The sequence below is a fragment of the Nelumbo lutea genome, chromosome 7 (assembly GCF_056320005.1).
Source record: "Nelumbo lutea isolate HS-2025 chromosome 7, American lotus-T2T, whole genome shotgun sequence".
NCBI lineage: Eukaryota > Viridiplantae > Streptophyta > Magnoliopsida > Proteales > Nelumbonaceae > Nelumbo > Nelumbo lutea.
The window spans coordinates 38,792,981-38,865,069 of NC_142690.1; the positions used below are offsets into that span (position 1 = coordinate 38,792,981).

The window sequence follows — 72,089 nt, forward strand, 5'->3', positions numbered from 1 at the left end:
AATAAATATGAGAACAAAACAACTTATTTTTTCAATTGATTGGACTGCATCACATGTGTGTCTCTATTAGTAAAGCATGTCTATAGTAGTAGTGTGTCTTTTTTTTTTTTTCTGGTATTTGGTGCAATGTATCATTAATAACTTCCCCTTGACACCTTTTTCCCCAAAGTGTTGGTTGTGGATTTGATTCTGCATTGACGTTGGAACAAACCAGCTAATACACCATGAGCCAGCCCTTGGTTGGTGTAGTAGTGTCCGTCTTTGGACGAATTTAGTGCCCTATTTGTAGGAGGTCAATTAGTTAAGAGAATCATTAGGAGTCAATATTATAAGGATCATTTTGAAAATTATAAATTCAAGAATTTTATACTTGAATCGTTAAATTTTATGTTGTAGGTTTATTGTCTCCCTCAAGCTCCAAGTAGATCAAAATTGTTGTTTTTTTTAATGAGTAAAGACCAATTTTCTACTACTAGGAACATAATAGACATAGAACTAATGAAATTTAGGCAATTCATTGAATAATCAAGAGAGAAAGAGAGAATTAGTGGCATGATTAATTAGAACTAATTGGAGGAGTTAATGAAAAAGAGAAGGAGAGATAATTAATGGTGAGTCAAGGTTTTTAAAATCGAACTAGGCAATGAACCGGTCAGGGGTCCGGTTCCCAGGTCAAATGGTCCGAACAAACGGATGGTTCGTTATGACAAAAAATAAAAAAAAAACATTTAAAAAATAAAAACCGGCCAAACTGTTTGAACGATTCGAATTGTTCGAACGGTTCGATCACCCGAATCAGCGGTTTGTTGACCAAATCAACGGTTTTTGGGGAAATAACGGTTCTGGGGTAAAACGGATGACTGGTTCATGGTTTTCTGGTTCGATCGTCCGATTTGGTTTTGAAAACCATGTGGTGAATTAACGACCGTGCGAATTAAAAAAAAAAAAATCATTGATAGTGTCATTATGACATGGAGTAAAAAAAACTCAAAAAAGTAACATTTCCGAGATCAAATAAGCCCCCAACAATGTCTCACAACATATCTCCACTTTGTATTGTGTATTTGGATCTTTCGATGATGACATCATCATTTCTGATATTATCGTGGGAGATATTCTCAATACACGACGGAGATGTGCTTTGGGGCTGATTTGAATTCGACATTTCCTTGCTATATACAGATATTTTATTTTTTTTATTTTTCAATTTCAATATTATTCAGATGAGGCAAGAAAAATTTGGCTGTCTATGTTCGACAGCCTGTGCTGTCCAAAGGTTTCTCCCAACGTGACACGTTAGTTTATTTTTAAGGCAGGGATTGTTTTCCGTAAGGTACGAAATGGATTTCTTTTCCCTCGCTTTTTTTCGGGGAAAAATATCCCCTCCACACCAACACCGTGAACTTTGAAGCAACAATGGCGAAAGTCACTTGCCAGCACCTTATTCCCATTTTGGGTTCCCCTCTAAAGTATTCTTTCTGCAAAACCCACTTTCTACAATTGCGGAATTCCACAGGAAATGCTAATCTCATCGACAGACCTGTCTTTAGGAGGCGATTCTCTTCTTCATCAACGATAAGCATGAGCTTGAAAGCTGGCATCGTAGGACTTCCCAACGTCGGGAAATCTACTCTCTTTAATGCTGTCGTAAGCACCTTTTTCCCATCTCTCCTATCTCCTCGTTTCGAATTTCATCTAATTACAGGGATTATTGCATTCCCTTCTGGTTTGTTTCAGTGAAGCTTGCTGGATAGAAATGCTGTTTGAGTTATTTCTCAAGAAATTATAGAAGTTTTGTTCATATCCAATCCCAAATAAAAAAAGAAGAAATACAAAGTACCCATTTAGATTTTCTGATTGAAATTGATAGGACAGAAATTGATAGTTTACGGTTCTGAAGTTGTATGTCTGCTGCCATTAGTTTGTATTAAGTTTGTGCCTAGATTCAATACCATTTCCTCTTTCTAACACACACACACACGCACAGTCATTTCGTAAAGTGGTTGTTTTACCTATTTCTTTCATGTATTAATTACCCATGAAAATAATTAAATGTTGTGCTTGTTCGTCATTGAATTAGTTCACTGTTAGACGCGTCTATTAGGCCAGCACAAATAACATTCCTTGTTCAGTAATTCTAAAATGACTGATTTATAATACGATGCAGGTTGAGAACGGAAAAGCTCAAGCTGCTAATTTTCCTTTTTGCACCATAGAGCCCAATGTTGGGATTGTTGCAGTTCCAGATCCACGTCTGCAAGTGCTTTCTGATCTCAGCAAATCTCAACGTATTGTCCCTGCTTCTATTGAATTTGTAGATATTGCTGGGCTTGTAAAAGGAGCCAGTCACGGGGAGGTGACAACTTTTTATTGGGTTCTTAATTTTCTGTGGAATTTCCTGGTTTAGAAGTTTAGTTTTGCATTTTTCTGGTTAACCACTTTATTCTTTCCACTTTTTTGAGGTATTTCCTTTTTTCCATTACAGGGGTTGGGGAATAAATTCCTCTCGCATATTCGTGAGGTTGACTCAATACTTCAGGTTTGCATATCTTTTTATACATAGGCACTCCCAAGCAGCTACCTTGTTGGTGAATCCTGTAGTTGAAATTTTAGATTAGGAACTCCAACGAACAGGGTTCGTCTCATGCCCAACCACAATGGGCAACGATGACTTGCCTCGTCACAGTAGGCCATTGTTTTCTTCTAGGAAGAAGAGAAGAAAGGAAGAAGAAGAGAGAAGAAGGAAGAGAAGAAGAGAAGAGAAAAGGAGAAGATAATAGAAGAGAAGAGAAGAGAAGAGAAGAGAAGAGAAGAGAAGAGAAGAGAGAATGGCTGTTTGGGAGCCAAAAACTTAGGCTGGCGGCACCTAACCTTCTATTTATATTAATGAGGTGAAAAATAAAAGATGAGGAATTACAAGCTTGCCCCTGGCGGCACACCCTAATAAAACAATAATAAGAAAAGCAGTGAACAATCTGACCACACTCTTAAGATTGACAACATAAACTATAACAACAGAAACAATTAACATATCTATCATGCCCAACTTGTCACATAACTCATTATGTCACAAATATAGAAGTCCCTTTGTGAGAACATCAGCCAGTTGCTCCTTGGAGTTAACAGAAGGAGTGCAGATTTCACCATTTTCTAATTTCTCTCTTATGAAGTGCTTGTCCACTTCAATGTGTTTTGTCCTATCATGTAGGACAGGATTAGTAGCAATGTTTATGGCTACCTTATTATCACAATAGAGAGACATGGGGCTATTAACTGGGAACCCAAGCTCTCTTAGTAAATTCTTCAACCAAAGTGCTTTAGCCACCCCATGTGCCATAGCCCTATACTTGGCTTCAACACTAGATCTTGCAACCACATTTTGCTTTTCACTCCTCCACGTCACTAGATTTCCTCCCACAAAAGTGCAGTACCCACATGTAGATTTCTTGTCATCCACAACATCTACTCAATCGACATTTGTATAGACTTCCACTTTTAGATGGTTGTGCTTATGAAATAGCAAGCCGGTTCTTGGATACTTCTTTAGGTACCTAAGAATTCTTTCTACAGCCTCCATATGTGGTGTCTTAGGAGAATACATAAACTGACTTAGAATACCAACCGGATAAGCTATGTCCAGGCATGTTATGGACAAGTAAAACAATCTTCCCACTAGTCCTTGAAACTGCTTCACATCCCTTAGAACTTCACCATCACAATCACCCAATTTATGATCAACATCCATAGGGGTGTCTGTTGGTTTTGCACCTAGCTTGCCTATGTCTTGTAGCAGATCTAGGATGTACTTCCTTTAAGAGATGAAGATACCTCTTTTTGAGCAGACAACCTCAATCCCAAGAAAGTACTTTAGGGGACCCAAATCTTTCACCTCAAATTGGGAGGCCAAGAACTCCTTCAACATTTGTATTTCAGAGCTCTAGTTCCTTGTAATGATGATATCATCCACATATACTATCAACACAACAATTTGTTCCTAACACCTTTTAACAAAGAGAGTGTGATCAGATTGACATTGTTTCAATCCTACTTGTTGAACTGTCATATGAAATCTGTTGAATTGTGCTTTAGGAGATTGTTTTAGGCCATAGAGAGACTTTCTCAACTTGCACACCTTATTCTCACTTCCTTTTGCACAGAAGCCTGGTGGTTGGACCATATAAACCTCCTCCTCCAAATCACCATCTAAGAAATCATTTTTTACATCAAGTTGATCCAATTCCCAGTCAAGGTTTGCAACCAATGATAACAAAACTCGAATTGAATTCATCTTTGCTATAGGGGCAAATGTCTCATCATAATCAATGCCATAAACCTGGGTGTACCCTTTTGCTACTACCCTTGCTTTGTATCTTTCTACTGTTCCATCAGCCTTTGTGTTTTATTGTAAACACCCACTTGCACCCCACAGGGTCTTTCCTTTTTGGAAGATCCTCTAACTCCCAAGTGTGATTCTTATGAAAGGCATTAATCTCCTCTTTCATAGCATTTGTCCATTGAGGATAAGTTAGAGCCTTTGCCACATTTTCGGGATGGAAATACTATCAATAGTAGATAAGAATGCATAGTGAGAGGGGGAATATGGTCATAAGATACATAGTGGGTAATGGGGTGTTTGGTAGTACATGATCTGACTCCCTTTCTGTGAGCAATCGGGATGTCAAGATCATCCACAATCGAAATGGGAATAGGGGGATTAATAGGGATAAGGGTGCCCAACACATTTGGACTTACCTCTCGGGAGTCTAATGGCGTCGGTTACATAGAATCTGGTAGTTCTACATCTTTAGGACATTGTTGGTCTCTACGATGTGTATACAGAAAGACCCAAAATGGAGCTGGATCTGGAAAAGAGGGAAGAGAGACTTGGCGAACCTACTTTTCCTCCTCTGTACTACTCTCCCCCTGAGGAGAAGCTGAAAGAATGGTAGGATCCATCTAATGGACGCCATAAAGGTTGCGGAATGGGTGGGCGAATTTCAAAAAATTTCCTACCTTCTCCCAACTGGGAATCATATTCCCTAAGTTTAGAATACAATATTCAAGGATCCTACTTGAACCATAATCAAACCAAATCTGTACCAAAAGATAAATGGGAGGAATATACCTGATCCGGAGAAGCAGTATCTCCCAAAGTTGGTGTTCACGCCCAAAGAATGCTCCAAGATCCGTTCCTGCTGAAGATGACACAGCTGTGGATGGAACAGAATCAGCAGGGTGCGTCCTACACACTGGATCCTTCACAAGAATCCTCTGGAAACACTAAACACTGAATCCTTTTAGTCTTTGTTGCAAAACTAATGTCAAGAACAGATTTCTTGTCTTTCCTTTTTCTGCAAAGATCTAATCTTGCAAAAGAAAACGATGGCGGCGGCAGGAGGAGAACTCTAAAGGCGAAAAGGCTGAATTGCCTTTTTTTTTTCTGGAGTATGAATGAGAGCCTATCTCAATTCGCAGGAGATATCCTATATCTCTTCAAGGTGGTTCGAAATCTGATATTTCTCTTTCTTGGTTAGGGTTTCTCCTCCTTTCTTCTTGATTAAGAATCCTCCTAATTAGGAGTTATCCCAATCCAAATCAGTATTTGGATAGGGGATAATCTTAATCCTATCTGCAGATAAAGTTAGCTCACTCCTGATCTTATCAGGAGGTTACCAGATTCAAATCTAATTTGAATTTGGTCTCTAAGAGTGGATAAGGCTAAAGGCCCAATCCTTTTACTAACATTAATCTCAGATTCACCCCAAGGATGGGTGGTCATATCAGCCCACCTCGAAATGGGCTTCTGGCCCATTAAGTGTTCAGTGTCTAATTACTTTCCAATCTGCTGCCCAGTTGGGCTTCTTGTATGGCATGGGACCCAAGCATTGATCTACACACCAGCCACATGGATTCGGCCCAGCCTTTAATACAAGGCCCAGCCGAATTCACTGAAAAACTCAATGAACCCCTTGAGTCCATCATATGGACCCTATGGGCCCAACACTTACATTAAGTGGTCCCTGGGCCAAGCCATCTTATAAAAAACCTAGGGACTGTGGGCAGATGCAAGATTAGCCCATCAGGTATTATCCTCAATGGTCTTACACTTAACCTCTCAGCCCTTAATGATCAAGCACTGCCCGACAAGAGAGGACCTCTCCCTCGGCTGCAAGGAACAGTGCCACACTCTCCTCTCACATGGATCCCGGGAATTAAAACCATTTGCAAACAATTTGAAACCGTACATATATGTATAAATATATTAATTTTGCAAAACAAAATTCCAACGATTGAAATCAACTGCCGGTAGTTTGGTTTCCATCAGAGAGAGTGCAGTCCCGATCATTACCCTTTGTCCGACAAAGTGGCTGATTCTGTCACTATGATCACCCACTCAGATGAATTCTCAAACTGCCCCAACATACCCAGGTTTTGATCCTCGCTAAGGATCTCACTGATTTGCATATCAAAGGCAGCCTGATCCAACACCTAGTGAAGTGTCATAATCGAGTCTAGGGGTTAGGTGTAACTTTCCAGTTTTGCCCATCTATCTCCAAGGTCCAGGGCAATACTGGAAATCTGGTCCGGTTCAAGGATTCAAGTAATCTCATACTGCATGTGCCTCAGGTCTTACCCTGGTGGCTGAGACAAGCCATCCAAACACTTGGTGGCACACCAGTATCAGCCTTGGCAGGATAAATCTCCCTAGGCTTATCCAACGGCTGTGAACATTTAAAACTAACAGGAGTCTCTATAAATGTTCAGTTTTAGGGTTTTACACAGAATTAAACCAAACAACATGAATCAAACATGCACTTTATTTATTTCCACTAAATAACAAAAGTACATCAAATCAGATTGAAGCTAAGGGCATACGAAAACTGTCTAACAGAAGCAGGGTAGAATGGTTTAGATTTGAAGAAAGAAACATCCATAGACACTGTTGGTTTCTATGATGTGTATACAGAGGGACCCAAAATGGAGCTGGATCTGGAATAGAGGGAAGAGAGACTTGGCGAACCTACTTTTCCTCTTCTGTACTACTATCCCCCTGAGGAGAAGCAGGGTAGAATGGTTTAGACTTGAAGAAAGAAACATCCATAGAAACTGTTGGTTTCTACGATGTGTATACAGAAAGACCCAAAATGGAGTTGGATCTGGAATAGAAGGAAGTGAGACTTGGCGAACCTACTTTTCCTCCTCTGTACTACTCTCCCCCTGAGGAGAAGCAGGGTAGAATGGTTTAGACTTGAAGAAAGAAACATCCATAGAGACAAAGTACTTATGACCAACAGGATCAAAACGCCGGTACCCTTTTTGAGAGGAGGGGTACCCAAGGAAGATACACGGAATAGATTGAGAGTCCAACTTCCCATGAGAAGGAGACAAATCATGGACAAAGGCATGACAACCAAACACTCTCATAGGGATGAAAAACAGAGGGTATTGAGGAAACAACAATTGATGGGGGGACTTGTAGTTCAATACTCTAGAGGGCATGTGATTGATGACATATGCAAGCAAGAACAACATCTACCCAGAAACGTTTTTCCACATTCATATGCAACATCATGCCTCGTGCTACTTCAAGAAGGTGTCTATTCTTTCTTTTAGCAACACCGTTTTGTAGCATTTTGTTGTGGTGTTCTTGGAACTCCTATGAAGGGTTCCATGGGTTTCTTGCACAGCAACACCAACTAGGGTTTCCTTGGTGTTACGGTCAAGAAAGAACCCAAAGAAATCACAGTTTGAGATTTCTGACCAGTTTGATTTGGTTCTTGGCTTCTCGCGCTTCACAGTTCAAGAAAAAAGTAATCTGATGAGAAGAGATGAATTCTGAGAGAGAAGAGTCCTCCTATTGCCTAGAAGTATGCTCTGATACCATGTTTTCTTCTAGGAAGAAGATAAGGAAGAGAAGAAGAAGAGAAGAGGAAGAGAGAACAACTGTTTGGGAGCCAAAAACTTAGGCTGGCGACGCTTAACCTTCTATTTATATTAATGAGATGAAAAATAAAAGATGAGGAATTACAAGCTTGCCCCTGGTGGCACACCCTAATAAAATAATAATAAAAAAAAGCAGTAAACAAGCTTACAACACTCTAAAACTGATATCATAAACTATAACAGCAGAAACAATTAACAAAATTCAAACAACAGCCATGTCACCAAGACATTTCATTATCCTAAGAACTTAAGAACCTTATTCCTAACATGTGACTGTGAGCAAGCTTGAAAAGTCCATAGCCAAAGACACACCATGTGAGAATCTTAAGTAAAAGGGGAATCGTAATCCCAAAAATCCTCATTGGACACGTGGGAAAACCCTAGTAAGGCTTACCTTCTAAGCACCAGAGAATTGTGATCCACTTTCCTAACGAGAAAAGTCTTTATTTGTATGTTTCTCATTATAGCTTTGGTAGCCTCTCTATAAAAGGGAGAGATTGAAGTTCTTTGCATGAGATCAGTCTCAAGAGTCCCTTGCCCTTCTAGCCTTCTAACTCCTTCCCTCCTGCTACACTGCAATTCCCTTTCCTCCGATGCCCCCCTTACACCCTCCTTCATATACATCCCTGGTCATCCTTTGTCTTTCAAGGAGACTATCCCTTGCTGCCTGACCACCCCACTCACATTAGAATCTCTGGTTTAACTTGATCATGGAGATGGCAGCCAAAAGAATCGACCTTTCCCTTGGTCGAGAGGAAGAGCCTATTGACAACGAAGGATTTACCCAAAACATGGGAACTGAAGTGCCTATTCCCCTAGAATCGAGCAACCACGCAGACATAGAATTTTTGTCCCACAAAGTCTATGACTTTGAGGAGCACTTCGTTTGCATGGAACAGATGCAAGCCAAGATGAGACACACACTACAGTTGCTCTTGCAATGTACAGCCGCACCGGAGAACCCTTATTTCCCCCAGTTGGTCCATCCACTTAGCCCTCCGTCCATCCTAGGACCACTGAACTAGAACCCCATGACCTTCATCAGCAAAATACACGGGTCAACCTTACCCACGGGAAACACTGCCTGGACACTCCATCCCTCCGGCTCTTCCATTCCACCCCATTGGTCATGACTGAGAATGCTACCCCTCCTGAAGCACCTATAAGCCGCACAGAACTGCGATAGCATTTGGCGGCCATCTCCATGTGGTCATTGTTTTTGTTTGATATGGTGGCATGAAAGTAAATAATTTGATATTTGGTGATAAATATAAAAGGGGAAAAAGTATAATAATGATTTCTTTTGTTTCATATGGGGTGTTTTTATTAGTGGGTTTCTGTTCAAGTCTAGCTGAGCTCCAACATGAGTTTTTGAGCCAAGCCAAATTTGAGCTATAGCATTTCTAGCTCGAATCGAGTTTGAGCTCAAACTTGAGCCCTATTGTTTTCTGCTGAGACGAATTCAGCTCGGCTCAGCTCAAATCCATATAGTACTTCCCTTCTATCTCTGTTCACTCTAACATTCTTAAAGGGTGAAACACACTTGAGGAGATCGCTCTCTTGGTGTGTTACAATTACAACCCCTAGTTCTTTTATGCAAATTTTCCCTAACCATTGCTGTGTTAGGAACATTTTTTTTCCTTTCTTTTTAGTTTTTAGATCCCTATATGCTTAAGAATATCACAAAAAATTAGGAGAAAAGACAATCCATTTGTGAGATGTATCTGTTTCACTTAAAATGTTCAGAGTGAACATATTTTAATCTCAATTTTTTGTTTTAATGATTCAAATGTTACAGCTAAATTGATGTTATGATAATGTTTGCCCCCAGTGATCAAAGGTCCTGGATCTGCCACTGTTTGGGGGATTAGAAGATGGGTAATGACTAAAGAGACCTTATTCAACTATTTATACTTAATGTAACTGGAGAAAACATTATAAAAGTACCTTCTAGTTATATCTTAACATTACTACAAGTCCCATTTGCATACCGACATGCCATTTTTCATTAATGAACTTTGTAGTCAAAGCTATGTTTTCAGACTTTTATTCTTTTTGCTACCTGTCCGTTTGATAGTATTGATTCATAGATGTCAAGACAATTATATGATGTTTCAGGTAGTGCGCTGTTTTGAGGATAATGACATTGTTCATGTAAATGGAAAAGTTGATCCAAAGTCTGATATTGATATCATCAACTTAGAGCTAATTTTCTCAGATTTGGATCAGGTTATAACTTTCATTGCACAACCATAGTTAATTTCTTCCATAAAATCTATTTGCACAACCATAATTTCTTCCATAAAATTATATAAGACTGTCTACCTACTGAATGGCTCCTGAGAGAGCAGGTTCTAACTTCAGATGATTCAAACGTACTCCCGAGTGAACACTACCTGCAATAACATGCTACTCCACATATCTATTGTCACCAACTTATGTTATAACACTATCTCTTGCACTCCACTAGTGCTAGTAGTGTTCACTAGGGAACATGTTAATTCCAGTAAAATTTTGTGATGGAAATGGAAATATGTTGTGGAAATATTAGGAAATTTATAGACATTTTAAACCACTATCCTTCCAGTAGTATTTTCTCTGGTCATTTATTCAAAAATTTTAGACAAAAAAACTCAGTTTATCAAATGACTGAGTTCACCACATGTCAGTGGTGAAATGGCATTGTAATTTATGCATTGAAAAATTACATTCCTTTTATATTAATGGATGCTTTGCATCTTTTTTATTTTTTCATCTTGGACATATTTCAAATATCTCCTTAGTGTTAAAATGAAAAAGAAGTTAATGCTAATCCCTTCTATTGATTTTGTGCATTTCAAATATCTCCTTAGTGTTAAAATGAAAAAGAAGTTAATGCTAATCCCTTCTATTGATTTTGTGCTTAGATAAAACCTTCTTGGATAGTTAACTGATCTAATTTAAATCTCTTATAAGAAATGCAGATTGAGAAAAGAATAGAGAAACTAAAAAAGGGCAAAGCAAAAGATTCACAATCAAAATTGAAGGTAAAGTCTTCATCATTGCATTCAAGATACTCTGTAGGCAGCATGTAATCATTTTTTCCTTGGTTTATACATATTCAAGTGCTAGAATTAAAGAGCTTCTTAGATTTGAGTGCAATCTTCCATAATTTTCAGGAGGAAGCAGAAAAATCTGCTTTGGAACAAATTAGGCAGGCACTTATGGATGGAAAACCGGCACGTGCAGTAACTCTAACAGATTTTGAAAAGGAATCCATAAAGAATCTTTGTTTACTCTCAATGAAACCAGTCATATATGTAGTTAATGTAGCAGAATCTGATCTTGCTGAACCTAATGATAATCCTCATGTCAAAGAAGTGACAAAGCTTGCATCTGACTTACAATCTGGACTAGTAACAATCTCAGCACAGGTATGACATATTTGGAATTCTCATCTCTTGGTTCTTAATTAGGAGCATTGTCAAATGCATCCTCAATATTTGTGATATACCCCTGGTATTTGCTCCTTTTTACAATAAAAGGAAATTTTATTAAAAAAGAAAAAAAGAAAAAAACAGTATATGATCTTTGTGATCCCATCATAAATTGAAACATCCACCCAGAAAGTAGAAAATAATTTGAAAACTAAACAATGGTCAGACATCTTCACAAGAGGGGACATGTAGAAGAGTAAGCTTTTATGTTTATATTTGTTGGGTATTAGTGGGCTGTTATGTTTCTTTGTTGGGCCTGTTACTTATAAGACATTTTAACTGCTGTCTCCTAAGCAGGGGCAGCCTTGTAATTCTGCCTTTTATTGTATAAAGTATATAGAGGCGGGGTCTCCATTGAGTCCTGCGATCTCTTCTTCCCAATCTCTCTTCTTTTCTCTCTTATCCTCTTCTCTACAGTTTTCTACTTAGTTTTCAGTGTTGCAACTACTTCTTTTCTGATTCAAATACATAAAAACTATCAAGACTGAAGTGTTCTTGGATTGACAACTTCATGTTTGCCCTGTTAAGACTGTTTTGGGGGGGGGGAGTCCTATTCCTAAAATCAAATCTTTTTGCTGGGAGGTGGTGCATTGAAGGATCAATACTTGTATCTTGCAAAAGAGAAGGCTGAACTGTTGCATCTCTCCTAGCATTTGTTTTCTGTGCAGGGATAGTAGTGAGAATGCTTGACAATGCTTTGCACTTGCAATTCTCCCTCTCCTGTGTTGATGCCATTTGGGATGATTTCTTCTCTCTTTTTGGTTGTAGGTGGTATCCCTCTTCAGATGTAATTTTTTTTGGTTCAGCTCCTCTTTTTTCTCACTTCTTAAGAAGAGGGGTTAGAGCTAATAGGTGAATTTTTGAAGATAAAGTCTAGCTAAAGAGGTCTTAATTGAAACCATTATGATTAGAGTCGGGTACAAGTGTTGAACATATTTGAGTTGGTTTCCTATGATGACATTGAAAGAAATTGGCAAATCATTGCTGGCTCTTATATGGCAAGATCAAAAGAGTGTATTCCTTGGAAGTCTCCACAGTTCCCACACCTGAACCTGAACTTTGATGGCAATCCAGGAAATTCAGGGGTAGGAGTTTTTAGACACTGTTATGGATCTATAGTAGCCCTTTGTTTGGGGCCCATTGGGTTTGGAAACTCTACAAGCGCTGAACTCTTGGCAGAGTTACAAGGCCTACAAGTTGTAAGGGAGCTTAAATTTCAGAAACATCATGGTGGAAGGGGATTCTAAAGTAGTAGTGGGGTGGTTGAAGAAAAATGCCATGGGAACTTGGACATACAGATAGACAATAGTGGGGATTCTAAAGTAGTAGTGGAAGGGGATTCTAAGAGAAGACAGGGCACTAGCGTCAGAGTTGAGTGCTACTTTCATTGGATTCCAAGGGGTGGCAACAGGTTAGCTAGACAAGGGGTAAACAGGGAAGACTTGTATTGGGTAGAGATCCATGGGGAATCTTATGTTTATTGTCTTTAGGATCTTCCTGTCATTAGGAATTGATTCAAACTCTTTAGCTACTGCATCTTCTGCCTCAATGAACTGCCCAACTCTAGCTGAATCAGAAAAAAAGTTCAAAACTCGGTAATATATCTCCAAAATATTGCTGATGTTTGTCTTGATTACTCATTACAATTACAAATATTAGAGGATGTCTAGGAAAATGTTGCTGTATTGAGATTTTTATTGAAAATCTTCTTTAAGATAAATCCCAAATCAGAAATTTCTTTTCTATTCTTTTTTCTTGTTTTTCTTGTTAAGTTCTAGAGCAAGTATCAACTACTCCACTCTGATACTATTTTGGTTAAATGAATTATATTTTATCTAAAAATTGATTGAATTATTTACTTCATCATAAAATATTAAAATGTGTTATTTTGCGGTTTACCCATTTTATATTCTTATTACAAAAAGGTAATTATGTCAGTTATCTAAGTACTAAAAAAGTTATTGACCCTCTGAAAATGTCAATCATATTTCCACCTCTTTAATAAGATGGCTAGCAATGGGTCTGGACATGCCAGAATTGAGCAGGAAGTGGGTCATAGAAGGAACTTGAAGATGGATGATCAGAAGAGAAGATATTCAGTTAGATTAAAACTTTCTTTGGAGACTGTTGTGGAACTTGAAGACCAAGTGGTCATGTATCTTGGGCTTTCGTTTTTTTACTTGTTTATTTATTTTTTGGGGGAGTGGTTTAATTGAAGAGACATAAGAAGAGGATAGGATGAGGCATGAAAAGGATAAGATGGCTAGCTTTATATGCTCATTGCAGGCTCACAATGGCTCTGAGTTTGTCTTTGTTGTTGCGGCTTTGGATCTATTGCAGGCTTGTGGTGGTCTTGAGTTCATTGCAAGCTCATTCTTGTGGCATCAGTTTAGCACCTTCTGTGCCACCACAGTCGTAGCAATCAACATATACCTAACATATGGCTCAAAAACCCTATCATCATTGATTCTAAACCCATGGGATTGTTTAAATGATACCCTAGGCCCATAGCAGTCAGTTTGTGAACATGGTGACTAACCATTAGCTCTGATACCAAAACTGATGCAATAGGGCTGGAACAAACTATCACATGATAGATATAGAGAGAGGGGTGGAGAAAGAGATAAGAGAGAAATCCCAAGGAATCATTCTAGAGTTTGTAGGAATCACTCCATATAGCAAGTGAGCTCTAAAGAAATCTTCATTCATTCATTAGCTTCAAAAGGAAGAGAATACATCTATTCATAGAGTGACTTGTGTGGTCCGGAGTACTGTTTACCATAATTACAAAAAATGCCACTCCTTTTCTTGTGCATCAAGAAACACAATAACTTTCTATCTACTAATGCAAATAAACTTAAAATTGAAAGACAAACCCTACTAAACCAGAGGAAGAAGATGTTATAGCCTAGGCCCACACAGGACTAGTTAAATGACGTAAACACCTATACTGTCCAAATATACAGAGATACAGAAAATTTCAAATCTGATTCTTCAGCTCCTGCATTAAAGAGTGATTCATTTGGAGATCTACTTCTCCCAGCTAATTATCTTTTTTCTTTTTACTGTGTATGTGTGATGATCTATTTTTAAGTCTTTTAATGTTTTCTTTCTAAACAGATGAAGTGGTGGCCAGAATTTTCCATTTTCTTTTTCCAGAATTCCCCTGGCCCCATCCCCATTTTAATTTTCAATTTGTCTAGAAATATTTGCAATATACACCCAAATTATTCCTTTTTTTTGATAATTACCCAAATTATTCCTATTTCCTCAGGCAGCATTTTCAAATATCAAGATTTCAAACCTTGATAAGGAGACACTTGTCAGATGACCATTTACTTTTCTGGTAAAGGGGAAAAACCTTTGAAGGTTATCATGTAATCCTTTTTCTATGACCTACAAGTCCAACTCTTTTTTGGGATAAACGTGTAGAAAGGCCATTACACTGATCCCAGCTATTGAGGGTCTTGGAGGGGTAGACTGGATATGCTGAGACTAGATGATGAACATGTAAAAATGCCATTACGCAATATTCTGATCTCTTTTTGGAGTGAATATGTAATTAACATTAATGTTGCACTTGTTATTGAAATTCACCAAATATTCTGTGCCTAGATACTAATATAATTGCAGGTTGAATCCGAGCTTACGGAACTTCCAATTGGAGAAAGGGTTGAGTATTTGAAGTCTCTTGGTGTCAATGAAAGTGGTCTTGGAAATCTTATTAGAGCAACATATGGCCTGTTGGGGCTACGTACATACTTCACATCTGGAGAGAAGGTGAAATGAACAATCCTGCAAAGCCATAAAATCAGTTATCCTTGACTTCATCGAAACCGGTTAAAAAATTTGTTTCTTTTATTTGCAGGAAACAAAAGCATGGACTATACTTGCTGGTTTGTTTTATTTGCTACTCTTTGCATTATACAACAAAGATTAGAACATTGGTAACAGTGAACTTTACTAAAAAAGGATAAAAATATTGGTACGAGATCATTTGAATTGTATCATGAGCAAGGTTCAAAGTATTGCTACTTATCTGTGTGTATTCGACCGATGTGTATCAGTTTTCAGGGTCATCGATACACTTAGTATAAAGAATTTAAGATGTTTATGTTTTCAAGACTCTAATATGTGATGTCAGGTCTCCTGTCGAATTGTCAGACCAAAAAATAAAAAGAAACTCTTGATACACAAAATTGAGAATATCGATACTTTGAACCTTAAATCATGAGTATGAATGGTTAGATGACTTGGTGAAGTTGGTTATTAATTGAGATTTTTTTTGACTTGGACCTAATCTAATCTAAGTTTGAATTGGCTTGTATAAATGAATGCTAGGAAGTGTGATGCAAACCAGAAATGGTGTTGACTATATAATTTTTTTTGTCATTTTTTTTGACTCCTCTTTGAGTAAAATCTTTTCTGTCTGTCATATTTCTTTGATCTACAGGAATGACAGCACCTCAAGCTGCTGGAATTATTCATTCTGACTTTGAGAAAGGCTTCATTCGAGCTGAAACGGTTAGAGATACCATAGTTTTCTTTCAATTTTATTTTAATTGAGCATTAGGCAGGTTTTATTTTTATATTTATCTTATTTTCATATACTATTGTGATTTTCTGATTATTGAAAATGAAAAATGGATACATTTACATATGAAAACTGCAAAAGATAAATCGTCACTCTAAACTTCTAAAGTGATGCACATGTTTGAGAATGTATATGTAGCTAACCATCTATCCCACTGAATTTTAAAGATCTAATGTTATTCTTATTCTCTTATTGTATCTGATACTTAAGGTAAAGTTCTGACAAAATTTGAACTAGCATACATGGCAGTTGGCCCCAAGGACATTTAAGGAAAGAAATAATGAGGAATAATTCAGTCACTCAGTAGGCCTTCACATAATTCTAGAAATTCTGTCACACAAATGGGATCGTTGAGGGGTGTTTGGGTGGTATCAACCATCACCAGTAGCTTCAACACCTCCATCTTTAGAGTCATCTCATTGGACGCAGATGGTGGGATAATACCAAATGATAGGAAACTGTTGAGTCATTGCCCAGTACAGGAACCACTTTGAGGGGGTTCACCTCCACAGAGAAGGAAAGAAGAATCAGAAAAATATCTCTCGCATGCTTTTATCCTCTCAAGACTACACTTTATACTATTTTATTACAACCATTATTTACTGATTGGTTCATAACCGATTCTGACTTCCCATGTGCAAATTCCAACTGATTAAGCTGATGTGTCCTTCAGCCTCCGAGTGTACACAAAATTAATAGGGCGACGGGCCTGGGTCTCTCCTTCTTCCGCTGGGTGGTCATCTGCATGGGCCTTCTCTTGGGCCTTAGTCTCAGCTGGGGATGGTGGGCCTTGCGGGCTCCCAACAATTGCCTCCCCCTCCGAGAGCAACCTTGTCTTCAAGGTTGAAAGCAGGGTGCTGTTGTTTGATGTGAGAACAGGATTCCCAAGTTGCACCATCCAGAGGAAATCCAGACCAAGCAATTAAAACCTCACGTATAAACTTCTTGCCCCTTTTGACCCAACGATAATCTGACACCTGGATATTTCTTCTTTTTTCTTCTGTTCTGTTTTGTTAATGGGCCTGTTAACATCAATTTTATTTTGTTTAATTAGCTGGCCGCTCAATTAAGGGCTTACATGTAATTTTTAAAAATTAGTGATTAAATTTTTAATGAAAGGATTAGGGGAAGGAGGGGTAGTACGGACAACTCTTCTCCTCACCCTGCTCACAACTAAACTCTTCTTCCCTCTTCTTCTTCTTCTTCTTGCTGCTGCTGCTTCTATCTCCTTTATTTTTCCCCTTCTTTTAATCAGTTTTCTTATTCTTTTGGGACTGTTTTTCTTCTTGGTATCAGGGCAGGTCCCTTTTTTCCTTTCCTTTTTTTTCCCATACACTGTGTGTAGAGAGCTGAATCAAATGATGGATTGAAGAAGATATTCAGCCTAGTTGGTAGTGGTTTCTTGGAGAAAAAGGAAGATATCCTTTCATATTGTTAACAATTTTTGTTTTTTTGCCCCCAAACTCTAAACAACTAGAGAGTTCTAATTGTGGGTCCCACAGGAAGCTTCACCTTGACGCTCAGTGGCTGAAGGGGCTATTTTTGATTACCTTGAAGATCGATCCAAGCTTTGCATAGTTCTGTGAAGCCTACAAGGAGTGGCTGCTTTTTTTTTCTGTTTCTCCCAGGTTTCGGGTGAGATGCAATTGGCTGTTAGGGATTTGTGAAGGTTGGTACTTGGTGTTTGTTATTTCCTATCTTCTTTATTTGTCATTTGAAACTGTTTTAGGAGTTGTTTGAGGAAGATGGATGCTTCTGGAGTTGAAAATAAGATGGGCTCAGAGTCCGAACAGGTTCCGGGAGCACCTGTAGACTCTTTATTGGCTGTGATCACAGTCAAGCTTGATGGGACTAACTATCTAGCATGGTCATAATTAGTAAAGATACATGCTTGTAGTAGAGGCAAGTGGGGATATATTTCCAGGAGCAAGAAAGCACCGAAGGAATATGACCCATCTTATGAGAAAAGGTTGCAAGAGAATTACACTATTATTGGGTGGTTAGTGAATTCGATGCAACCGCAAATTAGTTAGCACTATTTGTGGATGAATTCTGCTAAGGAAATATGGGGTAGTGTTCCTTAAACCTATTCACAAAAACTGAATGTGGGTAGGGCTTACAAGTTAAGAAGTGATGTGAACAATCTAAGGCAGGGGGAGAAACCTTTAGCAGTCTACTTATCAATGCTGAAATCCTTGTGGCAAGAGATAGATCTCATGGAAACAGTTGTCTAGGAAAGTACAAATGATGTAGAGACATATAGAAAATTAGTTGAGAGGAATAGGGTTTTTGAATTCCTGACAGGATTGAATCCAGAATTTGATATTACCAAACAGAAAATCCTAGCTAAAGACAATGTATATTTGCCTCAGGCTTATGCCATGGTGAGTAGTGAGGAGAGCAAGAGGATGGTTCAATTTCAAGGGACTATTCCAGTTGACCATTTTGCTAATATGGGGTTGAAATCTAAGATGACTACAGGTGGTATAGGGAAGAATGAGGTTATATATGAATACTGTAAGAAACCAAGACATATAAAGGATAAATGTTGGAAGCTACATCTAGACCTTATTCCACCATATTTTCAAAAGAAGGTAGAAAATGGGAAGACTGGGAGTGCCAATGCAGCCACAGTGCCAGATAATGACAGGAGTGCCACGGATGAGAAAGCTGCTAGTTAGTAGTTAGCTGTTATGAAGGTGGAGTATGAGAAATATGGGAGGATGATCAACCACCTTGAGAGTACAGCCACCTCCTCCAACTCTTCAGGCAATCCAACTACGTTTGTATTTGCTGATTCAGGTATATGTGCTGCTATCTACCATGTAGCCATCTTAGGTAATCGTAGGATCCCTTGGATTATTGATTCAGGTGCTTTTAATCATATGACCAACATTTCTACTATGTTTAGCTCTTATGACTTACTTTTTGGCCATGATAAGATTATCCTAGCTGATGGCTCTCTTGCTCCTATCTCTGGCAAGGGACTTCTGTCATTCATGTCCCTAAACTGCATACTAATTTGATGTCAGTGAGTAGCTTAACTAAATCCTTAAACTGCAGTGTAACCTTCTTCCCTTATTGTGTTTTTCAAGACTTGAAGTCTCAGAAAGTGATTGGGAGTAGCCATGAGGCGAATGGAATATATATGCTAGATACTCCTGGACAAAGCCAAGGACAACCTGAAAGAGTTGCTTTTAGGTTTACTTCTTCAGAGTCTTTTAGTCATGTCATGCTATGTCATTTTCGTTTGGGTCATTTATCCCTAGAGTTGTTTAAGGGAATTAACTTGTCTAGTCTTCATTATGAGTCATGTGAGTTATCAAAACATTGTAGAAGCACTTATCCTTTACGTAATAAGACAGTTGTAGCAAGATCAATTGTAGAAGCTGAATATAGAGCCATGGCACATGGAGTTTCAGAGCTTCTCTGGAATCGCTTCTTGTTAGGAGAGATTGGTGTTGAGGCAGAAGAACCTATGATGCTGTACTGTGATAATTAGGCAGCAATTAACATTGCCCACAACCCAGTTCAACATGACAGGACAAAGCACATTGAAGTGGATAGGCATTTCATAAGAGAAAGGGTGACTTCAGGGGAAGTTTGTCTTCCATACATTGCTTCTGATTTGCAGCTTGTTGATGTTCTCACAAAAGGTGTTGCAAGGAACAAGCTGGAGCATGATCTATGCAAGTTGGGAATGTGTGACATTTACTCCCAACTTGAGGGTGAGTGTTGAGTTGGGCCGATTTCAAGTTATTGGGCCCAATCATTTATTTTATTTTTAAGTTGTTAAGTTAGGAAGTTATTGGGCTGTAGACCCATTAGTTTATGCTTTTATGTTGTGACTGTTCAGCTACTTAAAGTAGCCACCCTACTAAGGGCATTCTTGTAATCTTTCATTATTTTATTTTAAGTATATAATTCCAAGAGGGGTTGTCGGCCGGATCTATTCAATTCTGGCTTCATCCCACTCTGTTTTCTTCTTCTCTCTCTTTCTCTCTTACTGAAACCTTTCAGTATCTTCTACTTTTCTTCACAAAGTTTACATCAGAATTAGTTATCAACAACTTCTACTACCATCAAATACCATGCTGATGGCACCATTGAAAGGTACAAAGCTAGGCTGGTTGCAAAAGGTTATACTCAAACATATGGGATTGACTATCTGGAGACCTTTGCTCCTATTGCAAAAATGACATCTGTGAAAAATGCATTTTTGAATGGAGAATTACATGAGAAGGTCTATATGTCTCTTCCACCGGGGATGTATGGGACATATATGATGGGAAATGTGTGCAAGTTGAAGAAGTCTCTTTATGGACTTAAACAGTCACCTAGGGCATGGTTTGAAAGGTTTCGGGCTGCCCTTGTTTAACTTTGGCTACATACAAACTCAGTCTGATCATGCCCTCTTTGTGAAGAGGAGAGGTTCTTTGGTGGTATATCTTATTGTCAATGTTGATGATATAGTAGTGACTGGTACTGATGTAACAGGGATTAATGATCTTAAACCTTTCCTTCATACCAGTCCCCTTCTCTCCAGAAACCACTAACAACTGGGCTGAAATAGGTGTCTTTAACTATTCATACGATTCAGTTTTCCATACGCACTGTGTATGGGAAAAAAAGGTGAAAAAAGGGAAAAATGAGCTTGCTCTGATACCAAGAAGAAAAACAGCCTTTTGAGAAGAAAGGACTGTTTAGAAAGATGCACAAATCAAAAGAAAGTAGCAGAAATTAGAGTTCAAGAGGAGAGAAGAAGAAGAAGAAGGTGGCGGCAACTTGGGTTCAGAGAGAGATATTTTCGAACATAATCTCTTCTCTTACACCCTTAATTCTATTTCATTAAGTTAAACTTCGGTAATTTACAGAGAAGCCCCTAGTTGGGCAGAAAATTAAAAAGACATAACATAAGAAATAATAAGCCCAAATTAAGGCCCATTACAACAAAGAACATAAAAGATAAACATTCTATGGGCCATTCGGCCCATCTTCTCTACAGAAAACATAACAAGAAAGAAATAATAAGAAAGACACTAATGGGCTAGGGCCCATTCGGCCCAGTCTATCCACAACCTCTATTAGGGAAGCACTCCCAATCCATACTCCCTATCCACAAGATGACATTTTATCATATCCCAATCCATACTCCCTATCCACAAGATGACATTTTATCATATCCCAATCCACAAGATAATAAGGTTTCTCTAAATCTAAGCACAACCCCACTCCTCCCCACTCAGCTTAATTCCCCTATACATTGATTTGTAATAAGAATCCAATCAATAGTTTGTCTCTCTTAAACAAAAATGCCCTTGGAAATGAGTTACGAGAAGGAAAGACTTTTTTAATTCTTAGGGAAGCACTTTGGCAATGATTTTATATAAGCTAGTAGCCAAATTAATGGGCCTAAAATCCTTAGGGTGTTGCATCTAACTTATTAGGGATTAAAGTGATAAATGTTGCATTTATACTTAGAGTGACAATCCCCTGATGGTGGAACTCTCATTAAACACTCTTAACAGATCATCTTTCAAAATGTCCAACAATCTCAATAGAAGGCTATTGTGAACTTGTCTAACCTTGGGCCCTTGGACCTATTCCTAATGTCCTCCAGTACAAATTTCCATTCCAACACTTTACAATGTTCCCTCCCCATTATTGGCAAATCTAATCGCTCAACATTCCATCTTCCATCCAAATGGCCTTCTATAGCATATTTAAAATGATCCATAAAAGCTTTGTCTACCTCCTCTTGTTGTGTGATGATTCAACTACCAACCTCCAACCTATAGACAAAATTTCTTCCCTTAGTAAAGTATCCTCCAATTCTATTTTTAATCTCCATGTCTCGCTACTTTGTTCTTCATTCAGTTGCCCTTGCTCTTTCTTTTCTTGCCTCCAACCTACCAAAGTGGGTTAGATTCCATTCCTTGATTTTTACCTTCACATTTTGTAATTTCCTATGTAATATCTTACCTTCCTATATTACTTATTGTCCTTGATCACCTGGCCATCATTTACTTTTGTAGGAAACCTGGATGAGTGAGCCACTTTTTCTTAAACTTGAAAGGATAAGGTCCTCCCACATCCCTCAGTTGAAAAATGCAAATAGGTCAATGGTATGAAGTGACTTTAGGGTAGGAATGGCAATGGGCGGGGTGGGGCTGGGTTTCGCTTGCCCTGTCCCTGACCCTGAACTCAAATGCCCCACCCCTTCCCCGCCCCGAACCCCAGTGGGGCTGAAAATCCTAACCCCATCTTCGTCCCTGCGGGGAATAGGGATCCTCGAATTTGTCTTTTGCCTTGGTCATTCCTACTTGTATACTTATAAATTTATTTATTTTTTATTTTTTAAACCTACCTATAACTAATTTATATTATGTGATATAATATAGTATATAATATAATACAACATTATTAGAATATATTAATGATTTTATATTATGTTATATAATATAGTCGGGGAGGGTTTTAGGCTAGGGTTAGGGCGGGGTGGACAAATACCATCCCCACTCCGTCCCTGATCCCTAGAGCTTCGGGTTTCCTTTAACCCGGCTTGAACCCCAATCAATGGTCTAAAAACCCACCCCAACTAGGGCAAGGTGGACCGTGGATAATCTTTCCAATTTAGGACAAATGGGATTCTCTTGAAGATTAGACCATGTACATCGTGTTTGTCCAAAGGAAGTTTCCTTAAGCTCACAAGTCTCAATAAAATTATTGAACCTTTTCATGTTGGTAGTCACTGAATCTTCCCACAAACTGTTAATGTCTTCTAAATCTTCCCATAACAAATTTCTCTCTCTATAAGAATTGGGTCCATAAACATTTGTTAGGACCCACACAAAATAGTAATAAACCAATTCTCAATCATCAATTTCTTGTTGGTTCTTGTAGGAAAATACTTTTAAAAACTTCTGATGATTTTAATGAAATATTGAAAAGTTTTAATAATATTCTAAAATTCCAGAACTTTAAATATATAGTCTATAAATGAGATCTAAAATATTGCCAACATATTGGTAAAATATTGGGGATATTTGGGAAAAAAGATTCTTGGAAGATTTTGTATCGCCACCTAGAAAATGGGGATATTTTGAGAATATTTTGCCAAATATTGTCGTCATTGCGAACCATGTTTTCAATTATTATGCTAATAAAGTTTAAAAAATATAGTATTGCTTTTTGGAAATGCATTATGGACAACTTTTTCTTATGCAGCGTAATAATGCATGTTGATTTTTTAAACCTTGTTCTATCCCACTTTTCCGTTAATGTCCAATCCAAACAAAGTCATAATGAAATGATATTTAGCCTACTAGAAGGGAAAAAGAATCATGTTGAAGGGCAAATTGGATTTGCATTCTGTTAGAATAATGTTAAAATAACTTAGTTGTAGATGTTAGGGCCTGTTTGGATAATTAAAGTGTTTTTTATTTCATTTTTTTTCTGTTATGTTTGTTATTGTACTCAGGGGCACAAGGGTCTTTTCCCTTGTTATTTTTGTTGCCCTATATATAGTAAAATAAACACTGGCACCGCCAGTACTGTTACATTGCAAACCTTCTCTCTTCTCTCCTCTCTTCTCTTCTCTTCTTCTTCTCTTCTCTTCTCTCCTCTTCCTCTTATCTCTGGCCGGCTACACTGTCAAGATGGTATTAGAGCGGGAATGCTGATTAAAAGAGAGCAGATCGATCAACCCTAATGTCAAGAGAAGATCGATCAACCCAAAGAACAAATCAAACAGACTAGCAGAAAAGAAATCTGATTCTGGACTATAGAATAGCTACAACTGGTACAGTTCTCCCTATTTTTCTCTTCTTTACTCTCCTTGGTCATGTGCCGAGTGAAAACCCTATGAATCTGGGGTGGCTGAATGCTATCAAACCTGTGTAACCCTAGTTTTCTTGGATCGTGTGATCCTGTTCATGTGTTTAGACAACTGTAGGTCAATGATGACCTGTCTTCTCAATGGTTTGAGTTGACTATAAGTAAGAAGGATCTCTCCTGCTGATTAGTGGCTGTTAGACATTCTGGAATTCTGGTAGGTGGGGACTGATAAAACTATACAGGTCTGAATTCTGCTGAATATTACCTCAGTTTTTGTCCGGAATTTGGTACTGTTCGTGCTCAATCTGGTTGGTAAATCCGAGTGTGTGGGTGTGAACTGAGTGGAGCATTGTTTTGTGGAGTAAGGAGGGGTCCTAAGTCCGGTGTTTGGGACTGATTAACTGCTTGACCATGTCGACTGAGAATTTTACTACTTCAGAGATCTCAGGGAGCCACAGTGGAGTGAGTGGGGGAATGGATATGAGCTTTCCCATGGCTGTCATTCCCTTTGATGGTCTGAATTGCCTTGAGTGGTCTAGGGGGATAAAACTCTACATCACTGCTAGGGGGCGAATAGGATACATCAATGGGAGAGTAAAGGAACCGAAGTATGGAAGTGCTGAGCATGATAGGTGGAACCAAGAGAACAGTATGGTGATGTCTTGGCTCTTGGTTTCAATGTTGCCACAAGTAAGGAAGACTTTTATGTGGGCTAAAACTGCTTGTGAGATATGGGAACAAGCAAAGTCCACTTATTCAGAATAGAGACACTATGTCAAGATATATCAATTACAAGCTGAAGCTTCTACTTGTAAGTGTTAGACAGTTTTTGTATGCCCTTAGCTTCAATCTGATTTGATGTACTTTTGTTATTTATGGAAATAAATAAAGTGCATGTTTGATTCATGTTGTTTGGTTTAATTCTGTGTAAAACCCTAAAACTGGACATTTATAGAGATTCATGTTAGTTTTAAATGTTCACAGCCGTTGGATAAGTCTGGGGAGATTTATCCTGCCAAGGCTGATGCTGGTGTGCCACCAAGTGTTGGGATGGCCTGTTTCAGCCATCAGGGTAAGACCCGAGGCACATGCAGTATTGCCCTGGACCTTGGAGATAGATGGGCAAAACTGGAAAGTTACACCTAACCCCTAGACTCGATTATGACACTTCACTAAGTGTTGGATCAGGCTGCCTTTGATATGCAAATCAGTGAGATCCTTAGCGGGGATCAAAACCTGGGTATGTTGGGGCAGTTTGAGAATTCATCTGAGTGGGTGATCATAGTGACAGAATCAGCCACTTTGTCGGACAAAGGGTAATGATCGGGACTGCACTCTCTCTGATGGAAACCAAACTACCGGCAGTTGATTTCAATCGTTGGAATTTTGTTTTGCAAAATTAATATATTTATACATATATGTACGGTTTCAAATTGTTTGCAAATGGTTTTAATTCCCGGGATCCATGTGAGAGGAGAGTGTGGCACTGTTCCTTGCAGCCGAGGGAGAGGTCCTCTCTTGTCGGGCAGTGCTTGATCATTAAGGGCTGAAAGGTTAAGTGTAAGACCATTGAGGATAATACCTGATGGGCTAATCTTGCACCTGCCCACAGTCCCTGGGTTTTTTATAAGATGGCTTGGCCCAGGGACCACTTAATGTAAGTGTTGGGCCCATAGGGTCCATATGATGGACTCAAGGGGTTCATTGAGTTTTTCAGTGAATTCGGCTGGGCCTTGTATTAAAGGTTGGGCCGAACCCATGTGGCTAGTGTGTAGATCAATGCTTGGGTCCCACGCCATACAAAGAAGCCCAACTGGGCAGCAGATTGGAAAGTAATTAGACATTGAACACTTAATGGGCCAGAAGCCCATTTCGAGGTGGGCTGATATGATCACCCATCCTTGGGGCCAATCTGAGATTAATGTTAGTAAAAGGATTGGGCCTTTAGCCTTATCCACTCTTGGAGACCAAATTCAAATTAGATTTGAATCTGGTAACCTCCTGATAAGATCAGGAGTGAGCTAACTTTATCTGCAGATAGGATTAAGATTATCCCCTATCCAAATACTGATTTGGATTGGGATAACTCCTAATTATGAGGATTCTTATTCAAGAAGAAAGGAGGAGAAACCCTAACCAAGAAAGAGAAATATCAGATTTCGAACCACCTTGAAGAGATATAGGATATCTCCTGCGAATTGAGATAGGCTCTCATTCATACTCCAGAAAAAGAAAAAGGCAGTTCAGCCTTTTCACCTTTAGAGTTCTCCTCCTGCCGCCGCCATCTGTTTTTTTTTGCAAGATTAGATCTTTGCAGAAAAAGAAAGTCAAGAAATCTGTTCTTGACATTAGTCTTGCAACAAAGACTAAAAGGATTCAGTGTTTAGTGTTTCCAGAGGATTCGTGTGAAGGATCCAGTGTGTAGGACGCACTGGGTGTGAACACCAACTTTGGGAGATACTGCTTCTCCGGATCAGGTATATTCCTCCCATTTATCTTTTGGTACAGATCTAGTTTGATTATGGTTCAAGTAGGATCCTTGAATATTGTATTATAAACTTAGGGAATATGATTCCCAGTTGGGAGAAGGTAGGAAATTTTTTTGAAATTTGCCCACCCATTCCGCAACCTTTATGGCGTCCATTAGATGGGTCCTACCATTCTTTCAGTAAGCAGGGGGAGAGGAGTCTCTCGATGTACTATTCTGATTTGACATCAATATGGAAGGAACTTGATCACTATTAGAATGTGAATTGGAAGTGTGATGAAGATGCAAAGGCCTATAAGTCACTTGTATCACGACAACGAGTGTTTTCCTTCCTCCTAGGGCTGAATTCGTCATATGAGTCCATCAGGGTACAGATCTTGGGTGGTAAAGACTTGCCATCAGTCCGGGAGGTGTATGCCTTGGTGCAGTCAGAAGAAAGTAGAAGAAGTGTGATGAATGGTGTAGAAGGGGAGTCAGTTGCCCTAGCGGTCCGGGGAAATTTAGATACAAATGTCGGAGGTGGCTTTAAAAGGGGTGACACTTAGAAAAAATCAGAAGATAAAAGCAAGCTTTGGTGCACTCATCGCCAGAAGACACGACACACTAAAGATACATGCTGGGATATCCATGGAAAACCTAAATGGGCACAAGATTTGGGTAAGAAGTCAGCACCAGATCAGGGCAAGAAACCAGGCCAGCAGAATAAAAAAAGGTATAACTCAGCTAATATGGCATCGACAGAGACTAGTCCTTCCGTAACTCAGGAGAGACATCCCGGTTCTGACCCTAAGGAAGATATTATCAACTCCTTCCGTGAACATTTGGAATTGTATGGTAGGACTCTCCGCCAGGTGGATTTTGGGCCTACACCTACCTCATTTGCGTCTACATCAGGTAATGCCACAACCTTCCATGTGTCATTTCATACTACTGATTCACCTTGGATTATTGACTCCGGAGCCTCAAATCACATGACCGGTAAGTCAAATTTGTTCTAGACATATAACCTTCTCTCTGGGAGAGATAAGGTAAGACTGGCTGATGGTTCTTTTTCTACAATAGCTGGCCGAGGCACCATATCTCTCCCACTTGGCCTTACTCTTCCTAATGTCCTGCATGTTTCAGGATTTGACCTCGGGGAAGACGATTGATAGAGGAAGCATGGTGGATGGTCTCTACATGTTGGAGAATAATGCTGGTCTAGTGGCGACTGAGTCCACAAGTTCGTCGAGTGAGAGTCAGGCCTATTTATGGCATAGTCGTTTAGGTCATCTTTCTTTTGAGTCGTTAAAAGTTATGTTCCCAAAGTTGTTTGAGTCCTTGTCAGTGAGTCAGTTACAGTGTCAAACTTGTCAGTTGAGTAAGCATTGTAGAAGTTCTTTACCTTTACGAAATAAAAGATCTGAATTTCCATTTCATATTGTTTATTCTGATGTTTGGGGCCCTATTACTCTACCTACTGCGGCTGGCTATAAGTATTTTGTTACTTTGATTGATGATTATTCTCGATACACTTGGGTTTACCCTATGCGATCTCGAGATGAAGTGCCACAAATTGTGAAAGATTTTCAACGCATGGTGTTCACTCAGTTCCAAACGGAAATTCATATCTTCCAGTCGGACAATGCAAAGGAATATTTCCATAGTGATCTCACGAAGTTCTTTGCTTCGAGTGGGTCACTTCAGCGAAGCTCTTGTGCCAGGATACCCCAACAAAATGGTGTGGCTGAACGAAAAAGCCGTCACCTTCTCGAAGTTGCTCGTGGCTTGCTGATTCATATGAATGTGCCAAAACAGTTCTGGATGGATGTAGTATTGTGTGTGACATATATCATCAATCGCATGCCCTCTCGGCTACTAGAGTATAAGGCCCCACATTAGCTCTTGTTCCCTATAGCCCCACTATCCACCATTCCGATGCGTGTTTTTGGGTGTCGTTGTTTTGTCCACAACCTGTCACATACTCGTGGTAAACTTGACCCTCGATCTATTCCTTGTGTTTTTCTTGGTTACCTTTCATCTCAAAAGGGGTATCGTTGCTATGATCCCATTGCCTGCAGGTACTATGTTTCCATTGATGTCTCATTCTTTGAGAGTCAACTGTTCTTATCGGTTTCTCCTCAGGGGGAGAGTAGGGTTGAGGAGAAACAGGCGACGACTCAAATTCAATACCTCCTTTACCCGATCCTCCTCCGCTTCGGGTTTTTCATCATTGCCATAAGAGCCAACAGTGTTCAAGAGCCGTGGAGCCGGACACTATGCAACCAACATCATCGGATTCACCCGAGGCAGATCCGTCTCATCAGCCAGGTACACTTGCTCCCATTGCTCCTTTAAATGTTGATTCACCTGTCCCCAATGATCTTAATATTCCTATCGCTAAGAGAAAGGGTGTTAGATCTTGTACCACTAATCATCCTATCTCTAACTTTGTGTCCTATGAGCATGTTTCACCTTCGTACCATTCCTTTCTCTCTTTTGTGGATAGTGTCCTCATCCCTAAGACCGTGGTAGAAGCTTTGTCAAAACCTGAATGGACAGATGCAATGCAGGAAGAAATTGATGCCTTACACAAAAATGGTACGTGGGAGTTGGTAGATCTTCCTGAGGGGAAGGAACCAGTGGGGTGCCAGTGGATGTTCACAGTGAAACACAAAGCTGATGGAACTGTTGAAAGGTACAAGGCTAGACTGGTAGCAAGAGGCTTCACATAGGTATATGGAGTGGACTATGCAGAGACTTTTGCTCTAGTAGCGAAGATGAACCCTATCCGGATTCTCCTTTCCTTGGCAGCAAATCTTGATTGGGATCTTCACCAATTGGACATCAAGAATGCCTTCTTGAATGGTCACTTGGAAGAGGAAGTGTACATGACCCAACCCCCAGGGTTTTGTGCCAAAGGCAGTGAACAAAAGGTGTGCAGGTTAAAAAAGTCCCTATATGGGTTGAAACAATCACCTCGGGCTTGGTTTAGTAAGTTCCATTTAGCAGTTCAATAGATGGGATTCAAACAATGCCAGTCAGATCATACCCTGTTTGTAAAAAGAGGTGAAGGCAAAATTGCAGCTCTTATTGTGTATGTGGATGACATAGTGATCACAGGAGATTGGGAGGCTAAAATCCAGAGACTAAAAAAATTCTTAGCCACTAAATTTGAGGTGAAGGATCTAGGCCCCTTACGATACTTTCTTGGAATTGAAGTTGCCTGCTCTCACAAGGGCATCTTTATTTCCCAACGGAAGTATGTACTAGATTTTCTAGAAGATACAGGCTAGTTGGGGGTAAAACCATTTGATTCACCTATTGAACCTAATCACCATCTGGGAGACAGTCAGGGAGAGTTTTTGAAAGATGTAAAGATGTTCCAGAGACTCGTGGGGAGACTTCTGTATTTGTCTATGACCAGGCTTGATATTGCCTATGCAGTGGGTGTCGTTAGTCAATTCATGCACAGCCCGAGGACAACTCACTCTGAGGCTGCAGAGAGGATCTTAAGATATCTCAAGAAGTTTCTTGGAGTTGGTTTGTTGTTCTAGAAACCAGTCACTTAAAAGTGGAAGTATATACTGATGCAGATTGGGCAGGAGCAGTCAATGATCGAAAGTCTACCAGTGGTTATTGTGCCTTTGTAGGAGGAAACCTTGCCACATGGAGAAGCAAAAAACAAATTGTGGTGGCTAGATCCAGTGCTGAAGCAGAGTATAGAGCGATGGCTCATGGGGTTGCGGAAATCATGTGGATAAGAAATCTGTTAGGTGAACTGGGTTTCACAGTAAGCAATCCTACGTCACTCTACTGTGACAATAAAGCTGCCATCAATATTGCTACTAATCCAGTTCTGCATGATAGGATTGAAGTGGACAAGCATTTTATCAGAGAGAAACTTGAAAGTGGAGAAGTGTGCACACCATATGTCAGCTCGGAAGAGCAACTTGTAGATATCTTCACCAAAGGTCTTCATCATGTGCAGCACAAAGATTTGTGTGACAAGTTGGGCATGATTGACATCTATGCTCCAACTTGAGGGGAAGTGTTAGAATAATGTTAAAATAACTTAGTTGCAGATGTTATGGCCTGTTTGGCTAATTAAAGTGTTTTTTATTTCGTTTTTTTATTTCTGTTATGTCTGTTATTGTACTCAGGGGCACAAGGGTCTTTTCCCTTGTTATTTCTGTCACCCTATATATAGTAAAATAAACACTGGCGCCGCCAGTACTGTTACATTTGCAAACCTTCTCTCTTCTCTCCTCTCTTCTCTTCTTCTTCTCTTCTCCTCTCCTCTTCCTCTTATCTCTGGCCGGTTACACTGTCAAGACATTCCTTATCTATCTTCAAATAAAATTTATTGGTGGTCTGCAAAAGACTGACATTTGATCTCATATGGCTGAATATCTTCCCACTAGTGGCAAATGGTGAACTTAACAAAAGCTTCTCTTTAGGGAAGTGGCTGCAATGCAAAAAATTGGTTTCCTTCCAGACTTTAACATGCTTTTTTGCAGTGAAAGGATAGAGATTTGGGCTGAAAATATGATCCATTGAGAAATATAGTGCAACTTGATGGAAGCATATTTGAACCCAAAATGTTTCAAAGTTTGAGCAGCTTTGTAGTTTTTATATATTTTATTTAGTTATCCCATTGGCCTTGTAATTGCTAGAAACCTTAAAGAATCCACCTAGACATCCTTTCTTGTGTTCAATAGTATGCTACAATTGTTTTGCCAGTTTATTATTTGCAAGAAAAAATGTTCAACTGTCCAATTAATTCTTGAAACCTGGTTCCAGCTATTTGGTGTTAGCACCTTTAAGCCAGCAAAGTTAAATAATGTATAGAATACATCGTGTAAGGGATTGACTCTTGGAGTTTGGTTTCTTGATTCTGCAATCGCTTCCTACCCTAAAATATTTTTGACATGCAGTTTTTAATTTTTGCATGTTCACAGGTTGCTTATGATGATTTTGTTGCAGCAGGTTCATTTGCAGCTGCAAGAGAGAAAGGACTTGTGAGTTGGTGTCCTATTGTTACCTTACATTCTCAAATGCAGACTTACTATCTATTTAATCACTTGCTTGTTTTCCTCCAAGGACACTCCTCCAAAGCAAATGCTATGCATAATTAATATTCACATGTGACCAAGAGATAAGTCAATGTGTGAACTCCGTTACCTTGGTTGAATAGTTCATAATGAAAGAGAGATTGAGGAGGATGTCATCCATAAAATTAGACTAGGATGGGCGAATTGGAGGGGTGCATCAGGAGTCTTATATGGTAGGAGAATACCACTTTAGCTAAGAGGAAAAATCTATGAAACAATTGTAAGGCAAGCTATGTTGTATGGGGCAAGGTGTTGGGCAGTTAAGAAAGAACATGTTGAAAAAATGAATTTGACAGAAATGCAAATGCTTAGATGGATGAAATGAAGTCATACTAAGGAACCTAGATGAAAGTTGGAGAAATGCTGTTCTTGTAATGTGTGGTAACTTCTCATTACCTCATTGATATACTATTTTATTTATCAATGAATCTTCTTTTTCTATTTATTACCAAAAGTAGAGAAATATGGTTGGTCACGTGCATAAAAGACCATCTACGGCATTTGTTAGGAAAAGTGCTATGTTACAAGTTGAAGGGGCTAGAAGAGCTAGGGGCAGACCAAAAAGGGCTTGGGTGGAAGCAATGAGAAATGATTTAAGCACTCATAATGTAATAATGGATAGGTCACTGAACAGAACGGAATGGAAAAACAGTATTCATGTGGCCAATCCCAACTGTTATGCCAAGGCCCAACCTCATTGAGTATTTTTTTAATATCAGACTATTTTATAATTGTCAAGCCAGATAAGCAATTCTAGGTGAGTTGAATGCCTAGGAACCTATACAATAGAATTTTACAAGGAACAAAACCGTAATCTCTGGTCAGTTCCCTAGTTTCATTTTCCAACCAGCATCACATAAATTGAAAATATAGCAATGCTCTTAACTAATAACATTAATTTTCCTCTTAGAACATGCCTATCTAAACCATAATTGAATTTTAAATCTATCAGTTTCAAAATTTTGAACACAAATTTTCAAATCTATCATGGCTAGGTCATGATGACCAGTTCCAAATGCTATCTTGTCTGGGAATGGTATTTGAACCTTCAACAAAGTCGCAGAAGACATGAGAGTTGGAAACAAAGAAATTTATCAGGGAGGAGAATGGTGCCAGCAATTGTGACACAGAAAATAAGGGATCTGAGGAAGGGTGCTGTCCTGATGGAGGGACAAGTATGGTCAGGCTCAAAGGATTCACCGATGGAGTCATCTATGAAACAAGAAGCTGCAATAGAAAAATGAAATTAGAAGCAAAAATAGGGATTGCAGAGTGGAGAGAAAGGCAAGCAGGAATGGATAGTATGTCTAGCTCCTTGAAATTTTCGTTCTATGAAAGAAACAGATGATGTGTACCCAAAATAAGGAATGTTGGGTGCATAGTTGTCAAGGCGTTGCCTAGGTGTCGCCTAGGCGACTAGGTGCCCTTGGCTGGGCACCTTGCCCAAACGCCTTGACTTTTAGCAGCTAGGCGCCCTTCTAGGAGACTAGGCACCTGCCTAGGCAATTAAGCGCCCGCCTAGGTGACAAAAATGACAAGGCGGGCACCTTTCATAATATCATTTGTATTGCTCTATCTTATTAATGTATGTGCTAATACATTTTTTTATGTGCTATATATATCAATTATATTTTGTTTTAATGTTTTACTATTGAAATTTAAAAGATCAAAGGGTTTTGAGAAGAGAAAAAGAAAGAAAGAAAGAAAGAAAAGAAAAGAAAGGGGAAAGAATCAATTAGAATAATAAGTCCTTTTTTTCAATTCTCTCTCTAATTAAATAAAACAGAAACTCCATCCTTGTTTTTTTTTTTTTTCTATTTTACTTTCCATCTTGAATATTTATCATATAAAGTTAATAACTTAGCTGCTAATTAATATGAATTTGCTCTATTAAATACTTTTATCGTAGTATTATTTTTGAAAATAATGAAATTAATATATGTAAAAGATTTTATCTTTTAGGTGTGATGATTTGCCACATTTTTAGAGGAAATTTAATGTTCTTAATAAAGAGAATTACTAATTTTCAATTAACATACATGCTGAGTGGTATATAAAACTAGGAAACTAGCCAAAAGTCAGTTTTTCATATTATAAAATTTTTAAGCGACTAGGCGCCCCCGTGTCGCCCAGAATCGCCTAGACGCCTTGAAAACTATGGTTGGGTGTTGAAGCCTCAAAGTATGGTTGGACAGGGAGCATGTTATTATCCACTCTGAATCATAGCTTATCTAAGTCTCTTTTTAGACCAATTGTGTAGGCCCAATTGTCCAATTGTGCTGAAATATTTTGTGAGCCTATAGTAGAATCCACATAAGTGGGTTGCAGGCCCGAAATTAATTTAAACGGTGGTTGGGCTCCAATACAATTCATTGAACATGTAAGGGGCCTGTAGTAGAGCCCATTAAAATGGGTATAAGTCCTAAAACAGTTTATGCGAGTTAAGAAAGGCCTGCTTAAACTTATAAGGTGTCCTATGAAGGGGATGCCACTTGTCTTTGTCAAGGAAATGCCTAGGCAACAAGGCACTTGTGGAGGGTTGCATCAAGTACATGGTTCCATGAAATACTTATATTAGTTTTTTGAAAATAAAATAGTAAAATAGACATTATTAAACTAAAATATTCCTTTTGTGGGTTTATGTACTAGCTTCATTTTATTGTTTTCTTATTTGTTAGGGTTCAATCAACACACATGTTGGTATTTACTGTCTTGAACCCTCAAAGACATAATAATTTGAACCAATAAACCAGGAACTTAAAATTTTGTCCAATAAATACATTCTTCTTCCACCTTTCCTTTTCTTTTCCTATGACTAAAAACAGGGGCTTAGCCCCTATATTTTGAATTTCTTCTCATGGACCTAGGGGAACTACCCTAGAATTCATGATTTATATTTAAAGAATTCATTGCCTAGGCAGCTAGGTGAGAAGGGAGATCACTTTGGCTGTTTGGAAAAAACAGCCTGGGCTGTTTTGGGAGCCTCTACACATGACACATTAGCTAATTCAGGTCCTCATTTGTCTTTTCAACTAAAAAAGTATTGAGTGTAAATACTATTTTACACACACTCATTATGAGATGCCATTCGTAGCAGGCTCCTAAAACAGCCCTGGCTGTTTTTTACAAACAACCAAAGTTTTTCTGGTGAGAAGGTGCTCCCCTGTTGCCTAGCCTTGCCTTGATGCCTTGAAAACTATGGAGAGAGCTCTACTCCATCCTTAAACCTCTCTTTAAGTGGGGGACAGTATAGAAAGAAAGATAATGGGGAAGGAGGTGAGGTATGGGAGGAAGGGGAGGAGACGGATGAAGGAATTATTGATGAGGAATAGAGGGGAAGTGAGTTTTGGAGGTTGAACTTGAAGATGAAGCTGGCTTTATTTATTGTAAGGGGCCTAAGAGATGAAAGGAGGAAAAAGGTAGTTAGGAACATTATGAGAAATCAAAATCCAGATGTGGCGCTGTTGCAAATTTTGAAACTGGAGTCTTTTGATATAAGAATGAAGCTTGATCATCTGAAAGGACGGTGGTGGCTGTTAGCAAATCTGTTGCAGTTTAGATTCTTGTATTACCAGAGTTCAGATAAGTTACTAGTGGGAACCTGTTAGGTCCCAGAAACTTTACACACAATTCTCAGACTCGCAGCAGAATTCACACAACTCAAATATCAGCAAAGAAACTGGTATTCATTCAGAAGAAAGGAAGAACAGTAACAGTTGGTCGGTTCTTTGAGAGACTGCCGGCTCTCCCAATCATTCACAGTATTCTTCACTCAACAAAAGCCTACCTCCCCCATCCCCCAAAGCCCCTTCTTATACTCTTCTTACAGCATAACTGACTCCCTCAATAAATGCCCAGCTGGCCAAGTTATAAATGCCCACACTCTTCTTATTCCTAACTGACATAGCTATAAATGCCTCAAGACCCTCCTTATTCCTTCCAGCCATAATTGTCCCCATGTTCAATTATTTCCCCCTTTAGCCGAAAGCTGACCTTTCCCCTTCTTGGCATACGTAAAGTTAATTGGGGGCCTATCATTACCCGCCGCCCAAAGTCTAACCTTGTCCTCAAGGTTAAAATGAGGAAATTGGTCTCGAAGTAAGTCAAAAGGCTCCCACGAATCTTCAAAATCAGGCAAGTCCTGCCAATGGATAAGCACTTCCGAACCAGTAACTCCAGTTATAGTGGATGGATGCACCCCTTTAACGGCCGTAGGTTCCACAAGCATTTCCATATCAGCCGACAGAGTGGAAGGAATCACGGGAGAAGAGATATGATTGCCAATCGCCTTCTTGAGTTGCGAGACATGAAAAACTGGGTGAACCCTTGCATCTGGAGGAAGTTGAAGTTTATAAGCGACAATGCCAATTCTTTCCTCAATAGCAAATGGTCCATAAAAACGAGGGGCAAGCTTTTCATTGACTCGGCGAGCTAGAGACTGCTGGCGATAAGGTCGCACTCGCACGTACACCACATCCCCAACATCAAAATTCACATCACGTCGGTTCACATCAGTTGAGTCTTTCATCTTTTGTTGTGCATAGTGTAGATGAGCACGCAACTCCCTAAGTATAGCGTCTTGCTGAAGGAGAACAGCTTCAACATCAGCATTAGCCGTAGAGCCAAGCTCATAGCGGATTAATGGAGGAGGATTGTGCCCATAAACCACCTTGAAAGGTGTCATGCCAACAGCAGTGTGAAAAGAGGTATTATAGCTGTATTCTGCCCACGGTATCCAAGAAGACCAGCGGGAGGGGGAATCAGCCGGCCGCAAAGCATTGCAAATAAGTCTCTAAACAACATTTAACCACCTCCGACTGTCCATCCGTCTGAGGATGGTAAGCTGAACTACGACGCAATTCTGAACCTTGTAGGGTAAAAAGTTCGCGCCAAAAGAAACTCAAAGATTTTATCACGATCAGACACAATTGATTGGGGAATGCCATGTAAATGGACTATGTTGTGCAAGAAGGCCTGAGCAACCGTGAGAGCTGAGAAAGGATGACTGAGAGGGATAAAATGGGCATACTTGGAGAGACGGTCGACCACCACCATAATTGTATCAAATCCCTTCGACTTAGGAAGAGCCTCAATAAAGTCCATAGCAATATCCTCCCATATCTGTTCAGGAACGGGTAAAGGTTGTAAGAGGCCAGCAGGGGACATGGCTTCATATTTACTGTGTTGACACACATCATAGGCCTGCACAAACTCCTGGACAAAACGCTGTATCCCCCGCCAGTAAAATTCAGCTGCTATTCGCCGATATGTCCAGTGGATACCAGCGTGACCCCCCACAACTCCAGGATGAAACTCTTTAAGTAAGAGGGGAATAAATGGGGAAGAAGCTGGCAGAACCAGTTTACCATGATAACGAAGGTGATCTCCAACTAAAAAGTAGGTGGGATAGGCAGTCGGATCATGCTGAATGGCATGCTTAATGTTGGACAGAAAAGGATCAACATCAACTTGCTCCTTAAGGTCATCAAAATCAAGAAAAATAGGCACGGTATTATTAGTACCTGGTTTGTACTGAATCTCAAAATCATAATTCATAAGCTTAAGGAGCCACTTATGATGCTCACCTTCGACAACCCACTGCTCCAATAGATACTTACGACTACGCTGGTCGGTACAAACAATAAAGCGTCTTCCAAGAAGATAGGGGTGCCGTTTTTTAATGGCAAAGACAATAGCCATTAATTCCCGCTCGTAGACAGATTTTGACTGTGCAGACGGGCTAAGCTTGTGGTTGTAGAAAGCTATAGGTCGATTATTCTGCATTAATACTGCACTGAGACCTACACTGGATGCATCTGTCTCGATCAAGAAGGGTTGGGAAAAATCCGGAAGGGCCAACACAGGTACGGTCGTCATAGCCCGTTTCAACTCTTGAAATGCATTCTTAGCTTCCACATTCCATGAGAAGGCGTTCTTTTTAAGCTGCTGCGTCAATGGCCACGCTATTTTATTGTAGTTATGCACAAAACGGCGATAATAGCCTGTTAGTCCCAGAAAACCGCGAAGAGCTTTAAGTGAAGATGGTTGAGGCCAATCAACCATGGCCTGGATTTTAGAAGGATCAACAGAAACACCAGCCGCACTAATAATATGACCCAGGTATTCAATGCTAGGCTGAGCAAAGATACATTTCTTTGAGTTGGCAAAGAGACGGTGGGCGCGCAACACAGAGAAGACTTGTCGAAGATGATCCAAATGGGTAGCTTCGGAAGCACTGTAAACCAGAATATCATAAAAAAATACTAGCACAAAGCAATAGAGTAAATCATGGAAGACAATATTCATTAATGACTGGAAAGTCGAGGGCGCATTGGTGAGACCGAAGGGCATGACAAGGAATTCGTAATGGCCCTCGTGGGTGCGAAATGCAGTCTTGGGAATATCCTCACTGCGGACCCGAATCTGATGGTAGCCCGATTTGAGATCAATTTTGCTGAAAATAGAAGCACCATGAAGCTCATCGAGAAGTTCTTTGATAACTGGAATAGGGAATTTATTCGGAACTGTATCACGGTTAAGGGCTCTGTAATCCACACAAAAATGCCAACTTCCATCTTTTTTCTTGACTAAAAGGACCGGGTTCGAGTAGGGGCTTGTACTTGGCTAAATAATACTCGTAGCCAGCATCTCAGAAACAAGGCATTCAATTTCATCTTTCTGGAACTGAGGGTATCTGTAAGGACGAACAGAGATAGGGGAAGTGCCCTCTTGCAAGACAATAGCATGCTTCGTAGCCCGTGTAGGGGGTAAGCCCGTAGGCATATCAAAAACATCTTTGAACTCATCTAGTAAAGCGGAAATTGGCGGGGATGTAGGCAAGACAGAGTTCAACGAAGAATCCACTACCTGCAATTGTTTTAGTTCTGACAAAACCCCTTGTCCCTCATGTTGTAAGTTACGCATCATAGCGTGCAAAGATACCTGAGAAGAATAGAGAGAAGAGTCGCCCTGCAATTTCACACGGACACCTCCCAAATTGAGCTTCATAGACATGTTGCCCCAATTCATCGCTGAGTCCCCGAGGGATGCTAACCAAGGAAAACCAAGAATGACATCCGTAGAGCCCAACTTTAAAGGAAAGAAATCAGCAATGACATCCAATTCGGGTAAGTTGAGGCAAACCTGACGACAGACTCCAGAAGTTCTCACCTCATCGCCATTCCCCATCTGAACTCCAAAGTCGTGTGTAGGAGTGCGTGGTAATTTCAATTCTTCCACTGAAGCTTCGGAGATAAAGTTGTGGGATGCACCCGAGTCTACCAATATGACCACTTCACGTGACAAAACGCGTCCACGCACCTTAAGGGAATTGGCCGCACACAATCCAACAAGAGACGAAACACAAAGCACGACTGATTCTGGAGCTGGAGCAATTTCAGTGTCCCCGGAGGTGCTGTCCAGATTAGACGCATTAGAAGGAATTTCCTCCACATCATCTTGAACCCATAAAACCTGAAGTGATTTCTGAGCACAACGATGTCCCAGACTGTATTTCTCGTCGCAATGGAAGCATAGACCCTTTGCACGTTTCTGCTGCATCTCTTTATCAGTCATCTTTTTGAAAGCAGGAGGTGGGGCCTATCATTGCGTAAGCCAGGAAGGGGAAAGGTCAGCTTTCGGCTAAAGGGGGAAATAATTGAACATGGGGGCAATTATGGCTGGAGGGAATAAGGAGGGTCTTGAGGCATTTATAGCTATGTCAGTTAGGAATAAGAAGAGTGTGGGCATTTATAACTTGGCCAGCTGGGCATTTATTGAGGGAGTCAGTTATGCTGTAAGAAGAGTATAAGAAGGGGCTTTGGGGGATAGGGGAGGTAAGCTTTTGTTGAGTGAAGAATACTGTTAGTGATTGGGAGAGCCGGCGGTCTCTCGAAGAACTGACCAACTGTTACTGTTCTTCCTTTCTTCTGAATGCATACCAGTTTCTTTGCTGATATTTGAGTTGTGTGAATTCTGCTGCGAGTCTGAGAATTGTGTGTAAAGTTTCTGGGACCTAACAGTAGTATCAGAGCCCGTCTTTCCTCGGCCATGGTGACAGCTAAGGAAGTGGCATCGCAGGTGGAGATGGATGGCTTACGTAATGAGATTCAGTGACTCGATCCAGAAAAGGTAGCAGCTGGACTATCAAAGATCTCGTCTCTGGAAGGAGGCGTTCAAGATCTGGTAAGACGTTTTGATCTGTTGCTTCAGCAACGGACCTTTTGGGCTCCTTTGTCTACAACTGACATAGCTATAAATGCCTCAAGACCCTCCTTATTACCTCCAGCCATAATTGCCCCCATGTTCAATTATTTCCCCCTTTAGCCGAAAGCTGACCTTTCCCCTTCCTGGCATACGTAAAGTTAATTGGGGGCCTATCAGAACCTTATGGAAAATTTAGGGAAGTTTTTTGAGTTTTCAAATGGAAATTGGAATAGCTTGTCTTGATGTGTAATTGGTAGGTTCTATTTGCATTTCTCATCAAGTCAGGTGTTGTTTTAACACTTGGATATGCTGTGTAACTTTTTTTCTTTTCCTTTAATGAAAATTTTGTTTTACTATCAACAAAAAGTTATCTAATCATCTCCCTCTTCTATATAACCCTGCTTTTGTAAGGAAAGGGGCTAATGCCATTAGTCCATTATAATAACTTTATTTTAGCAACAAGAAAAATAAAATGAGAAGAAATAGAAAAGGAGGCGTGGAGAACTAAGGAGTGAAAAGGAAGAAGTCTAGCCTAAGTCTTTTAAAGTAGAAGAGAAGATGATCCTTCATCTCTTCACCATTATATCTCTACAATCTCATCTACAAGGAAGGTTATGTTTCTCCGTTCGTCTACTCTCTTGCTCTCTCCATTTGTATGGGGAGACAACCATCTACGACCTTGTTCATGAAACTTGGATGATGATGGTCCTCTATAATTAATTCATATATTTATGCAAAATACTTATTCTATGTAGGGAGAAAGGCTATCTACAGTCTTGTACATACAACTGGGCTGATTATGACCTTACTTGAATGTTATATGAAAATGTTATCTATCTGTGTATTTGTTTTGGTTTCTTTCAAGCTACAGAGGGATTATATACTGAAGCTTTTAATAGAAAATTCTACTGTTAAAATCTATTTAATCTTTTCTATTCATTTGCACATTTAAGCTAGTATCAGAAGCTTGACTCTGACCCTAGTATAACTGTAATAATGGGAATATCTATAAGACATCCTAAATGGGGCCTACCCAAATACTAAAATCGCATTTACTCAGCTTATACCCCTGGTCCCAAGCCCAAATAAATGAGTGTTGTGTCAGGTTGGAAGCTGACGTTAAAGCTTTTTCCAAACTCTTATGGTCATGGAGTGCTCATAAATTCATAATTTAACAATGGGATATACCATTAAATAGAATGGAATAGCGAAACGGGATTCATGTAGCCAACCCCATATAGTAAGGATAAGTTTTCGATGATGATGATAATGACTAGGAGATGGATGTATTTTACAGTAATGCTACTTCACGTCATCAATTGAGAATGTTTGGGTTATGGTTTACTGGTCAAAATTGTTAACTAAGTTGAACAGAGCTGCTTGGAAGAGAAAAGGAAGGCAGGAGACATGGAATACTGTTACATTTACCAAGTCACATAGAATCCTATATTTTCAGTTAAAGAGAAGCAAGAGAGAAATATTATTTTGGAGTACAATTCTATTTTCTATTTGTTGGATACATGTAAAGAAAGATAAAAGAATGCTTACTTATCTTGTAAATTAGCAACATGAATCAATAGATTCTGACTACTTTTAGAACTGAGAAGTGAAGACAAATAATATGCGGAAGGTATAAGAATGAGAAGATGAAGAGAATATAGGATGGAGGGAAAACAATAATCATGGGGTTCATGTGTAGCCCCACTATCTTTTATATTAACTACTAAATATAACCAGAAGTTACAAATATACCCCTACTAGTTATATAAAGAAAAATAACAAAAAATAACAATGGAAATGCCTAGTCTGCTCTCTATTACAAACTTATAAACCTATCAGTACTCCACTTCAAGCCGGTCATAGTTGTTAATCATGCTCATCCTCATCTTGCTTACAAAATCATCAAGCTTTGACTTGATGACATCTTTAGTGAAGACATCTACTAATTTCTGTCCTGAAGTCAATAATGGAAGGCACTTCTAGACAGCATACTTTCTTAGATAAAACACTTCTTAGCTTAAATGTGTTTTGCCTTATCATGTTGTATTGGGTGAAGAGTTTATAACAATACATCAGCATTGGTTTAGTAGAATGTTTAAAATAAAACAATAAAGGACAATGCAAGAAATCTGGAATAGCAGTAAGTTGTAGCAAAAGAAAGGAGAGAAGAGAAGGAGAAAAGAAAAGGGGAGAGTTAGAGAATCAGTCCAAGTCGTGGGGACATAGAACACTCTGCCGAAAAGGAAAGAAATACTTAAAGATCTGAAATATACGTTTAGATCTGGAAAAAAAATCTTCAGTCCTTGTTCTAAACAGTGTTCTACAGTCTCTTAACACCCATAACAGACTTCCAACACTTACCAAGGCATACAATCATACCAGATTTATCACTACACTTTCTATCAACACACACCCCCCCAGTTATCATATGATCATCAAAAATACATAAAGGAGCGTTCACAAGGCCTTCAAACAAACCATACCTGCATCTGGTCACCTGAAAGTTGTGACATGCACAAGGTTGGATTTTTCTGTTAATTTTTTTTTCCAAAATTAGGGTTCAAGAACCGAAGAATTGGATAGGGAAGTAGCAAAATCACATGGGAGAAAGCTATCTTTTTCTCCTCAAAATCGATTTTGGGATTTGAGCCATATCAAATTAGATCCAAAACTAAGAGAAAGATTGGAACTTTATCTGATAGAAGAGTCCTCACAAGTGCAAGAACAACTGTGGTGTTCACACCCAAGAATCCGATCTCCTCTTTCTAGCAATTCAATTCGGTTGAAGTTGGTTCAACCTTTGATATTGAATCACATGATTCCTTGACAACACAAATGTGTTTGGCTACCCAAATCATGTCTATTAATGGAGGATTTTATAAGTCGATGATCCCAAGAAATTGCCTTCTTGAAGGTGGTTCAAAGCTTGGGTTTTTGGACTAATTTGTGTTGTCTAGAGTGCCTGAACGTGTAATCTGTGCTACCAACCTCTAATGTTTATTTAAAGATTTCTATTAAGTCTCTAATAAACCCTAGAAAAGTCCCAATCCAATTTTTTTGAAGATAAAAAAAAAGATTTATTGAAACAAAAAAAGAAGATACAAGGAGGGTGATAAGAAATCACTCGGAAAGAAAATCCAACCCAAAGAAAACCCTGATGAGACAAAACAAACCCAAATCAACCAAATCTAGAACCAGACTAAAATAAGACCCAACTAACGAAAGCCCCTTACCCACAACAATACAATACGAGACAAAAAAAGATGAAAGAAATGGGAATATCAAACCAGCCCAATGCCCAACAAATACCCAAGCAAGACACCCAAACCCCAAAATGCCGCTTCAAGCATCTTTCTCAGTTTTTTTAGTACAATTTTGTTGTCGTTTTTTGACTATTCCTTTGGGTTTTTTTAGGAGCTTGTTAGGTCCCATTCCGAATAGACCACCTTTTAACCTTGTGAAAACCTTAGAGACTAGTAATTGCTGTTGTGTTCTTTTATACTTTTGACTTCTAAATCTTTTAACTGCATTTAGATTTCCCACCGCTGCTTCAGGATTCCCTGCTGGCTTTTGACCCCTGTATTCAACCACCACCCCCTCGACCTCTTCTTTTGGCTTCTCTATGATATCCCCACAACCTATGGCAATCATTTCCACCTCTTTCCTTGTTGAGTTATCACAATTAGGATTAACCATTGGATCTGTCATACCTTTGTTCTTCCCAAATGTTTCCTCCACAAGTCTAAAGGCTTCTTTTGTGAATTTCTCCCCACCTAGAAAAAAAATAGACCCAAAATTTTTTCCAAGGCTCAGTTTGGAAGGAGTACAAATACAAATATGTAGAGCGCAAAACCCTGTAATTTGTATTATTTTGTATGTATTTTCACTATACATATTTGTATTTGTACTCTTTCCAAATTGAGCCCAACTTTCACTCTACTATTCACCACTTCCTCAATGTTAGCAGTCTTCTCTATATGGCTCTCAACAGTCATCGGTTCCAACTCATTTTTCTCCCTTGAATCCGCTTCCATCCCTCCTTTCCAATCTCCTCTAATGAGAAAGTTTTGTACTTTTTCCTTTTATATTTTTTCTAACCCTCACCCTCATTCTTACCTTCTTCACCTTCACTTCCCTCTCCCTTAATCCCCAAATCCTTCGTCCCTCCTGTTTTCTATGAAGAAGGAAGAGAAGAAAAGAAAAAGAGATGTGAGAGAGGCAAAAAAAAGTTTTGTTGGCAGCGCCAACCCTTCATTTATATACTAGGGCGATCAAATACAAAAGAAAAATTACAACAGTGTCCAAGTAGTCGACTATTAAGAGATCTCTTTCGTCAAGTAGTTGACTACTAGGAACAATATGCTGATAGTAGTCGACTACTAAGAGCAATATGTTGATAGTAGTCGACCACTAAGGATAAGGCTACAAACTAGGTCTCACAACACTCCTCAAGTTGAGCATAAATATCTTTCATCCTCAACTTGCATAACAGTTCCATAAATCTTCTCTTGGTGAGGCCCTTGGTAAGAACATCAGCAAGTTGTCTTGTAGATGGCATTAAGGGATGCAAAGGTCACGAGAAACAACTCTTTCTTGCACAAAGTGTCTATCAATCTCAATGTGCTTTGTTCTAGTATGTTGGTTTGGGTTGTTAGCAATGTTGATTGTAGCCTGATTATCACAATACAACTTTAGGTCCAGTTATTCTATCTCCAACTCCTTTAGAAGAATCTGGAGACTAGAGCCAAAGTAGTTCAGCAACACCATGGGCCATAGCCCTATATTCAGCATTGGTGCTTGATTTTGCAACAACAGTTTGTTTCTTGCTTCTCTAAGTGACTAGATTGACACCTATGGAGGTATAATATCCAGATGTAGACCTTTTATCTCCATGAGAACTTGCCCAATTGGCATTAGTGTAGGCTTTCACCTCTATTTTGTAGCATTTCTTAAACAGTAATCCCTTCCTAGGACATGTCTTCAAGTATCTTAAGATCATTTCTACTGCCCTCATATGTGTAGCACGTGGAGCATGCATAATTTGGCCAACCACATGAACTACATATGCAATATTAGGTCTTGTGAGGGATAAGTAAAGCAATTTTTCAACTAACTTTTTATATCTCTCTTTGTTAGGATACAGTTTTGCATCATCTTCCTGCATCCCATGATTTTTCTCTATAGGAGTGTCTGTTGGTTTGGCTCCTAGCTTCCTTACCTCTATTCCCAAGTAATATTTCAGAAGTCCCAGATCTTTGATTTGAAACTTCGAGGCTAAGAAGTCTTTCAACTTTCGAATCTCATTCTAATTATCTCTCGTAAAAACCATGTGATCAATATAAACAATCATTGTTGTTAGTTTTCCTTCATTTCTTTTATAGAACATGTGATCAACACTGCTTTGCTTGTGCCCAACAACCTTCGTTGCCTTGCATAATCTTTCAAACCAAGCCCTTGGAGATTGCTTGAAGCCATATAAGTCCTCCCTAGCTTGTATACCTTTCCTCTCATGTCATACCCTAGAGGAGGGTCCATGTAGGCTTCTTCTTATACATCTCCGTTTAAGAAAACATTCTTAACATCTAACTGATGTAGTTTCCAAGAAACATTTGCTGCAAGAGAGAGTAGCACCTGTATAATATTCAATTTGGCAACTGGAGCAAAGGTCTCCTTATAATTAATCCCTTCCTTTTGGGTGAATCCTTTTGCAACTATTTTGGCTTTATACCTCTCGATGGAACCATCAGCCTTGTGTTTGATTGTATATATATACCCACTTGCACTCTATAGTGCTTTTCCTGGCCGGTAGATCCACTCTGAGTACTTGGAAGGATTAGAGACAAAGGACAAGGCCAACACAAAAGCCTCTGAAACAAATCTATTAATAGGACGAAAAGTGTATGAACGGACTAGTTTCCACAAGGCAATAGGAAGATTTGAATCAGGATTAGAGGAGTAATGGGAGGAGCAATACCTTGTCCGGAATCTAAAGTTTTCGATTGGTCATAGTCATTCATTGGTGGGTCTTCTCTCTCTCTCTCTCTCTCTCTCTCTCTCTCTCTTCGATAAACACTTAGTTGCCTTTCATCATCAAGGTCAAGACCAGTTGCCTCAGGACAAGGAATAACATCACGAGGAGGGTTTTCATCACTTGTAGTCTCCATTGGACAAGAGGAAGAAAGTTCAACATGAGGAGGGTTTGAGGAAGTAGGAGAGGTAGGAGCTAAGACAAAAGGGTTAGCTTGTAAGGAACTCTTCCACTCCACTAGCATCCCCCTAAAGAGGATTCCGAGGAGGCTCAAAGAAGGATTGTAACTCACAAAAGGTGACATCCTTGGTGATGAATTTCCTTCTGGTAGTTGGATCAAGACATTTATATCCTTTTAATAACCCAAGAACACGCCACTGATTGCCTTTGGATCCAACTTTGTCCGTTTAGGATCATTAACATGAATAAAACATACGCAACCAAAAACTTAGGAGGCAAAAAGAACACAACTTGCTTTGGACACATGACATAAAAAAGGGGTTCTCATCCTCAAAACCTTGGATGGCATTCGGTTGATAAAATAAGAAGCTATCAAAATAACATGAGACCAAAACTTCATTGGGACTTTGCTTTGAATCATTAGATCATGAGTAGTCTCAAGTAAATGTCTATTATTCCTTTCCGCAACTCTATTTTGTTGTGGCGTGTAAGTACATGATGATTGATGTAAGGTCCCTTCATCTTCAAAGAACACATTTAGAGAACTCTTGAAATATTCAACTGCATTATCTGAACGGACTTGTTTAACCTTCTTTCCAAGTTGTGTCTCGATCATCTTATAGAACACCATAATGATTCTAGGTACTTATTCTCTTTCTTTCATCAAATAAATCCAAGTGCATCTTGTAAAGTGATCAATAAAACTAATGAAATGCCAATAACCATCCATGGAAATAATGGGTGAGGGACCCCAAACATTAAAATGAATTAAATCAGAAGGAGCATTAGCTTCATTACTGAAACATGGATGATTTGTTCTACAATGTTTAGACATTTGGCACACATCATAAAAGGACACCTTCTCAAACAACTTTGGAAACAAGACTCAACAATGAAAAAGACAAGAGACCTAATCTGGCATGCCAAAGACAAACCAAAGTACTAGACTCCTTGTATTCACTGATATTATTAGACTGTCTTAAGAGCTGAACCGATGTCTTCATTGAGATAGTAGAGACCTCTAGACTGAACCACTCCCAATCGTTTTTGTTATTCTAGAAACTGAAAGTAGGTTGGTGTTAAAATTAGGAACATGCAAGGTAGACTTAAGAGAAAGAGTTTTTCCAAGTTGGATATCACCTTTCCCATGAATAAGAGATAAACAACCATCTACCACCCTTTATCTTGTCTAGAAACCAGATGATAAGATGAGAATAAGAGTTGTTGGTCATGTGTTCAGAAGCTCCTGAATCAATAACCCAAGGGTTTGGGAAACAAGACTTTCAATCGAGCCATAGCTTGATTGAGAATGTCCATCTCTTTTGCTGTGAACTCAAGAAAGCTATATAAAGGAGTAGTGGTCTGTCCTATACTAGAAGAAACACTAGTAATTCCAGTTTTATGCATTCCAACCACCATATTTGAGCTTTTTACGTGTCCGTGGGCTCCTGAACCTTTACTTGGCTTCTTATCCTTAAGGCTGCTGGTTTTAGATGGGGGTACAAAATCCAGCATGTATCTTTGATGTGCTTCTCTCCACCACAGTGAGAACACTTCAGATTTTTCTTGTCTCTCCCTTTTTCACTCCTTTGGGTAGTTGAAGCAAGAGCTGAGTGCTCCATTTGTGGTGTGGAAGCCTCAACATTCATTTATTTCCTTCTAATTTCCTCATTTCTGATTAGGTAGAAAGCATGTTGTAAGCTAGGGAGTTCATGTCTCCCCAAAATCTGAGATCGAATGTCATCATATGAAGAGTCTAATCCGGCAAAAAATTTAAACACTCTCATCTCTTCAATTTGTTTCTCATGCATTTCCTTATCTTCAGAATTTTTCCAGTCAATGATGAGATGGTGATCAAGTTCTTCCAAAGTCCTTTGAGGGTAGCAAAATAAGTAGCAACCAGCAAGTTTCCTTGATTCGAAACAGCAATATCATTTCATTATGTTTTAAGTTATGTGATAACGTGGCAATTCTGTCTTGACTTTTTTAGTTCACTTGTCCCATACTAAGTGGGGGCATATTTGACCATGTACTCTAATTACATTATAATAGAGATTATGGTTGACTAATAGGGTTTAACTCACTAGTTTACAGGTTCTTCTTCTTCTTCTTCTTCTTCTTCTCTCTCTCCTCTCTCTCAGAACAAGACTGGTTTGAACCATTAAAACAGGGCCAAACTCTCCAGTTACCTTTTTGGACAGCAAACAGCTCCTAAATCTTCTCCCAACCAGGTGAAAACAGTTGTAGATGATCAACAATTTAGCGGTCCATACACTGCTGATCCTAGAGCATGGGTTGAATGGAGAGAGAAAACGAAAATAACTTGGCTTTGATGCCAAGTGAAGAAGAAATAATGAAATGTAACCAATATAGCTTCTCGGCCCAATATCTCAATAACTCTATATACGACCTTAAATTAACTACAATCAGTATTACAAAATACTAGTGAGATATAAGGGGGCTTATTGTGCACCACCTATCATGCAATGTCTATGTTATCCATTTTTCCTGTTTTTGTTTGATGGAAATAACTGACATTAACTGCTCTTTTGAATGCAGTTAAGATCCGAAGGGAAAAGTTATGTAGTGCAGGAGGGAGATGTAATGCTCTTTCGGTTCAATGTTTGATCTGAATGCCGTTGGAGAACTAGAACTAAATATCAAGAAAAAACAGGGCACAACTCTATTTATTCACGGCATTTGAAATTTTGGGATGAATTGAGGTGACAGGTGATCTTGGAAGCAGGGTTGGCTGACTGCAATATGTATCACAAAGAAAATTACAATTTTTTCTAGTACAATGAATTTACTCGGGTCTATTTCAAATTTTCCGGTTGTTCTGTGAAAAATTGGAAGAAATTTTGAAAACAAAATGATGATTGAAGGGTTTCGGTAAGTTTGTTCAGTGGTCACTAATTTCACATACCAAAGCAAAATGGACATCATGGTTTCAGGAAGCATTCTTTGACATTTATCCAATTATTTGTTTCAGAAAGCATTGTATTATAATAATGTTGAACGATAGACACTATACCAAAGCAAAATGGGTGAGGACGTGTCTACTCGGTTTTGTTCTAAATAGAATTTACATGTGTTATTATTTTTGTGTCAGATTTCACATACTTAACCCATTTCATTTTGTTATATCAAAAAACTTCATGTTATTTTAGTTACTAGTGATTTTTTTTTTCTTGAGAGCAGCACTTTATACATTTTTATGTTTTTTATTGTTTTTTTGGTCCGAAAGGCATCCCGCCTATTAACACTATTATAATTGTTTTGTATGCCAATGCATAATTAGCAAATAAAAAATATATAATTATAATAAATAAAAAATGTAGATTAGCTGCAATGGACAGGATTCTATTCTGTATTTTCATAAGCTGAAGCTGCTAAGTTTTAGATGATTATAAATAAATTATTTACACAAAAAACATAATATAATGGTTTCTATGAAGTGTGAGTTATTGGGACAAATTGGTAAAAGCTGAAAAACGATAGAAGATAAAGTATGTATGTTGTAGGTGGGGACTGGGGAGCTAACTTAACCTGAAAGATGATAGATGGCTTGAGAGGGAGGAAGAGGAAAGGAGAATTGTAGGAAGATTCAACGGAAGCTGTGGAAGGTTGGGGGCACGGTTTGGTAGGGTCTATTATTTAATGCATGAGATGTTTAAGCCTCCTCTATTTATAGAAAATAGTCCTCAAGAATAGAATAGGAAATCACGTAACAAGAAAGGGAATTAGCGGGAAGGTCTGTTATTCGGTTACAACCCCGCTTCTAAGAGCCTTTCATGCCCTAGATGTTTGCTTGAAACATTAAGATGAGGTATCTTTTAATGGATTTAATCATTTAATCGCGTTTTGCATTGTGATAATAGTTTAGTGCGTCTCATCATTGTTGTGACTACATGTACTACCGGGTTACAATCTCTTGTCGCTAGCGCATTACATTCACTACAGGCTTGGGAAACCAATCCCTGGTAGTGCCTTCAAGGCTAACCACCTAGGTTGATTGAGCGCTAGATCCCTCACAATGCACCACAGCGCAGGGATCGTGGAGACACCATATGGGTAGATTCACTTTAAGCCCTATGGGGTTGTAGATCGCCTATAATGCGCTACAACGTAGGGGTCATGGAGAACTTATGGGCAGGTCCATCTCTTTGATTCCTATGCTGCTATAGGTCTCACATAGCGTAGAAACGGAGAAACCATACAAGCAAATCCACTTTAAGCCTTATGCGGCTGTAAATCCTCCACAATGCGCCAAAATGCAGGGGTCGCAGAGAAACCATATGGGCAGATCCATCTATTTGAGTGTTCCTATGCGGCCGTAGGTGTCACACAACGCAAAATTCTACAGAGACCACAAAGACACCATGAGCGCAAATCCACCTTTTAATAAATAAGCTCCATGTTGCTATTGGTCTAACACAATGCAGAATCCTATAGAGACCACGAAGACACTCTGAGGGCAGATCCATCTTCAAATGAGCTCCATGTGATCGTAGGTCTCACATGGTGCAGAGTCTTGTAGAAACCACAAAGACATCATAGGGGTAGATTAGACCTGTTCATGCTGGCTCCGCCCACCCTGTATTAAATCGGGCTTGGACAAAATTTTACGCCCGTGGGCTTGGGCTCAGGCTTTAAAAACTGGGCCTGACTATTTTTTGAGTGGGGCTCGGGCTTCCCAAATAAGCCTGGCCCGAGTCCAAGCCCGAGCCCAACCGGATAATATTAAATATATAACAGAAATATAATATATGTTAATAATACATTATATATGTGTATATATATTATGAGAATAAAATTAATAGAAAAAAGTATCATATATATTAAATGTATAAAATATTTATAATATATAATATATTATTAATATTATATAATTAATATATTATAAAATACCTATCAATGTCAGGCTTCGGGCTTTATATAGGGCTAGGCTCGGGCTCAAGATCTAGGCCTGATGGATGGGCTTGGGCATAGTATTTTTTGTTTATAAAGAGGCAAAGCCTGGCCCGACCCATGAACAGGTCTAGGGTAGATCCATTTCCTAGTAATTGGCCAGATGGGAGGAGAACCGACTATGAAAGAAATATCCATACTCTCCTATAGGCCCTTGATCCAAAACCTCACCAAGGACCTAGAGGTAACATATGAGCACCGAAACAGGGCCAAGAATAGATGAGCTAATACACTTTCCACTCACAGTCTAAGATTCATAAAGTGAAGAACACATCACCATAATCATTAGAATGCAAGATCATCCCTCGATAGACAAGCTAGTCCACTGGGTAGAGATAAAGGATCAGGTGTGGGAGGGTGACTGGAGGTTACCCATAATATAAAAGTTACAAAACCCAACCTCCACGACATGAGACAAGGTGTTGCTGCCATGCTAGTTAGTGCACGAGGTACTTTACCACAAGAAGATGGATGGGGTGAGGGCCTGATATCTAGGACCCAAGGAAGCAGTGATGGTGTTAAGGGAAACTCATGAGGCCTACTGTGGGGATATCACCACCACTCTCTATAGAAGGTTTCAATGCCTAGATTATCATTCGCCTGAAATGAAAAATGATGCAGCTAAGCTACAACATGATTGCGAAAGATGTATCCTAGAGTCGAACAGGAAGGAGTGCCTCGCAGTGGGTGAGGTATATTGGAGAGAAGTATACATCGCATATCTAAAACATGGCACAGTGCCCATAGAAACCATACTGAAGAAAAGACTCCTGTCCAAAATCAAGAGGTTTTATTTGTAAGAGGGGTTGCTATATAGGAAGTTATACACAAGACAACCTCGGTGATGCATCGCAGGGGATAAAATAGAGGAGGTCCTAGAGGCAGCCACCCACCACTCACCAAGGACATTTGGCCCTATACAACCATATCCTACACCTAGGCCTTTACTGGTCGACCATGTTGGATTCACCAACCAGCTAAAGAATTCCACCCAATAGTAGCACCTTGGATTGTAGAGAAAATAAATCCCCCATCTAGGGGATACTTCATCATAGTATTCACAAACTATTTCACCAAGTGGGCTGAGGCGATTCCCCTTTGGAGTATAGTTGTAGAAAATGTGGCAAACTTCATTAGGCAATGCATCATTCATCACTTTGGCGTTCCTATAAGGATCTTGAGAGATAATGGACTGTCGATCAAGAACCAGGAGGTCTGTGATTTGTTAGGCGAATATGGAACAAGACTAAGAACACCCACTACCTATTACCCACAAGGAAACGGGCAGGTAGAGGCAACCAATAAGACTCTATTAAAGATGTTAGTAAAAATGGTGCTGATGGAGGGTGATTTGGCCTGACCTCGTAGCACGGGGACACGTGTGCGTGACCTGGCTCAATGAACAGCACAGCCTAACAGCACAACCGCGACTCGACGGGAGAGATACGCCGAGTCCAACGCTATCCACTTGGCAGGTTAAGAGACTCGATGAAGACTAACACCTGGCTAACCTTGACTTTCACCAAGTGTGGGAGGTCCTAAGCTCCTCCTAGGGCCCGAGCTCCCCTTGAGGCCCGAGCTCTCCCTCCCTAAGAAGGGAGCACCCCGATTTTCGGCTAAGTATCCCGAGGGAGAAGCACCACGGGATAGCACCGCCTCCAACGTAGGCACCTCGGCACCTCGGTGCCAAGACAAACCTGCCCAAGTAGTCTGGTGCACAGTAGCTCAGCAAGCTATGGGGAGGCCTGCCTGACATCCGTATTTGTCGGACCCAATGGCAGGGCTCTGATCCCTTGCCAGGCGGCATTCTTTTTGCTATCTCTAAAAAGCATGGCACGTCAGTCAAGTCCGTACCTGGCAATAGTACTCTATAGTAGCAACCTGCGCTTGCCACATGCCTTGGCAGTAATGGATAAGGCAGTGGCAATTATGCCAGGTATGATCGAGCTCCGACATAAAAGAACTCCAACTCTCACAAAGCAAAGGTATTGAAGCTTAAGCACTTTCAGCACTCTTGCTCTCGGTTCTTTCCTTGAGATTTCTCCAGTTCTAACTTAGCCATCGGAGCGTTCCCATTGGAAAAACCCCCTGGGAACCCTTCACCTTCTCCTTCCTCTCAGGTGTCGTCTGTTCCAGTCAGAAGCCAAGTCACAGCCAGCTAGGAGTGCCCAGATTGTGCAACATCATTTGGCATCGTCTGTGGGAAACGCTTCCAAAAGCCTCCCTCCGATCTCTGTGAAACCTCTCTCTCTTTTACTCACCAACACCACTAACATCCATGGCTTCTTCTAGCAACTCCGAACACTGGAACACCCCAAAGGAGCAACTCCAACTGCCCACCGTTTGTATCGGGTAGTTCATTGTCCCCCTCTCTGCGGATGGGATTCCTAGCCTGAACGTGCTTGCAACAGTGGCACCCGTATCTGTTCCGCTGCCCCTTGCAGTCGGGATGACCTTCACCAAACCCACCATTCTCCCTCTGGTGGCCGGCCAAGGCCAACTTGAAGACTTGATGCAGTGCATGCAGGCCATGCAGGCCCAGATGCAGCAGTTTCAACAACTCCAGTCTCACCAGCAGCAAGTGCTACACCAAGTTTCCCAGTACCAGTACTAGCAACAATTCCCTTCGTTCCCTCCCCGGCATCCGGCTGCACAGCCAACTAAACCTCAGTGCCGCAGTGAACTCCCTTCCCTCTACGGAGAGACTTTGGCCTCATCTCATGGAAGGAAGGGAAGACTCCCTACCCCCGCCACACGGCCCGCGGTCAGGTCATAAAGATTATTAGTGGGTCTACTAGACTTTGTCGATTGTTGGATGGTTGGTGAGGGCCTGGTCAGTTTTGGAAAATGTTTAATTTATTCTACCTGGTTTGGCAAGAATCATTTAAGTGGGTTTTGATTCAATGGTTTCATTTGTTTTAGTTTGTTTAAATGGTGGAATTGTTTGGATTGATGCTTGTCTCTTGGCTTTGTTTTCGTTTGAGTAGAACTGGTTTCATTTTTTAAAGCAATTGATTTGATTTTAATTTTTCTAAATATGATGGGTTTTTTTTTAATTTAGAATATCGTGATTAGAATTGTATGAAAACTAATTCCTGTACGTTAAATTGTTTATGCCAAATATTTCCCTTTGAATTCTCTGAGACTGTTGACAAGGTAATGTATGGATTGATCCTATTCGTTGGTTTGTTTGAGTAGGTCTCGGTTTGCTATTTAAACGAGAGTATTGTTTTACAACTTTATCTATGTAAGTTAGATTCGTTGAATTTACTACAAAGAGTTTAGAGTTTCTAAAAAGGATTGTTAGTGGGTATAGATTATGTCGATCCTTTGATGGTTGGGGAGGGATTGGTCAATTTTGGAAAATGTTTAATTGGTTCTACCTGTTTTGGCTAGAATCAGTTTTGTGGGTTTTGATTGAATGGTTTCATTAACCTTAGGTATAGTCGATGTTTAGCAGATGAGTTTATCTATGTTGAGTTGGTTTTATTTGTATTTGGATCGGTTAGTTGAAATTGAGTCCTAAAAAATTGACTGTTTCTACGTTCAGCTTTGTTGTCTTTAATTTGGCTTTTTATGATTGGTTACATTTGCTTGGATTATCTTGGGTTGTTTTAAGTTGATTTCAGCTGCGCTTTGCGTAGTTGATGTTTTTTATTTAATGCCTCGATAATTTACAATGGATTTATTAAATAATGTGGATAACTTTTTTCAAGGCTTCTGTTGTAAGTGTGAGTTGTTGGATTTATCTTATCTTGATATGATGGGTGTGTTTCTTGTAGAATAGTGACTTTATATTGAAATCAACATGATTCTTATCGGTTGATTTTACTATGTTAAGTTTCTGTTTTGAGTTGTTTTTGGTTGTTTAAACGGTGCGATTGTTTGTATCGATCCTCGTTTCTTGGCTTTGTTTTGATTTGAATAGGAGTAATTTCATTTTTTAAAATAGTTGAGTTGATTTCCTAATTATTTAAATTTCATGGGTTTCTTTAATTCGGAATATCGTGATTAGAGTTGTATTAGAACCAGTTCATGTACGTTTAATTGTTTGTGTCTAATATTTCCTTTGAATTATTTTAGACCGTTGACAAGGTATTGTTTGGATTGATCCAAGTTAATTGGTTTGTTTGAGTAGGTCTGGGCTTCCTTTTTAAACGAGATGATTGTTTTCCTACTTTATCTAAGTATGTTGGATTCGTTGAATTACTACATGGAGTTTGGAGTTCTAATAAGGATTGATAGTGGGTCTAGATTTTGTCGATCAATGGATGGTTGGTGAGGGCTTGGTCAGTTTTGTAAAATGTTTAATTGGTTCCACCTGGTTTGGCTAGAATCATTTATGTGGGATGTGATTCAATGGTTTGATTTGTTTTAGGTTGTTTAAACGGTGGGATTGTCTGGATTGATGCTTGTTTCTTGGCTTTGTCTTGTTTTGAGTAGAATTGGTTTCATTTTTTAATGGAGTTGAGTTGATTTCCTTATTTTTCTAAATATGATTGGTTTCTTAATTTAGAATATCGTGATTAGAGTTGTATTAAGCCCAGTTTTGTACGTTAAATTGTTTATGTCTAATATTTCCTTTGAATTCTTTGAGACCATTGACAAGGTAACGTTTGGATTGATCCAAGTTCATTGGTTTGTTTGATTAGGTCTGTGTCTGCTATTTAAACGAGGTTATTGTTTTCCTACTTTATCTATGTATGTTGGATTCGTTGAATTTACTACAAAGAGTTTAGAGTTCTAATAAGGATTGTTAGTGGGTATAGATTATGTCGATCATGGGATGGTTGGTGAGACTTGGTCAATTTTGGAAAATGTTTAATTGGTTCTACCTGCTTTGGCTTGAATCCGTTTTGTTGGATTTAATTGAATGGTTCGATTAACCATAGGTATAGTGGATATTTACCAGATGAGTTTATCTATGTTGAGTTGGTTTCACTTTTATCTGGATCGGTTCATTTGGAAATGAGTGATAAAAATTTGTCTGTTTCTATTTTCAACTCTGTTGTCTTTAATTTCGCTTTTTCTTGATATGTTACATTTGCTTGGATTATCTTGGGATATTTTAAGTTGATTTCAAATACGCTTTGCGTAATTTGTCTTTTTTAGTTAATGCCTCGATAGTTGATAATGGATTTGTTAAATATTGTGGATAATTTCTTACCAGGCTTCTGTTATAAGTGTGAATGGTTGGGTCTTTTCTTATCTTGATATGATGGGTTTGTTAAAGGAAGAATAGTGACTTTAGAGTTGAAATAAGCATGATTCTTGTAGGTTTATTTTACTATGTCAGCTTTCTGCTCTGAGTTGTTTTAAGTTGTCTAAACAGTGCGCTTGTTTGTATTGATCCTTGTTTCTTGGCTTTGTTTTGATATGAGTAGCACTGGTTTCATTTTTTTAAAGGAGCTGAGTTGATTTCCTAATTTCTTTTATTTTGATGGGTTTTTTTAATTTAGAATATCGTGATTAGAGTTGTATTAAGCCCGGTTCCTGTACGTTTTAATTGTTTATGCCAAATATTTCCTTTGAATTATTTTAGACCGTTGACAAGGTATTGTTTTGATTGATCCAAGTTAATTGATTTGCTTGAGTTGGTCTAGGCTTCCTTTTTAAATGAGATGATTATTTTCCTACTTTATTTAAGTATGTTGGATTCGTTGAATTACTACATGGAGTTTGGAGTTCTAATAAAGATTATTAGTGGGCCTAGACTTTGTTGATCATTGGATGGTTGGTGAGGGCCTGGTCAGTTTTGGAAAATGTTTAATTGATTGTACCTGGTTTGGCTAGAATCATTTATGTGGGTTTTGATTTGTTTTAGGTTGTTTAAATAGTGGGATTGCTTGGATTGATGCTTGTTTCTTGGCTTTGTTTTCGTTTGAGTAGAACTGGTTTCATTTTTTAAAACAGTTGATTTGATTTTAATTTCTCTAAATATGATGGGTTTTTTTAATTGAGAATATCGTGATTAGAATTGTATTAAACCAAATTCCTGTACGTTAAATTGTTTATGTCAAATATTTCCTGTTGAATTCTTTGAGACCGTTGACAAGGTATTGTATGGATTGATCCTTGTTCGTTGGTTTGTTTGATTAGGTCTAGGTTTGCTATTTAAATGAGAGTATTGTTTTACAACTTTATATATGTAAGTTAGATTCGTTGAATTTACTACAAAGAGTTTGAGTTTCTAAAAAGGATTGTTAGTGGGTATAGATTATGTCGATAATTGGATGATTGGGGAGGGATTGGTCAATTTTGGAAAATGTTTAATTGGTTCTACCTGTTTTGGCTAGAATCAGTTTTGTGGGTTTTAATTGAATGGTTTCATTAACCTTAGGTATAGTCGATGTTTAGTAGATGAGTTTATCTATGTTGAGTTGGTTTTATTTGTATCTGGATCTGTTAGTTTGAAAGTGAGTCCTCAAAAATTGACTGTTTCTACTTTCAACTTTGTTGTCTTTAATTTGGCTTTTTCTTGATTGGTTACATTTGTTTGGATAATCTGGGGTTGTTTTAAGTTGAATTCAGCTGCGCTTTTGTGTAGTTGATGTTTCTTATTTAATGCCTCGATATGATGGGTGTGTTTCTGGTAGAATAGTGACTTTATATTGAAATCAGCATGATTCTTATCAGTTGATTTTACTATGTTAAGTTTCTGTTTTGAGTTATTTTTGGTTGTTTAAACGGTGTGATAGTTTGTATCGATCCTCGTTTCTTGGCTTTGTTTTGATTTGAGTAGGACTAATTTCATTTTTTAAAATAGATGAGTTGATTTCCTAATTATTTAAATTTCATGGATTTTTTAATTAAGAATATCGTGATTAGAGTTGTATTAGAACCAGTTCATGTACGTTTAATTGTTTGTGTCTAATATTAACTTTGAATTATTTTAGACCGTTGACAAGGTATTGTTTGGATTGATCCAAGTTAATTGGTTTGTTTGACTAGGTCTGGGCTTCCTTTTTAAACGAGATGATTGTTTTCCTAATTTATCTGAGTATGTTGGATTCGTTGAATTCACTACATGGAGTTTGGAGTTCTAATAAGGATTGATAGTGGGTCTAGATTTGGTCGATAATTGATGGTTGGTGAGGGCTTGGTCAGTTTTAGAAAATGTTTAATTGGTTCCACCTGGTTTGGCTAGAATCATTTATGTGGGGTTTGACTCAATGGTTTGATTTGTTTTAGGTTGTTTAAATGGTGGGATTGTCTGGATTGATGCGTGTTTCTTGGCTTTGTTTTGACTTGAGTAGAATTGGTTTCATTTTCTAAAGGAGTTGAGTTGATTTCTTAATTTCTCTAAATATGATAGGTTTTCTTAATTTAGAATATCATGATTAGAGTTGTATTTAGCCCAGTTTTGTATGTTAAATTGTTTATGTCAAGTATTGTTTTGAATTCTTTGAGACCGTTGACAAGGTAAGAATGTATGGATTCATCCAAGTTCATTGGTTTGTTTGATTGGGTCTGTGTTTGCTATTTAAACGAGGTTATTGTTTTCCTACTTTATCTATGTAAGTTAGATTCGTTGAATTTACTACAAAGAGTTTAGAGTTTGTAAAAAGGATTGTTAGTGGGTATAGATGATGTCGATCATTGGATGGTTGGGGAGGGATTGGTCAATTTTGGAAAATGTTTAATTGGTTCTACCTGTTTTGGCTAGAATCAATTTTGTGGGTTTTGATTAAATGATTTCATTAACCTTAGGTATAGTCGATGTTTAACAGATGAGTTTATCTATGTTGAGTTGGTTTTATTTGTATCTGGATCGGTTAGTTTGAAAATGAGTCCTCAAAAATTGACTGTTTCTACTTTCAACTTTGTTGTATATAATTTGGCTTTTTCTTTATAGGTTACATTTGCTTGGATAATCTGGGGTTGTTTTAAGTTGATTTCAGCTACGTTTTGCGTAGTTGATGTTTTTTATTTAATGCCTCGATAATTTACAATGGATTTGTTAAATAATGTGGATAACTTTTTTCAAGGCTTCTGTTGTTAGTGTGAGTGTTTGGATTTATCTCATCTTGAAATGATGGGTGTGTTTCTGGTAGAATAGTGACTTTATAGTTGAAATCCACATGATTCTTATCAGTTGATTTTACTATGTTAGGTTTCTGTTTTGAGTTGTTTTAGGTTGTTTAAACGGTGCGATTGTTTGTATCGATCATCGTTTCTTGGTTTTGTTTTGATTTGAGCAGGACTAATTTCATTTCTTAAAATAGTTGAGTTGATTTCCTAATTATTTGAATTTCATGGGTTTCTTTAAATAAGAATATCGTGATTAGAGTTGTATTAAAACCAGTTCATGTACGTTTAATTGTTTGTGTCTAATATTTCCTTTGAATTATTTTAGACCGTTGACACGGTATTGTTTGGATTGCTCCAAGTTAATCGGTTTGTTTGAGTAGGTCTGGGCTTCCTTTTTAAATGAGATGATTGTTTTCCTACTTTATCTAAGTATGTTGGATTCGTTGAATTATTACATGCAGTTTGGAGTTCTAATAAGGATTGATAGTGGATCTAGATTTGGTCGATAATTGATGGTTGGTGAGGGTTTGGTCAGTTTTGGAAAATGTTTAATTGGTTCCACCTGGTTTGGCTAGAATCATTTATGTGGGATGTGATTCAATGGTTTGATTTGTTTTAGGTTGTTTAAACGGTAGGATTGTCTGAATTGATGCTTGTTTCTTGGCTTTGTTTTGATTTGAGTAGAATTGGTTTCATTTTTTAAAGGAATTGAGTTGATTTCCAAATTTTTCTAAATAAGATGGGTTTTCTTAATTTAGAATATTGTGATTAGAGTTGTATTAAACCAAATTCCTCTACGTTAAATTTTTTAGGTCAAATATTTCCCTTTGAATTCTTTGAGACCGTTGACAAAAGTTGTATGGATTGATCCTAGTTCGTTGGTTTGTTGGAGTAGGTCTGGGTTTGCTATTTAAATGAGAGTATTGTTTTACAACTTTATCTATGTAAGTTAGATTCATTGAATTTACTACAAAGAGTTTAGAATTTATAAAAAGGATTGTTAGTGGGTGTAGATTATGTCGATCATTGGATGGTTGGGGAGGGATTGGTCAATTTTGGAAAATGTTTAATTGGTTCTACCTATTTTGGCTGGAATCAGTTTTGTGGGTTTTGATTGAATGGTTTCATTAACATTAGGCATAGTCGATGTTTAGCAGATGAGTTTATGTATGTTGAGTTGGTTTTATTTGTATCTGGATCGGTTAGTTTGATAGTGATTCCTCAAAAATTGACTGTTTCTACTTTCAGCATTGATGTCTTTAATTTGGCTTTTTCTTGATTGGTTACATTTGCTTGGATTATCTTGGGTTGTTTTAAGTTGATTTCAGCTGCGCTTTGCGTAGTTGATGTTTTTTATTTAATGCCTCGATAATTTACAATGGATTTTTTAAATAATGTGGATAACTTTTTTCAAGGCTTCTGTTGTAAGTGTGAGTGGTTGGATTTATCTTATCTAGATATGATGGGTTTGTTTATGGTAGAATAGTGATTTTAGAGTTGAAATCAACATGATTCTTATCGGTTGATTTTACTTTGTTAGGTTTCTTCTTTGAGTTGTTTTAGGTTGTTTAAACGGTGTGATTGTTTGTATTGATCCTTGTTTCTTGGCTTTGTTTTGATTTGAATAGGACTAGTTTCATTTTTGAAAAGAGTCGAGTTGATTTCCTAATTATTTAAATTTGATGGATTTCTTTAATTTAGAATATTGTGATTAGAGTTGTATTAAACCCGGTTCATGTATGTCTAATTGTTTATGCCAAATATTTCCTTTGAATTATTTTAACCATTGACAAGGTGTTGTTCGAATTGATCCAAGCTAATTGTTTGTTTGAGTTGGTGTCGGCTTCCTATTTAAACGAGATGATTGTTTTCCTACTTTATCTATGTATGTTGGATTCGTTGAATTACTACATTGAGTTTGGAGTTATAAAAAGGATTATTAGTGGGTCTAGATTTGGTCGATCATTGGATGGTTGGTGTGGGCCTGGTCAGTTTTGGAAAATGTTTAATTGGTTCTACCTGGTTTGGTTAGAATGATTTATGTGGGATTTGATTCGATGGTTTGATTTGCTTTAGGTTGTTTAAACGGTGGGATTGTTTGGATTGATGCTTGTTTCTTGGATTTATTTTCATTTGAGTAGAACTGGTTTCATTTTTTAAAGCGGTTGAGATGATTTCCTAATTTCTCTAATTATGATGGGTTTTTTTAATTTAGAATATCGTGATTAGAATTTTATTAAGCCAGTTCCTATACGTTAAATTGTTTATGTCAAATATTTTCCTTTAATTTTTGAGACCGTTGACAAGGTATTTTATGGATTGATCCTAGTTCATTGGTTTGTTTGAGTAGGTCTAGGTTTGCTATTTAAATGAGAGTATTGTTTTCCAACTTTATATATTGTTTTACAACTTTAGAGTTTCTGAAAAGGATTGTTAGTGGGTATAGATTAAGTCGATCATTGGATGGTTGGGGAGGGATTGGTCAATTTTGGAAAATGTTTAATTGGTTCTACTTGTTTTGGCTAGAATCAGTTTTTTGGGTTTTGATTGAATGGTTTCATTAACCTTAGGTATAGTTGGTGTTACCAGATGAGTTTATCTTTGTTGAGTTTGTTTTATTTGTATCTGGATCGGTTAGTTTGAAAGTGGGTCCTCAAAACTTGACTGTTTCTACTTTCAACTTTGTTGTCTTTAATTTGGCTTTTTCTTGATAGGTTACATTTGCTTGGATTATCATGGGTTGTTTTAAATTGATTCCAGCTACGCTTTGCATTGTTGATCTTTTTTATTTAATGCCTCAATAATTTACAATGGATTTCTTAAATAATGTGGATAAATTCTTACCAGGCTCTTGATGTAAGTGTGATGGTTGTATTTATCTTATCTAGATATGATGGGTTTGTTTATGGTAGAATAGTAACTTTAGAGTTGAAATCAGCATGATTATTATCGGTTGATTTTACTATGTCAGTTTCTACTTTGAGTTGTTTTAGGTTGTTTAAATGGTGCGATTGTTTGTATTGATCCTTGTTTTTTTGCTTTGTTTTGATTTGAATAGGTCTAGTTTCATATTTTAAAAGAGTCGAGTTGATTTCCTAATTATTTAAATTTGATGGATTTCTTTAATTCAAATATCGTGAATAGAGTTGTATTAAGCCCATTTCTTGTACGTTTAATTGTTTATGTCAAAGATTTCATTTGAATTATTTTAGACCATTGACAAGGTATTGTTTGCATTGATCCAAGTTAATTGTTTTTTTGAGTAGGTCTGGGCTTCCTCTTTAAATGAGATGATTGTTTTCCTACTTTATCTAAGTATGTTGGATTCGTTGAATTACTACATGGAGTTTGGAGATCTAATAAGGATTGATCGTGGGTCAAGATTTGGTCGATCATTGGATGGTTGGTGAGGGTGTGGTCCATTTTGGAAAATGTTTAATTGGTTCCACCTATTTGGCTAGAATCATTTATGTGAGATTTGATTCAATGGTTTGATTTGTTTTAGGTTGTTTAAACGGTGGGATTGTCTAGATTGATGCTTGTTTCTTGGCTTTGTTTTGATTTGAAAGGTACTGGTTTCATTTTTTAAAGGAGTTGAGTTGATTTCCTAATTTCTCTAAATATGACGGGTTTTCTTAATTTAGAATATCGTGATTAGAGTTGTTTTTAGCCTAGTTCCTGTACGTTAAATTTTTTATGTCAAATATTTCCTTTGAATTCTTTGAGACCGTTGACAAAGTAATGTATGGATTGATCCAAGATAATTGGTTTGTTTGAGTAGGTCTGGGCTTCCTTTTTAAATGAGATGATTGTTTTCCTACTTTATCTAAGTATGTTGGATTCGTTGAATTACTACATGCAGTTTGGAGTTCTAATAAGGATTGATAGTGGATCTAGATTTATGTGGGATGTGAATCAAAGGTTTGATTTGTTTTAGGTTGTTTAAACGGTGGGATTGTTTGGATTGATGCTTGTTTCTTGGCTTTGTTTTGATTTGAGTAGAATTGGTTTCATTTTTTAAAGGAATTGAGTTGATTTTCAAATTTTTCTAAATAAGATGGTTGGTGAGGGTTTGGTCATTTTTAAAGGAGATGAGTTGATTTCCTAATTTCTTTTATTTTGATGGGTTTTTTTAATTTAGAATATCGTGATTAGAGTGTATTAAGCCCGGTTCTTGTATGTTTTAATTGTTTATGTCAAATATTTCCTTTGAATTATTTTAGACCGTTGACAAGGTATTGTTTTGATTGATCCAAGTTAATTGATTTGTTTGAGTTGGTCTGGGCATCCTTTTTAAATGAGATGATTATTTTCCTACTTTATCTAAGTATGTTGGATTCGTTGAATTATTACATGGAGTTCGGAGTTCTAATAAAGATTATTAGTGGGTGTAGACTTTGTCGATCATTGGATGGTTGGTGAGGGCCTGGTCAGTTTTGGAAAATGTTTTATTGATTCTACCTAATTTGGCTAGAATCATTTATGTGGGTTTTGATTCAATGGTTTGATTTGTATTAGGTTGTTTAAACGGTGGGATTGTTTGGATTGATGATTCTTGTTTCTTGGCTTTGTTTTCATTTGAGTAGAACTGGTTTCATTTTTTAAAGTAGTCGATTTGATTTTAATTTCTCTAAATATGATGGGTTTTTTTTTAATTTGGAATATCGTGATTAGAATTGTATTAAACCAAATTCCAGTACGTTAAATTGTTTATGTCAAATATTTCCCTTTGAATTCTTTGAGACCGTTGATAAGGTATTGTATGGATTGATCCTTGTTCGTTTGTTTTATTTGAGTAGGTCTAGGTTTGCTATTTAAACGAGAGTATTGTTTTACAACTTTATCTATGTAAGTTAGATTCGTTGAATTTACTACAAAGAGTTTAGAGTTTGTAAAAAGGATTGTTAGTGGGTATAGATGATGTCGATCATTGGATGGTTGGGGAGGGATTGGTCAATTTTGGAAAATGTTTAATTGGTTCTACCTGTTTTGGCTAGAATCAATTTTGTGGGTTTTGATTGAATGGTTTCATTAACCTTAGGTATAGTCGATGTTTAGCAGATGAGTTTATCTATGTTGAGTTGGTTTTATTTGTATCTGGATCGGTTAGTTTGAAAATGAGTCCTCAAAAATTGACTGTTTCTACTTTCAACTTTGTTGTATATAATTTGGCTTTTTCTTTATAGGTTACATTTGCTTGGATAATCTGGGGTTGTTTTAAGTTGATTTCAGCTACGTTTTGCGTAGTTGATGTTGTTTATTTAATGCCTCGATAATTTACAATGGATTTGTTAAATTATGTGGATAACTTTTTTCAAGGCTTCTGTTGTTAGTGTGAGTGTTTGGATTTATCTTATCTTGAAATGAAGGGTGTGTTTCTGGTAGAATAGTGACTTTATAGTTGAAATCCACATGATTCTTATCAGTTGATTTTACTATGTTAGGTTTCTGTTTTGAGTTGTTTTAGGTTGTTTAAACGGTGCGATTGTTTATATCGATCCTCGTTTCTTGTTTTTGTTTTGAATTGAGTAGGACTAATTTCATTTTTAAAATAGTTGAGTTGATTTCCTACTTATTTAAATTTCATGGGTTTCTTTAATTAAGAATATCATGATTAGAGTTGTATTAAGCCCAGTTCATGTACGTTTATTTGTTTATGTCTAATATTTCCTTTGAATTATTTTAGACCGTTGACAACGTATTGTTTGGATTGATCCAAGTTAATTGGTTTGTTTGAGTAGGTCTGGGCTTCATTTTTAAACGAGATGATTGTTTTCCTACTTTATCTAAGTATGTTGGATTCGTTGAATTACTACATGCAGTTTGGAGTTCTAATAAAGATTGATAGTGGGTCTAGATTTGGTCGATCATAGGATGGTTGGTGAGGGCTTGGTCAGTTTAGGAAAATGTTTAATTGGTTCCACCTGGTTTGGCTAGAATCATTTATGTGGGATGTGATTCAATGGTTTGATTTGTTTTAGGTTGTTTAAACGGTGGGATTGTCTGGATTGATGCTTGTTTCTTGGCTTTGTTTTGATTTGAGTAGAATTGGTTTCATTTTTTAAAGGAGTTGAGTTGATTTCCTAATTTTTCTCAATATGATGGGTTTTCTTAATTTAGAATATCGTGATTAGAGTTGTATTAAGCCCAGTTTTGTACGTTAAATTGTTTATGTCAAATATTTCCTTTGAATTATTTGAGACCGTTGACATGGTAATGTATGGATTGATCCATATTCATTGGTTTGTTTGATTAGGTCTGTGTTTGCTATTTAAACGAGGTTATTGTTTTCCTACTTTATCTTTGTATGTTGGATTCATTGAATTTACTACAAGGTGTTTATAGTTCTAATAAGGATTGTTAGTGCGTATAAATTATGTCGATTATTGGATGGTTGGGGAGGGATTGGTCAATTTTGGAAAATGTTTAATTGGTTCTACTTGCTTTGGCTTGAATAAGTTTTGTTGGATTTAATTGAATGGTTCGATAAACCTTAGGTATAGTTGATATTACCAGATGAGTTTATCTATGTTGAGTTGGTTTCACTTGTATCTGGATTGGTTCGTTTGGAAATGAGTCATAAAAAATAGTCTGTTTCTATTTTCAACTCTGTTGTCTTTAATTTCGCCTTTTCTTGATATGTTACATTTGCTTGATTATCTTCGGTTATTTTAAGTTGATTTCAGCTATGTTTTGTTTAATTTGTCTTTTTTAGTTATTGCCTTGATAGTTGACAATGGATTTGTTAAATATTGTGCATATTTTCTTATCAGGATTCTGTTATAAGTGTGAATGGTTGGGTCTTTTCTTATCTTGATATGATGGGTTTGTTTAAGGAAGAATAGTGAATTTAGAGTTGAAATAAGCATGATTCTTATAGGTCAATTTTACTATGTCAGGTTTCTGCTTTGAGTTGTTTTAAGTTGTTTAAATGGTGCGATTGTTTGTATTGATCCTTGTTTCTTGGCTTTGTTTTGATATGACTAGCACTGGTTTCATGTTTTAAAGGAGTTGAGTTGATTTCATAATTTCTTTTATTTTGATATGTTTTTTTAATTTAGAATATCTTGATTAGAGTTGTATTAAGCCCGGTTCCTATACGTTTAATTGTTTAAGTCAAATATTTCCTTTGAATTATTTTAGACCGTTGACAAGGTATTTTTTTGATTGATCCAAGTTAATTGATTTGTTTGAGTAGGATTGGGCTTCCTTTTTAAATGAGATGATTATTTTCCTACTTTATTTAAGTAATTTGGATTCGTTGAATTACTACATGGAGTTTGGAGTTCTAATAAAGATTATTAGTGGGTCTAGACTTTGTCGATCATTGGATGGTTGGTGAGGGCCTGGTCAGTTTTGGAAAATGTTTAATTGATTCTACCTAATTTGGCTAGAATCATTTATGTGGGTTTTGATTCAATGGTTTGATTTGTATTAGGTTGTTTAAACGGTGGGATTGCTTGGATTGATGATGCTTGTTTCTTGGCATTGTTTTCATTTGAGTAGAACTGGTTGGGGAGGGTTTTTTGGCTTTGTTTTCATTTAAACCGTGGGATTGTTTGGTCAATTTTGGAAAATATTTAATTGGTTCTACCTATTTTGGCTAGAATCAGTTTTGTGGGTTTTGATTGAATGGTTTCATTAACCTTAGGTATAGTCGATGTTTAGCAGATGAGTTTATCTATGTTCAGTTGGTTTTATTTGTATCTGGATCGGTTAGTTTGATAGTGAGTCCTCAAAAATTGACTATTTCTACTTTCAACTTTGTTTTCCTTAATTTGACTTTTTCTTGATTGGTTTCATTTGCTTGGATTATCTTGGGTTGTTTTAAGTTGATTTCAGCTACGCTTTGCAAAGTTGATGTTTTTTATTTAATGCCTCGATAATTTACAATGGATTTGTTAAATAAAGTGGAAAACTTTTTTCAAGGCTTCTGTTGTAAGTGTGAGTGGTTGGATTTATCTTATCTTGATATGATGGGTGTGTTTCTCGTAGAATAGTGACTTTATTGTTGAAATCTGCATGATTCTTATCGGTTGATTTTACTATGTTAGTTTCTGTTTTGAGCTGTTTTAGGTTGTTTAAACGGTGCGATTGTTTGTATCGATCCTCGTTTCTTGGCTTTGTTTTCATTTGAGTAGGACTAATTTCATTTATTAAAATAGTTGAGTTGATTTCCTACTTATTTAAATTTCATGAATTTCTTTAATTAAGAATATTGTGATTAGACTTGTATTAAAACCAGTTCATGTACGTTTAATTGTTTGTGTCTAATATTTCTTTTGAATTATTTTAGACCATTGACAAGGTATTGTTTGGATTGATCCAAGATAATTGGTTTGTTTGAGTAGGTCTGGGCTTCCTTTTTAAATGAGATGATTGTTTTCCTACTTTATCTAAGTATGTTGGATTCGTTGAATTACTACATGCAGTTTGGAGTTCTAATAAGGATTGATAGTGGATCTAGATTTGGTCGATCATTGGATGGTTGGTGAGGGTTTGGTCAGTTTTGGAAAATGTTTAATTGGTTCCACCTGGTTTGGCTAGAATCATTTATGTGGGTTGTGATTCAAAGGTTTGATTTGTTTTAGGTTGTTTAAACGGTGGGATTGTCTGGATTGATGCTTGTTTCTTGGCTTTGTTTTGATTTGAGTAGAATTGGTTTCATTTTTTAAAGGAATTGAGTTGATTTCCAAATTTTTCTAAATAAGATGGGTTTTCTTAATTTAGAATATCGTGATTAGAGTTGTATTAAGCCCAGTTTTGTACGTTAAATTGTTTATGTCAAATATTTCCTTTGAATTCTTTGAGACCATTGACAAGGTAACGTATGGATTGATCCAAGTTCATTGGTTAGTATGATTAGGTCTGTGTTTTCTATTTAAACGAGGTTATTGTTTTCCTACTTTATCTATGTATGTTGGATTCGTTGAAATTACTACAAGGAGTTTAGAGTTCTAATAAGGATTGTTAGTGCGTATAGATTATGTCGATTATTGGATGGTTGGGGAGGGATTGGTCAATTTTGGAAAATGTTTAATTGGTTCTACCTGCTTTGGCTTGAATAAGTTTTGTTGGATTTAATTGAATGGTTCGATAAACCTTAGGTATAGTTGATATTTACCAGATGAGTTTATCTATGTTGAGTTGGTTTCACTTGTATCTGGATTGGTTCGTTTGGAAATGAGTCTTCAAAAATAGTCTGTTTCTATTTTCAACTCTGTTGTCTTTAATTTCGCTTTTTCTTGATATGTTACATTTGCTTGATTATCTTGGGTTATTTTAAGTTAATTTCAGCTACGTTTTGCGTAATTTGTCTTTTTTAGTTAATGCCTTGATAGTTGACAATGGATTTGTTAAATATTGTGCATATTTTCTTATCAGGATTCTGTTATAAGTGTGAATGGTTGGGTCTTTTCTTATCTTGATATGATGGGTTTGTTTAAGGTAGAATAGTGAATTTAGAGTTGAAATAAGCATGATTCTTATAGTTCGATTTTACTATGTCAGGTTTCTGCTTTGAGTTGTTTTAAGTTGTTTAAATGGTGCGATTGTTTGTATTGATCCTTGTTTCTTGGCTTTGTTTTGATATGACTAGCACTGGTTTCATGTTTTAAAGGAGTTGAGTTGATTTCATAATTTCTTTTATTTTGATATGTTTTTTTAATTTAGAATATTTTGATTAGAGTTGTATTAAGCCCGGTTCCTGTACGTTTAATTGTTTATGTCAAATTTTTCCTTTGAATTATTTTAGACCGTTGACAAGGTATTTTTTTGATTGATCCAAGTTAATTGATTTGTTTGAGTAGGATTGGGCTTCCTTTTTAAATGAGATGATTATTTTCCTACTTTATTTAAGTAATTTGGATTCGTTGAATTACTACATGGAGTTTGGAGTTCTAATAAAGATTATTAGTGGGTCTAGACTTTGTCGATCATTGGATGGTTGGTGAGGGCCTGGTCAGTTTTGGAAAATGTTTAATTGATTCTACCTAATTTGGCTAGAATCATTTATGTGGGTTTTGATTCAATGGTTTGATTTGTATTAGGTTGTTTAAACGGTGGGATTGTTTGGATTGATGATGCTTATTTTTTGGCATTGTTTTCATTTGAGTAGAACAGGTTTCATTTTTTAAAGCAGTTGATTTGATTTTAATTTCTCTAAATATGATGGGTTTTTTTTTATAATTTGGAATATCATGATTAGAATTGTATTAAACCAAATTCCTGTACGTTAAATTGTTTATGTCAAATATTTACCTTTGAATTCTTTGAGACCGTTGACAAGGTATTGTATGGATTGATCCTTGTTCGTTGGTTTGTTTGAGTAGGTCTGGGTTTGCTATTTAAACGAGAGTATTGTTTTACAAATTTATCTTTGTAAGTTAGATTCGTTGAATTTACTACAAAGAGTTTAGAGTTTCTAAAAAGGATTGTTAGTGGGTATAGATTATGTCGATCATTGGATGGTTGGGGAGGGATTGGTCAATTTTGGAAAATGTTTAATTGGTTCTACCTATTTTGGCTAGAATCAGTTTTGTGGGTTTTGATTGAATGGTTTCATTAACCTTAGGTATAGTTGATGTTTAGCAGATGAGTTTATCTATGTTGAGTGTTTTATTTGTATCTGGATCGGTTAGTTTGAAAGTGAGTCCTCAAAAATTGACTGTTTCTACTTTCAACTTTGTTGTCTTTAATTTGGCTTTTTCTTTATTGGTTACATTTGCTTGGATTATCTTGGGTTGTTTTGAATTGATTTCAGCTACGCTTTGCGTAGTTGATGTTTTTTATTTAATGCCTCGATAATTTACAATGGATTTATTAAATAATGTGGATAACTTTTTTCAAGGCTTTTGTTGTAAGTGTGAGTTGTTGGATTTATCTTATCTTGATATGATGGGTGTGCTTCTGTTGAACAGTGACTTTATATTGAAATCAACATGATTCTTATCGGTTGATTTTACTATGTTAAGTTTCTGTTTTGAGTTGTTTTTGGTTGTTTAAACGGTGCGATTGTTTGTATCGATCCTCGTTTCTTGGCTTTGTTTTGATTTGAGTAGGAGTAGTTTCATTTTTTAAAATAGTTGAGTTGATTTCCTAATTATTTAAATTTTATGGGTTTCTTTAATTAAGAATATCGTGATTCGAGTTGTATTGAACCAGTTCATGTACGTTTAATTGTTTGTGTCTAATATTTCCTTTGAATTATTTTAGACCGTTCACAAGGTATTGTTTGGATTGATCCAAGTTAATTGGTTTGTTTGAGTAGGTCTGGGCTTCCTTTTTAAACGAGATGATTGTTTTCCTCCTTTATCTAAGTATGTTGGATTCGTTGAATTACTACATGGAGTTTGGAGTTCTAATAAGGACTGATAGTGGGTCTAGATTTGGTCGATCATTGGATGGTTGGAGTGGGCTTGGTCAGTTTTGGAAAATGTTTAATTGGTTCCACCTGGTTTGGCTAGAACCATTTATGTGGGATGTGATTCAATGGTTTGATTTGTTTTAGGTTGTTTAAACGGTGGGATTGTCTGAATTGAAGCTTGTTTCTTGGTTTTGATGGGTTTGTTAAAGGTAGAATAGTGACTTTAGAGTTGAAATAAGCATGATTTTTATAGGTTGATTTTACTATGTCATGTTTCTGCTCTGAGTTGTTTTTAGTTGTTTAAATGGTGCGATTGTTTGTATTGATCCTTGTTTCTTTGCTTTGTTTCGATATGAGTAGCACTGGTTTCATTTTTTAAAAGAGTTGAGTTGATTTCCTAATTTTTTTATTTTGATGGTTTTTTTAATTTAAAATATCATGATTAGAGTTGTATTCAGCCCGGTTCCTGTGCGTTTAATTGTTTATGTCAAATATTTCCTTTGAATTATTTTAGACCGTTGACAAGGTATGGTTTTGATTGATCCAAGTTAATTGATTTGTTTGAGTAGGTCTGGGCTTCCTTTTTAAACGAGATGATTATTTCCTTCTTTATCTAAGTATGTTGGATTCATTGAATTACTACATGGAGTTTGGAGTTCTAATAAATATTATTAGAGGGTCTACTAGACTTTGTTGATCGTTGGATGGTTGGTGAGGGCCTGGTCAATTTTGGAAAATGTTTAATTTATTCTACCTGGTTTGGCAAGAATCATTTAAGTGGGTTTTGATTCAATGGTTTCATTTGTTTTAGTTTGTTTAAATGGTGGGATTGCTTGGATTGATGCTTGTCTCTTGGCTTTGTAATATGATGAGTTTTTTTTAATTTAGAGTATCGTGATTAGAATTGTATGAAAACTAATTCCTGTACGTTAAATTGTTTATGCCAAATATTTCCCTTTGAATTCTCCGAGACTGTTGACAAGGTAATGTATGGATTGATCCTATTCGTTGGTTTGTTTGAGTAGGTCTGGGTTTGCTATTTAAACGAGAGTATTGTTTTACAACTTTATCTATGTAAGTTAGATTCGTTGAATTTACTACAAAGAGTTTAGTGTTTATAAAAAGGATTGTTAGTGGGTATAGATTATGTCGATCATTGGATTGTTGGGGAGGGATTGGTCAATTTCGGAAAATGTTAAATTGGTTCTACCTATTTTGGCTAGAATCGGTTTTGTGGGTTTTGATTGAATGGTTTCATTAACCTTAGGTATAGTCGATGTTTAGCAGATGAGTTTATCTATGTTGAGTTGGTTTTATTTGTATCTGGATCGGTTAGTTTGAAAGTGAGTCCTCAAAAATTGACTGTTTCTACTTTCAACTTTGTTGTCTTTAATTTGGCTTTTTCTTGATTGGTTACATTTGCTTGGATTATTAGTGGGTGTAGACTTTGTCGATCATTGGATGGTTGGTGAGGGCCTGGTCAGTTTTGGAAAATGTTTAATTGATTCTACCTGGTTTGGATAGAATCATTTATGTCGGTTTTGATTCAGTGGTTTGATTTGTTTTAGGTTGTTTAAACGGTGGGATTGTTTGGATTGATGCTTGTTTCTTGGCTTTGTTTTCGTTTGAGTAGAACTGGTTTCATTTTTTAAAGCAGTTGATTTGATTTTAATTTCTCTAAATATGATGGGTTTTTTTTTTAATTTAGAATATCGTGATTAGAATTGTATTAAACCAAATTCCTGTACGTTAAATTGTTTAGGTCAAATATTTCCATTTGAATTCTTTGAGACCGTTGACAAGAGTTGTATGGATTGATCCTAGTTCGTTGGTTTGTTTGAGTAGGTCTGGGTTTGCTATTTAATTGCGGGTTTTGAT

At 37.6% G+C, this 72,089-nt stretch overlaps 1 protein-coding gene across 4 annotated transcripts; it reads left to right on the forward strand.

Annotated features, from left to right (window-relative positions):
- Nucleotides 1-1,241: 1,241 nt before the first annotated feature.
- On the forward strand, nt 1,242-48,839 carry LOC148846146 (GTP-binding protein-like protein). Of its 4 annotated transcripts, XM_088954455.1 has the most exons (11): nt 1,242-1,647; nt 2,168-2,356; nt 2,486-2,539; nt 10,063-10,173; nt 10,908-10,970; nt 11,103-11,357; nt 15,054-15,200; nt 15,289-15,316; nt 15,874-15,944; nt 31,279-31,338; nt 48,404-48,839. In XM_088954455.1, exons 1-11 carry the CDS (start codon nt 1,417-1,419, stop codon nt 48,470-48,472), a joined length of 1,278 nt encoding a protein of 425 aa, XP_088810581.1. In that variant the 5' UTR covers nt 1,242-1,416; the 3' UTR covers nt 48,473-48,839. The 4 variants fall into 4 exon arrangements, with proteins under 4 accessions (XP_088810581.1, XP_088810582.1, XP_088810583.1 ...); XM_088954456.1 differs by lacking the exon at nt 31,279-31,338; XM_088954457.1 differs by lacking the exon at nt 10,063-10,173 and having other exon boundaries at nt 1,342-1,647.
- The last annotated feature ends 23,250 nt before the right edge of the window (nt 48,840-72,089 follow it).

Excerpts from the sequence above, each read along its gene's own strand:
- LOC148846146 (XM_088954455.1), top strand. The coding sequence starts at position 1,417 with ATGGCGAAAGTCACTTGCCAGCACCTTATTCCCATTTTGGGTTCCCCT. Across the intron at positions 10,174-10,907 it reads TTTTCTCAGATTTGGATCAG|ATTGAGAAAAGAATAGAGAA; the intron begins GTTATAACTTTC and ends TAAGAAATGCAG. Across the intron at positions 15,317-15,873 it reads AGCATGGACTATACTTGCTG|GAATGACAGCACCTCAAGCT; the intron begins GTTTGTTTTATT and ends TTTGATCTACAG.